The sequence below is a fragment of the Lygodium microphyllum genome, chromosome 24 (assembly GCF_053477565.2).
Source record: "Lygodium microphyllum isolate KBCC chromosome 24, Lygodium_microphyllum_v1.1.10, whole genome shotgun sequence".
In the NCBI taxonomy this organism is placed as follows: domain Eukaryota; kingdom Viridiplantae; phylum Streptophyta; class Polypodiopsida; order Schizaeales; family Lygodiaceae; genus Lygodium; species Lygodium microphyllum.
Genome location: NC_141158.1, coordinates 115,985,235 through 116,057,323, shown reverse-complemented (window position 1 = coordinate 116,057,323; position 72,089 = coordinate 115,985,235).

Below are 72,089 nucleotides of genomic sequence, written 5' to 3'. Positions count from 1 at the left end.
ATTTTCAGATGGGCACTGCTGCTGCCAGGAGCCTCTGCCTCTAGGGCTAGATCTCCCCCTGCCTCTAAAGTTTCCACCACCTCTTGCATTTGATACTTGCTGGTTGTTATTGCCATAGGATGCATTCTGCTGGCCTCCTCTGCCACATCCATAGCCTCTACCTTGGCTGCCATGGTCGCGCTGATTCGAATAAAAAACTGCATCCTTATTTTTAGAACTGCTTGACCCTGTAGCCAAGCCAAGTTTAACCTCCTCATGTATAAGCAATGCAACCAGCTCATTTAAATTAGGCATTTCAGCCCTCACAGACACAAAAGTGTCAAAAGACTTACACTCAGGCCCCAAGCCATTCAAAGTCAGAGCAACCATGTCTTCATCTTCAACTTGTGAACCAACAGATGCCAGTTGATCCGCAATGGTCTTAACCTCCGTGACATAATCTTGTATAGATTTGCTCTTTCTCTCCATGTTGTTGAACTTCTGCTTCAACTGTATCTTTCTGGCACTTGTGGTTGTGCCATAGTACTTGACCAAAATGTCCCATGCATTCTTAGGAGAGCTGCAGTTCATTATCTGCATTACCATGGCATCTAAGATACATAAAGAGAGCCAGTGCAAGACTCTATGAGCTCTTTCTGTCCAAGCTCGGTGTAATCGTCTCTAATTAGCCGTAGGTCGATCTGGGAGCTCAGGTTCAGCTTCTGCTCCAGTCACTAACTCCCAGTAGCCTTTCCCTATTAAGAAGTTCTCCATGCAGAACTTCCATATGGCATAATTGTTACTGTCAAGCTTTTCCCCCACTATTTGGGTTATGTTGTCAGTCCTCTCTGCATTAGCCATATTGTACCAGACAATATTTAGTCACTGCCTGACTTCGTGCAAGCCAACAAGTATGACTGACCAAGTTCAATCCTCAACAGTTTATGACAATTTTTTGCAATTAATTGTAGTGAAAAACCAAGGTATTTCAGCCCAATGACAGCTCAAAATAGCCCACAAACAAGTGGTCTAACTCGTAGGTATAACAGTTAATACATATGCTATGTAGTTGCTTCAGCTTAAACTCCTGCAACCTCACTGCCAGGGTAAATACATACAGTCTGAAAACTATAAACTATGAGTAACCAATAGCAATTTCAAGGCCAAAAATCAATGTGTATACGTGTCATACATGTCCCAAACCCTCCAGAATATCTGCTAGTACATGTGGCAGTCCAGACATAAGCACACGAGTACAAAATAGTGCATAACCAGCAAGTACGATTGTTAAATAACTTGTTCACAGATTGCAATTAGCAAATACTCAGTGAAATCAAGCCTTTTTAGCTTCAAAATAACTCAACAACATGCCATACATCCACTTTGAAGTATCAAGGTCACTACATGACCATATGGGCACCCATACACAAGCTATCTTCAATAGCTAGTGGCATACATTGCATTTACAGTTTGTACCCAGCTAAGACAATGTAAATGCATTCAATTTCAGCTTCAAATTTCAGTTTTTAATAATGCTCAATGCCCGATTCAATGCTCCAAGCATTCCCAGACATATTCCCAATAGCATACAATTGTTAGAGACCAGCAATGTCATAACATGCTTCAATAGAAGATGATGCTTGCTGCGCGCATTCAATGATAGTTTTCAGCCTATCAATGGCTTCCAGATCAGAATATTTCAGTCATAAAAAACTAGCTCCAACACATGAGAACATGTACATACGGCCTCTAAGAAAATGTCTAAGTCTTGTTGATGCTTTTGGGCATGACCAGGAGCTTCTGTAGCTCAATGATGATCAAATGCAAGCTGTCCTTTCACTTTCCCAATAGTTCAGGACTGTTTTACAAATCTGTATACTCTAATTCCAGCTCATAATAGAGATCCAACACAAGCAATAGCATCTTGTAGTCTTCAAGTACCTTCCAAAGAGTGCAAACATGCTTTATAGCACTTTGTAGATGATCAATGGCTTGGTTTTCAGCCAACAGAGGCAGCCTTTTGTCTTGGCGGAAACACATAGACTGCCTAGGAGTATATAGCAATAGGATTTGATCTTCATACTGATTAATGCCCTCTCTAATGTGATCATTGGCACCTCCAAATGCTCTAGACAAGAGCCAAACAATCCTCAACCAATACTTGAGCCAAATGGAGACATGATAAACCAATGCATACCTTTAGAAAGACAATGGTAGACAGCCCTTCTTCTCTTTTCAACCTTGGCAGGTCAGTCTTCAGATCTTCTTCCCGCACGCACTCCACAGAGTCCAGTCATGGGTGCTTTGATACCATGTTAGAAGTCTGAAATAGAGACAGAGAGAGTTGGACTCAACAATATAGAGCAATGAGCTCTCACACCTTTTTTCTATTCTTCCATACCACACATCACTAAAGAGAATAGTTACAACTTAAGGTCTAGGACCATTCACACCAAACAACTAAGTCCTAACCACCAACTTATTTAATGTCCGCATAATGTAGTAAAGCTGGACAACTCAAGTGTCGAGTATGGTCATACCAAAGATAGTAGATCGAGCTTGAAGTCTTAACACTCTTTCCCTCCCTCTACTTAACACCATTACCAATATTGGTTAGTAGTCCATAAGGACTGCATTGCCTTCTTCATCGTATGATACATAAGGGTTTACATAAGGCTCATCGCCATTCGGCTCCTCCACGTAGTGGAGTGGAGTATCACTCGTTGGATGGGTTACATAGGGTCTAGGTGGTCTAGGGATGTCTGTAGGGTTTATCTCCATCCTAGGGATGGTCAGTTTAGTGTCATTAGGTGCTGGGAGGACCAATGGGGCTTCCCTTCCAAAGAAGTTTGATGGCTTGTTTACAAGGTAGGGTTGACCGTAAGGCTGCGAGTATGGGAGTCTCTGAGAGGTAGTCGACAATGCATGGCCATGGTTGAGCCTACCACAATTAGCACAAGGTCATGACCTAGGGTCCTGACACTCAGTTGGTAGGTGGTTTCCACCACAATGCATGCATTGGACATGTGGGCACATTGGTCGTCTCATCATCTCCTTCATTTTGGCTATTTCCATCTTCGTCTCTGCTAGCTCTTGTCTTGAATCAGTGCCCTTTCCTTTATCCAGAGCACTTGGGCCTGGATCTCTCACTCAGTGTTAAGACCCTCTCGGAATTCTTGGCATTGGACTCTTATCGATTCGAGCACCTAGAGCTTCTCTCCTTGAGCTGGTCATCCACTCTAATAGCTTCTTCAAAGACCCTTGTCAGTGCATCTCGCTCAAGCTCGAGTTGCTGACCAAGGCTTTGTAGAGCTCTTCACTTCGTATTCCGTTAACGAATACCATGGACACCGCTCTTTTGGTTGGTCTCTTGCCCATAGGGATCCTCTTGAAGAGGCTCCTTACATGGGCCATGTAATCTCAGATGTCCTCTTTATCTCTTTGCTTGATGTTCATAAGTCACACTAGCAGGTTATTAGAGCATTCAGGTTCAAAAAATCTCTTAATGAAGATATTTTTCAGGCCATTGAAATTGGCACACTCCGTAGCATCCAGACTCGTGTACCAGGTTCGACCCTTATCACCCAAGCACAGACTAAAAGCTTGTGAGCATTGAGTGGGATTAGTGAGGCTGTTGGCCTCGCAGACATGCTCAAACTGCTCCACAAAGCTATACAGGCAAGCTACCTTGCTACCATAGGAAATTTTTATTGGCTTTTAGAGCCTTGCTTGACTCCTAGTCTTGCCAATAGCGATGTTGCTAACACTACAGTGCTCTGCTCCGCTGCTGTGTTATCTAGTAGTCGCTTTAGAAGCTCACTTAGCACGAGGTCTCCTTCTAGCACTCTCTTGCTCTCTGTTCAATTTTTGCCTCTTCTAGGGCTAGCACTCTTTGGATCTCTCGCATTTCCATGCTCTAGCATAAGCTTCTAATTTGTTGATCCTAGTTGTACGTGACTATGTCTTGCAGAGCTTGGCGTGCTAGCTTCCTCTCCTCCTCAAGATTTGCTATGATGTCCTCTATAGGCGCAGTGTTCTAGCCGTGTTTGAGCATCATATTTGCTCACTAATTGCTAGATCGCCTCAGGAAACTCTCCCAAGTCAAGTTCTTTGTTGCTTCTATGGCCTGATCTACCCTCTTTCATGTCTAAGACTTCTTGTTCTGTCAAGTTGTCAATCAGGTTGATGAGGTCAGGTAGATTCACTTCCTTGATAGTGTTGGTCCTTGTTGTGTCCAACTTTTCAGTTTGTGTTCTTCACTTGGTCCTACTTTTTGGGGATTCGATCACCCATCTAAGTTTTGGGATATTCTCTTAATGGTGGGTTCCTTCAAGTTTTTATGTTTGAGGGAGTTTCTTGTTAGTTACAAACAGTCCTCAACTTACCCTCACTTTGTGAATGTGTGTGTGTCTTCCTTTCCATGCACTATGTGCAATCATGCTTTTAGCTTTTCTTAAGTGCATTTTGAGTGCTGGAAATCAGAGTGAGTGAGAAAACAAAGTATCTAAGCGGCTCTTGCACTCTCGTTTATGGGTTTGGATTGATAGGCTTGTATATTCAGTTTCTAGTCCTCACCGGTTTATAAGGTTTTCGCTATGCCTCCTGCTCAGTCAAGATTTGTTTGGGGTCTACGACTCCGCTATGGAATGGGTTGCTAGATAGTTGACTAGAGTCACCTTTACATCTATGTTTTGTTGGTTCCTCTATTCCTTGCATCAAAAACACGTTTCAAGTGTCAGTGTGGCTTTCAGAGGTTTGCACGGCTAGTGTTTAGGTGGGTCTAGTCAAAAATTTAAAAATTTTGGGAAAAATCAAATTCCGCCCAACAGGTCCGAATTGCAAGGGCCGAGTGACTGACTCAGATGGGCCAAGCAACCGAAGGCCGAGTGAAACTAGGACAAATTGGCCGGGCTGAATGGCACAAGGCATGAGTGGGTCGAGGCTGAATATGGGGTTCGAATGGGCTGAATGGCATGAGGGCCGAGTACCTAGTCTGGCCAAGTGGATGACTCGGATGGGAATGGGCCGAGTGACTACGTGTCTGAATGAACCAGGACAACTTGGGTGGGCCAAACGGTTGAGGAAAAGTGGGCCAAGGGCCGATTCCGGGACTCGAGCCCAAGGTCGAGCTTCTTGGATAGGCCGAATGCAACACATTTCTTTTCGACAAACTTGTCGGCGGCAAGATCGAAGTGGATCCATGCAATGGAGCTCACACACACACACACACACACACACACACACACACACACAAGCAATGTTTCAAATGAGCTCTCCCTTGGCCTCTTGGAAATTAAACCCCTTGCCAGCAAAGTTCTTGCCACTCCCACTTGCTCACTCATTGACCTTAATCCCCTTGATCACTATTTCTTCCCTTTTTTCTTAGTTTCTGCCCTGTTCGGGCCTGTTTTACAGCATCAAACCCTTCGCTTTTCCAACCGATCTCATAACCTTAATCTACTCTAAATGCAACAAGAATCTAAAGCAAAGTACTTAATTGATTTCTTCCACTCTTCTATTCATCCAACCATCAAAATAACCAAAATACTTGTTGTTTGTGAAGATTAAAAACCCCAAACTTCCTTCCTATCTCAAGCTCTATTTCGGGGATGAAACCCTTACTTTGATGCTTGATTTGAAGCGCGCAAGCGCTCAAGCTTGAATCCGTTGGTCCCATCAATGGAACCAAAATGTTGGCTGCTCACACTCAACCACTAAGACCCACGGACCGCTTATTCGTCCAAGCATTTCAAGTAGCACTAATGGCTACCTCTCACATAGCCAAACGCGCGCTCTCTTTCTACGAGTGTAGTGAGCTTACCTCGATGCCCAAACAAGTTGCCTCTTCCCTCAAGCACATCGATAGCTCCACAATTCTTGATGTGAGCTCAAGCATCCTCAAGCCTCCACCTCCAAGCTTCATCCTCCATAGCCGCGCGGAGACAAGAGAAGAGAAGAGAAGAAGAAGAAGAGAGGAGATGGTGGAGAGCTTCACCTCCTTGATCCCTTGCCCTCACACACTCACTCCCTCATGCTCTCACACTCCCTCTCTCAAGCACACATAAGAAAGCAAGAGAAGAGAAGAGAAGAAGAAGAAGAGTCTCTTGTTGCCACACATGAAAGAATTAGCTCTCATTTACTTTTTGAACTTTATATACATGCCCTAAAATCCCATGGACATCCATCTCCTTTTTTACATGACTCGCCATTATGGCAAGGTCATTTTTTCCATTCCCTTATACTTGGCCTATTTCTTTAGTTTATGCCCATCTATCCTTTTACAATTTGCACAGGAGGGATCCTGGCACTCATTTACAAAAATTTTGGGGTGCCTTTCACTTAAGAATGCGTTTTTGCCTTTATCTTGATTTTAGAGGTCATCCTTGCACCTTTGCTTGTTCTCCATACTGATTCTTCCATTGCCTCCGTATTTTACTTCTTTTTCTTCCATCTTGAGCTGGGGTTAACAATCTTTATGGCAAGTGCACAAGGCTAGATGAGGCTCTCATTGTGTTTGAGAGTTTGCAAGCTAGAAATGTTATCTCATGGGGCATGTAGATTCGAGGATCTATCCACCATCACCACAGTTTATTTGCCCTTAACATATCCATGATATGAAAAGGATGTATTTGAGTGTTATAAACATTGATTTGCAAGCCATAAAGCACTCGCCCTATAGTTTGTCTTTGGGAAATTTTAGATTGATGATTGTGGCATAGTGAAAAGGTCTTCAATCGATTGGATTGAATAAGACTAGGATTTCAAGTGCATTTTGTAAAGTTGTGTCTTGTGATGATCACCAAATTCACACAAATTGAGAAAATTGTGTTGTTTTTTATCAGTCACTGTTTGGCTAGCTATGTTGTTAGCACAGAGGGGCTCGGCCTCCTCCTAGGTGAGTTCATAATTTCAATCCTTTTTAGGCATAGTTCTAAGCTTTCTTTTCACATGTAATGGATTTTTAAATATTGCAGCCCCTCCACCAAGGCCAAACAAACATGTGGTCGCAAGAGAGGGAATGATGTGGCTTTGTTAGATGAGATAACTGACCAAGTCAATGTAGTGGAGGCCTCATTGCAACATACCAAGGTGCATGATTTGGGCCATGAGACTGAGAGCCAATATATTGATGATGAAGCATATTAGGAGGCACATGATTATGAAGATGAAGGTGCTCCCCTCAAAGCCAACCTACAGATAGTGCCTTATGTGTTCCAGCATGAGGTTGCCAGCCTGAGGTTGGCTTGTTAGATGATGAGATGGATGAAACCAAAATTTACATGGATAGAGGGGAGGACATCATGAAAAAGATTCAATTATAGAGTTTTTTTCATTGCCCATCAATACCCTTATGCAGGTTGATCCCCTATGCTCATGTTAGGGGCCTACAAGGTGATATCTCAAGTTTGTGTTTTCATTGCCCATCAGTACCCTTATGTAGGTTGATCCCCTACGCTTGTGTTAGGGGCCGACGAGATGATATCTCAGGTTTTTGTTTGCATTTATATTGTTTTTAATAATGTTTGCACATTGATCTAGATTTGTGATGCCTTGGGATTGTATTTGTAGGTTTGAAGTCTGCATTTTCCAGAGAGGGGTACATTCTAGAAAAAGGAGCTTTAATTGTTTCACTATGCACTTGTGATAATAATATGACCCTAGTGGATGACAATGTAATGGGGAGTTGGAATGCCATTTGGCATCAAATCAATGAAGAGTTCAAGAGAGAGATTAGGTCTAGGTATGAGCTTCACTTCCTATCGAAGGATGATGTTTTATGTGTGGGAGGGGAATCATCAGACTCTTGCTTTGATGGTGGCAATCACAAAGAGCTTTGTGAATACAATAACAAAGCATTCAGGGTGCTCTACACTCTCATTAACCCCACAAGGGCTAGTGAGATTGCACTTTTGTCCCATCTCTAGTGAATGAACTAGTAGCTTTTGATATTTGTTATCTTTTTCCCAATGCAATTCAACAATTAATATAATGGTGACATGCTTTTTTTGCAATCTAAACACACATGCACTTGTGACTCCCACACTTTGTGATGGGTTGATTAATGTGGCAAACATCTATTCCGTGAACCATGAGGAGTATATGAAGGAGCTCCTTGACAAGGACCAAAAGCTTATTTCACACCTTAGAAAGAAGTTTCAAGAGGGGATGATCCATGGTATCCGCTTATGTAATGGTACTTGGGAAAGCTTGTATATAATGTGAGTGATGGGTTATTTGCTTCTCTAAGGTGTGGGTATGATGTTGTGTTGGTTGAATTTGGAATCTAATGATGGTATGGTAATGTGATGTTGTGAATCCCCAAGAGAGACACCAAGAAAACGGGAATCTACTACAAGAAAATCTATCTTGTAACATCAACAAGTATGTTCTTCATATTTTAATCAACCACCAGAAGAAAAACAACACCAATCTTCTCAAATCTTTATGCATCATCATATAAAAGCTCTCCCATGGATTTATCACAACAAAAATTCAACACATTCTTCATATTCTTCATTAAAAGAACAAGAAAACACAAAGGAATGCTCCACTTTGAATGGAAATCATCACATAGTATTCATCTTCAATAGCTTCATAGTTTTCATAATCTCTCTCTATATCTCTCACTCATAGATACATTGTTTTGCATGAAAAATTGGCTATCTCTCACTCAATAAATATCCCTCTCTCTTATACATGTTCTCTCTCAATAGTACATTGGAATAATTAAGAATACGAAGGGTCACCAAAGCCACTACAGTGTCCTTTCGCAACTTAACAGTGTCATTGTCACTTCACTCTTCACTTGAGTCTTTAGCAGCTACTTTTTCCACTTCTTTGAGCTTTTTTGAACTTGAATTCATCTCTTTCCAAGATTATAAAACTTCCCTAAGATACACATTCATCCAACAGAACACTCACATAAAGGCATATAGAGCAAAAACAGAACATAGACAGAGGCTCTACAGAAGCTTAACAGAAAGTCATCACAAATAATTTAGCTCAACTAAAACCATTCAAAACTATCAAGAATCATTCAATAAGCTTCCAAACACTCTTAAACTCCATCAATCATCATTCCAACCTCTCATATAGAAAGAAATCAGAACAAAATAGAAGCTATATAGAACCAATCAGAATCTATCAAGCACTCGACCAAACCTTCGTGCACATCATATCTCCATTCATAAACATCATGAGCTTCTCAAACGTATTCAAACTTATTAAAAACTCCCTCGAAAAATTCCAAACCAATCAATTATCATTCGAATCATATAAAAATCCAACAAAAATTAGTCAAAAACATAGTTATATCAACCCTCAACATGTTGATCCATGACTCTTGGTCGACAATTGTACTTTGATAGGCTCGGATAGCTCAATCTATCAACTGCAAGCTTGAAGAATCAAGAGCAAGCATGTCAAACGAGCAATTGGTTGCATTGGAGGAAAATGAGCTTAGGGATCTAGCCACACGATATCGTGAGACAAAGTTGGGAAGGAGTCTTTGCATGATTTCCTTTTTAGATTCTTGAGAATAAACTTGATAACCCCACTATTCATGACCAAGGATAGATCATGCTCTCTTGTGATAAAGTTAAGTAAATCACATAAATCCCTTTTGCAACTTTCCCAAAAATTCTAAAAATTTTCAATTGCCAGGATATCATCACCAAGGGATTTCCCATTTTCTTCCTAAACATTATCTCTTTCAATTCGCCTTCAAAAAATGAATGATTCAAATTAATGGGTTTATCACTCGAGATTAGATCAAGAATCATGCAAGAAATTGAGAGACTCAATCCAAATATCCATCATCTACCCATGGGGGAGCTCCCCCACAATACTTGAAAAATATTTAGTTAAAACATTAGCAATATCACTATTAGTTGTGTGTTAACCCCATCAAAGTTGGTAACCTCCAATATTAAATATTGCAACATTTTTTGTTTCACTAAGTTGAAGAAAAAGGAAGACAAGCAGTCCCCAATTTTGAGCCATCTAAGTCTAGATTGAATTTAGCACCTTGAATCTTCTCCCTTTGATCAATTTTGTAGAAATTTTAAACCTTGGCAAGAGCAAATTAAGAAATTTGGTTATTAGGTGCTCAAAAATAAGAGCAAATAGGTAATCCCTAATAGGGAAGACCAAAAGTTCCACAAGTTAATGATGATGATGGGCATTCGGCATGCCAAAATTCTTTGCCATGTCAATGGATTCAACTATCTTTTTTGTCCCACCTTTGAACTAGATTCAAGTCACTGTAATATTTGATCCATACATCTAAAATTAAATCCTTGAACTTTGCCTTATTTAAGAAGGAAATGTTTAATTTGAAGGGGGGACCCTAATCTCCTACCATGATCCTTTAGAATAAAACCAACTAGAAAATGACCAAACAAGGAGCAGTCTTTGAGCATACCAAAGGAAGAAGATGGGTCGATCTACCATGCTCTATAAGATATATAAATGTTGTCAAGCCTTTGCACTCTCAAAGACTCATCTAGACATTTATTGCACCATGAAAATTTCTTAAGGTCCCACTTTTATTAACTATAGCAGCATCAACCATATCATGCATCAAACCAAGTCTATCACATGCTTGAAGCTCCACACATATATTTGTTTCAAAATCATGGGAACAATCAAAAGATGATTCCACCATATTCCAATCTCCTTAAAAAAGGGAGAAAGGATCAAGATCAACGGATGATAGCCTTTCCCACACTTGAGCCCTTTCATGAGAATCATTAGGAGCATAAATAAAGACTAATGTTAAATCAAGGCTAGAATGATTTATTTATGCTACCATGAAGTTGCCCCTCCCACTAATTGCAATAAGAGTGGAACTAAGATGATCCTTACATAAAATAGCAGTTCCACTCAAACCTTTAATAGGGGCATCAAGCAAAGTAGAGAAACCTTAAGTGAAATAGAAAAGATTTGCCACATTTCACCTCATGTAACATAAGAAAATCAAGCTTATTCCTAAAAGAAAATTAAATCAAAGTTGACCTCTTGGGACCCACACCCATTTTGAAACATTCCAAGACATAATATCAAGTCTTTTCATGGATAAATTATTGGTTAGCATCCAAGCTTCTTAGGGGTACATAAACATTAATGAAGAAAGGCCCCTTGCTTGCTTCTTAAGTGAGCCCATCCCCCTTTTATTAGACTAATTAATGTAAGTACAACTAGAAAAACTTGAAACATTAGGTGCCATATTCTATTTATTCCTCTAGGAGCCCACATTAACTTGTGATATAGTTCTTGGCTTTACATTATTTTATGATACCATAGGCCTTTGATTATTAGAAAAACTACTTTTAGATGAGGTGGGATCAACCTTATTAGGAGAAGGATCGGTGCTCTGTGCTTGTGCTTCTTTCTTGTTATGCAGTACTACACTTTCAGTTGAAGAAACTTCTTGCAATTTGTTCTCTAGATGATCCAGTTTCTTGTTAATTATTTTGGGAAATTCCTTGAAAATTTCCAATTTTGTCTATATATATAGTATGAGTTGAGAAAAGATGAAAAATTAACCAAATAAACAATTTCCAAACCAAATGTGTCCATAAGCTCCAACACTTTAGGAGGAGACTCTCTTCTCCTATGCCAAAGGATACACATTTACTTGTCACCTTTGGGATTGATAGAAGAGGGAGGCACATAAAAGAATTTATCAAGAGACAATGTGATGTGACCTCTTTTTAAAATAAAGTATGTGGATTAAAAAAAAAATCCACAAAGGGCATTTAGATAACAATACTTCTTCAAGTGGAAACCTTGGACTCCATGGTAAATAATGTGCCAAATCCCCATGGCATCCAAGTGAGCAAGAAAGAATCCAATCTCTTTTCTTTGTAGAATCATTAAGAACTTTAAAAAATCATTTTCCAATAAATTTATATTGAACCAATAAGCATTTAGCTTGGAAGGCATTGAAAAACCACTTGGGAAAGTCATATTTTGCTATAGGAATCTTTCCCATGAAAGACATAAAGATCCCCAACTGTGGATAATTATAAAATGTTGCATAATGATTCCATGGAGATAGATATCTTAGCTTTGTGCACCCTCTTACCTTCACCACAAAGAGTTTGTTTATGTGCATTAGAAGCCCCAAGCAAATTTGCAAACCGTGGCTTTAAAGACCATGCTTACATAATAGATTGGATGTTTCTACATAGGATTTAGACTCCATAGCCACATCTTCCTCTATTCTCAATACTTTTCCAATATCTTGTGATTACCCCAATGAATTTAGAGCCCTCTTCCCCTACATATAGCTAAGGTCTAGAAGAGTATGTGTGAGAGTAGCATGGCACATCACATAGACACTCATCAAACTTTTGGTGGGAGTCCAAAAGCCTCTTATATAAACTTGACAATTCAATCTTTAAAGAAGCATGGCACATGCAATGGGATGAATGTAAGGATGAAGGTAAAATTGATTGGACGCATCTCCTTGTAGTCATTTGAGCATTGACATGGTGACGTTGGTATGATGCAACAAACAATTGAGCTCTCTTGGTTAGTCTTGAGAAATCACCATATTTGGTAAATAGACTGATTTGAGACACAATTAAAGGTATGATTTTGATGGATCCTTTATATATATATATATATATATATATGCCCAAGCGAAGAGCATCATGACCTCATGTGAGAGAGAGAGGCATGGGGAACAATATGGTGATGGGAGACTTTCAACTTAGCTTTCTCATAGTCCCTCTCACATCTAATTGCATGTAATCCCTCTCTCCTTGCTAAAAGTGAATGTGCCTCGAGTGAAGAGGGAACAAGAAAAACAAGTGACAAAGTACAATGTATACAAAGAGTACAACAAGATGAATGATGAATAGAGGTCATCTCATCTAACACCCATCAACATCCTAAGGAAGGCAAAAAGCTCTATTGAGAGACTTTCGTGAGAAGATCTGTAGGATTTTGGTAAATTGAGATCTTGACAAGGTCAATAGACTTTCCCTCAATGACCTCTCTAATAAAGTGGTACTGCACCTCAATATGCTTCATCTTCACATGGAAGATCGGATTCATGGCTAACTAGATAGCACTCATAAAATCCAATTATAGTGTAGGGACCAGTCAGTCATACCAAGGTCTGCCACCAGATGGCTCTAACCAAAGAGCCTCCTTGTGAGTCTTAGTGGCTGCAATATACTCGGCCTTTGTAGTAGAGAGGGCCGTGCATTTTTGCACCCTAGACATCCAAGAAACGACACCCTTAGCAAAGGTAAACACATAGCCAGAGGTGGATTTCCTACTATCTGCATGTTCTATATAATTAGAGTCAGTGTACCCCATGACTCCTATATCTTGGCCACCATAACATATACACATATTTTCTATTCCCTTTAGGTACCTCATGATACTCTTTAGGCATTCCAATGTCGGTTGCCATGTGTAGCCATATAGCATGCCACAACTCCCATTGCAAAAGCTATGTCAAGGCGAGTTCCTATCATGGCATACATCAAAATACCGACTGTGGATGCATAAGGAATCTTAGCCATCTTGGCCTTCTACTCATCAGATTGCAGACAATTAGCGTGGCTCACCTTCATAGGCTTAACATCCTACATATGAAAGTGCTCAATGATCTTTCAGATATACTCCTTTCTGTCAAGTAAAGGAGCCCTTGAGAGTGGGTACATATAATGTGCATCCCAAGAGTATATGAGGCCTACCCCATGTCTTTAATGTCAAAGCTCTTCTTGAGCTAACTTTTTAGAGTATCTAGCTCATCAAAAGGTCTCCCAACAATCAACATGTCATCCACATAGAGTGCCAAAATCAAAAGCCTGCTATCACGAGCCTTTTTCATGTATAAACATGGATTCATATCACTATGTGTATAGCCATGTGAATGCATAAAAGCATCAAACTTGTGGTACCATTCCCTAGGTGCCTACTTAAGGCCATAAAGGCTATTTCTCAATCTACACACTAGGTGTTCCACCTTTTTCCTCAAAGCCCTTAGGTTGATGCATATAAATATCCTCATGCAAGTCCCCATGTAAGAAAGCCATCTTAACATCCATATGATAAATGTCCAAAGCTAACTAAGCAACCAATGTTTTTACTAGGCATAGGGTAGTCATCTTGACTATAGGAGAAAAGACTTCCTCGAAATCAACACCATGCTCTTGTTTAAAACCCTTAGCAACCAACCTAGCATTATAGGTAGGCTTGGGGCATCTAGGGGTACACTTCAACTTGTACACCCACTTGCATGGCAATCTACACTTTTCACTAAGCAAAGGAATCAACTCCCACATATGATTTTTTCGTAAAGAGTCAAACAATGACTGCATAGCCCTCTCCCAAGAGTGACTATCACCACAACACATAGCCTCATCATAAGTGAGAGGCTCACCTGCATTTGTCACCATCACATAATCAAACAAGGGCTCAAATTGCTCAAGATCTTGTAGAGCGTCTCAAGGCAGTTAAGGTGCATGCACATTTTGTCGAATATCATGGTCATGGGCCACTAGAGCATCAGCTGCTGCTGTAGGTTGTCTAGCTAGCTGTATGAAAGCAGGGGGTTTCTCCTAAAATATAACCCTGTGTATCTCACCTATCCACTCAGGCTACTTATGCATCTTTTCCTCATGGAAAACTACAATATGGTTGCAGATGACTTTTCGAGCTTGCAGATCCCATTGCAATAGCCCATCTCACCTATACCCCCATAACCAAGAAAGATGCATTTCACAAACTTAGGATCTAGCTTTGTTTGCTTGTCCTTGGGTACATGGTAGAAGGCCTCACAACCAAAGACATGCAAATGAGCATATGAGGGAGTTTTTCCATACCACACCTCCTCTACAACCTGAAAGTTAATAGTACTGCAAGGAGATTGATTGATCAAGTGTACAACAGTAGTAATCACTACCTCAGCCCAAAACTATTGTGGTAAACTTGCCTGGCTAAGCATACTATGGACGCTTTCCTATGTTCTCTTGTTCATATGATAAGCTGCCATACCATTTTGGGGTGGGATGTATGGGGTGGTCGAATGACACTTAATACCCCTCTCATCACAAAACTACTCAAAGGCTTTAGAGATATACATACCCCCATGATCAAACTATAGACATTTTATGGGGCCTAAAATGGGCCGGCACTGGCTATAGCACTAGTCGGACCTCTGACATGCTCAAGACAACCCCACGGCCTCGCGGTCAGGAGCATCTATAGGACACATTGCCTTGCCATCGTACGTATATTTTCCGTTTGTATCGTGTTTTGTAGTCCAACACTTACCCTTCTCAGACTCCTCAGAGGGCGACCCTATACATTTTGGTGTAATTCACCACGTAGAACAACATAGGAGGCACCTCTCGGCTGATTGCTGTGGCCCCACTACGACCCTCCTACACCTTAGGGATTGGCCCCTCGATGCGTCGCTCACACGTATAACACATACGAAACAGACTCCACTCTTGGTACCAATATTATATCATTCCAGGAATGTATCAGTCCTCACTTACTTGTCCCCTTGGACCCATCGTCTAGACTTATAGCTTGGGTGCCTTACTCTCTCCAAGCGTGGGTCATTTATACTTCAACCAAGTGCTATGCATGCCAAGAATAGAGCACATGTGTATAATTCATGAAAAAGTGAATGCCTTATTGTGCACAAACAATTATAGTTTAAAATCAGCCTATGTGTCGTGCAAAAACAACCCTTTTAATGAATTTTCACTAATACGCAATGATGCGTTGTAGAACCTAACACCAAGGCTAACCTCGTACTGCTAGATCCATTGTTTTTAAATAAACCTCATCCTAAATGTTATGCATAAAGAGAACAATCAAAATTTTTATTATTTCAGCATTTAAACTATTGTATAACATCATCCTTCCCCTCACCGTTTAAATTTTGCTGCGGTGCATAGGTGTAGAGGTTGTTTTATGTCATTTTTTATATGTAAAAGCAATAAATAAGCACTTTAACACAAAGAAAAAGGCCAAACTGAGGCTTAACCTCATGCGTCAGCCCCGTCATATATTCACATACATAGATCTTATTTTTCTATTTTTTTCAAAACAAGAAACCCATTTTTTCCTATTTTTTCATTTTTTTCTATTTATTTTTAATAGAAAATAGATATTTTTTGGTTTTTTTCTGATGACTGATCATTGGAACTGAAACTCAATATTTTCCCTCATTTTATCCCATGTCCACTTATTTTTTTCCACTCAAAATGAAAAAAACTATCAATTTCCATCAAAATTAGTGTTTTTTCGGGTTTTGGAAATTTATAATTGTTGTAAATCAATACGGGTTCTGCATAATAGTGATTTCAGCCCTCAAACATAATGCAAGGAATATTCAAATAAAATTTCAGCCATGCGCACACCATTTAGATCATGAACGATAAAAAACAAGCAAAATTCTTTCATAAAATAGAGCATACCGCCTTTTCGCGTGTTTTGGGTTTTTTGAATAATTAATTGGATTGTGTATCGACCCACCAGCCATGGATTTCAGCATAGATCTTTAGCCTTCTGCCTCCTGAGTCTCTTGGAATAATCCGGTGCCTCCCGGACAAGCATCCATCACCCAATTCTCTTATTGATTCTTGCTACATGAAGTGCCTCTATGTAGGAGAGAGAAAGACTAAATTTTGATCTCCACAACCAGGCAACCAATGGAGGAGCAAAGACCGGCGATTGGAAGCGTATATAGAGTGTAGATAATGTATCCGGTTAGTTGGGGGGGTTGTTTAGAGCCCCCATAGCCCCTCCTCTTCACCATGGATGATGGCGCCCTCTCTCAGAATGCGCCCGAAAAAAGTGGCACCCCCAAAACCCCCCCCTCCCCCCCCCACATTTTTGAAAAAATTGAGGCTCCAAGGGGAGCCCCCAAAAGGCATACCCTTTGGGCCCCCCTAAATCCTATTTACACTTCGCCCTTTGGCCCTTGGCCTTTCGGGCACTCCCTCTACCGCATCCGGCGTACGAATTGAAGTCCGAAAAATCTTGGGCATCCGTCTTGAAGTCCTCCATTGTTGGGCATCTCCTAGGGTCTCGTCTGACATGCCAAAAAATTATGAAAATTCACCAACTGTCGTCTAGTGGGTCTTTTAAGCACTTTCAAGCATTGTCGCTTAAAATTGTACTGATTGCCACCGCCGCCTTGTACGAAGTCTATTTTTTCCTTGAAATTTGGAGTTTTTGGCTATTTTTAAGCACTTCTCAACATAAAAAATCATTTGTCATTGGTGACCACGGGATAGGGCGACTCGGCCCGTCGAATCCCACGAACAGATCTACACATAAACAGAACCACAAAGAGCATCAAGCTGATACAAAATAGATACACGACAAAACACAACACAGCTCTCACACTATCCCCTTGACAAAACCAAGGCATGATTCCACAAGGACTAGGTCTAGCATAATCTGACAGAAAACCCAAGCTAGTCAATAACCAACTGCTACAACACAACCAAGCTAAAAAGAACTATCAAAGAGGTCATCCTAAGTGGTGGTCTGAACTACCTACCTAACTAAGGACAACTCAACTAGGAGATTCTACTAGGCGAGAACTCCTATAGCCTGATCAAGAAATAGTTTCTTTTAGCACATTGCTCTTTTAGCCTCTTATTTTCCATACTTGGGCATGTAAAAGGGAGGGAGCTGAGCATAGTGACCCAAGGAGAATAGGGCATCGGCCTCAGGTCTTGTCTCGATACCCAAGAACCTACCAAGCCCTCGCAAGGAGACATTGAATTCTTTTCTAACGCTCACTTTTATTTTTGCTCCAACCTTCTTATATTCTTTGTTTTTCAACTAGATGCCACCCCTCGGAAGCCAAGGCATCGGCCCGGGTCTTGTGTCGTCCCCAGGAACCTAGCAGGCCCTTGCAAGGCGATAAACAACATCGCAAAGATTTTTCTTTCTTTCCTTTTCTATTTTTATAGGGGTCAGAACTCCTTTTTACACACCTCCGTATATTCATATATTGTCTTTCAGATATTGAGGATTTTGCTTATTTTCACCATTATTTTAGTAGGCTTCTCTAATTGCCTAACAACTAACAGGAACTCCTAGAACGGCTGCCTAGCAGGTCAGTAGAACAGGGTCACTAGAATTGCCTTCTAAAACAGGTCTTTCAATGCGTGACAATGCCTTTGCAGGAGGCAATGACTACTCAGACCTCCCCCAGACATACAGAGCCTAAACCTAGGACTTCATGCCTCGAGTGCCGGTCCCCAACAAACAAAAGAAAGTAACCCTTACACGCACATATATCATTAATTGCTTAAAGGAAAAAACTCGAAAAGGGGACGGAATCACCTGGAATGGCCACAAGAAGCTCCTCCGCAGCAAAGGCTCCCTCCAGCGACTTCGTCAACCTGTATGATGCAATCAATACAATAAAAAACCATTAACTATACCCACACCAAACAGACATGGGCCCTCTTGGCCTAAAGAAATAGCATATTTCACTACAAACTAGTTGGCCCTCTTGGCCTAAGGAAATACATAATTAAAACCTTAAAACAACTAGCCCTCTTGGCCTAAAGAAATCAAGCAAACCAGCTCATATAGATCCCTCCTTTGAAGAAGGCAGATATACAAAAATATGCTCCATTCCAAGGAGAAAAATAAGGCTCTCAATCCTAAACTAAATGCATCAAGTTGTGACCCATACCTCTTGCATACATAGCAAGAGGCGTACACATAACATGTCATCTGATCAACCTATGAGTCTAGGATAATAGTGGTAGATGGGTCTCAGCCACTCTTCGCATTACCCATATCAACCATCACCTGCTATATAACATCTGGTCTGATAACATTCCCCACAAGCAACCAGGTCCCGTCTCGTTATCAAGAACAACATCCGGACTAGGACACAATTGAAGAAGAGGTCCTCTTCATAAGCAAAATTATCTAAGGAATCCGCAAACTGATTCTAATAACATGGAATGAGCTGAAGAGATATGCTCTCAAATTCATCAAGTAGGGTTATAGCAGTGTGATGATACATACGAAGGATGGGATTCCAGACTGTATATGTCCCATTGAGTTGATTTAAGATCAGCTGGGAATCCCCCTTTACCAACAACCGCTGAATACCACCTTTCTTGGCAATATTCAATCCCATAATCAAGGCTTTATACTCTGCCATGTTGTTAGTGAATCCTACCCTGAGATAAACAACTAATTTCATTGCAACCCTATGTCGGGGATCTCAGATAACTAATCCAACACTCCCTTTTTTATTAGGCCCTTGAGATGCTCCATCAAAGTATAACTTGTACATCCATAATGGGTTTACATAGCCCGCTATCAAGAACTCCCCTATTCATACTTATGATGGTCAAAATTCAACATATTTAGAGGATGAACTGACAGCTCCATCTTGCCTTCTTCATTAAACTCAACAGGGATGCTTGTCAAAATCTGCAAACAGTGATGGCATAAAACTTTGATCTCCCACACAAAGGTACTGTCTTCTTGCTCAATCACGTTGTATCCTTTGCTCCACCAGATAAGCTTCCCCTAGTGATATCTTTGCTCGAGATATGGGTGCTCCAAATAAGGGATTAACCGCCCCATCGACTAGTTTAAGCTCTCTTGCAGCTCAAATCAACACCAGCATAGACTTGCAATGCATTTAGCGCATTAGCATATTAAAAAATAATAATGTTTAATCTTATTAAGATTAATCTTATTCTTAAATTCCACTCACTGTAGATCAACTAATAAAGCTATGGACTTATTTTTACCTAGACGAACTATCTTGTAAGGGCCATCCCATCTAGGTTCCAGCTTTTCTGGAAATAGCTCCCTACGCGCATTGTAGTATAGAACTAATTGCCCTTTCTTAAAGGTATATTTCTTTGCTTTTAGATCATGCAACTGCTTCATTTGATGTTTATCCACCTCCTGATGCAACAGACTCTGCAATTTAAGTTCATCCAAGTGGGCTATAGTCGTAAACCGCTCAAATAGGGCATCTTCATCACCCAAAGAATGATTGATTACAAATCTTATGGTTGGCAACTCAATTTCTAAGGGCAAGACACACTCCTCCCCATAAAATAATTTGAATGGGGTGTGGCCAGTAGCTCACTTAAACATTGTATCATACGCCCAAACCGCCACATATAATTTTGTATCCCAGTCCCACTTCTTTTCGGAGACTATCTTGGATAGGATATCCACAAGCTGCTTATTGGTACTTTCAACTTGTCCATTTGCTTGCGGATTATAGGGGGTTGTCTTGTTATGCTTAATTTTCTATGCTTTAGTTAGGCTTTTAATCACCTTGTTCAAAAAATGGGTTCCACGGTCTGATACTATTTCCTTTGGTGGACCAAAACGGCAGATAATCTGCTCAAGTAGGAAACTAGCAGTCTCTTTTGCATTGTCCTACCTCGTCGCCCACGCTTCTGATTACTTTGTAAAGTAACTAGTTGCTACTATAATGTATCTTTTCTGAGTAGTAGACGACGGGGTAATCGGTCCCACAAAATTAATGCCCCACTTCTCAAACGAAAGGGTAGCCATAATCAGCGTAAGTGGACGCTTCCTATTCTCTCTATTGTCATATCTTTGACATGTATCACATAGCTTGACATAGTCAAATGAATCCTAGAAGATGGACGGCCACCAATACCCAGCCCTTAAAGCCTTTTGTATCGTCAATTGCCTAGCAAAGTGTCCTCAACAAGCGGAGTCATGGCACTCTTCTAGTATAAATGAAACCTCGTCAGGTATCACACATCGGCAATAGATATCATCAACACCCTGCTGATATAGTGTTCCTGTGATCAATGAAAATTTCAACGCCTCCTATTTAATTTTCTTCTTCTTCAATTTTGATAAAGTAGCTCCAGTCTCTCCCGTATAAAGATAGTGCGTTATAGCAGCATACCAGGTGGGAATAGACGCTGTATCAATCTTGAACAAAGTTTCCATATCATTTCCTTCAGCCGAGACCTCTTTTGGCTCTCCGAAATCCACAAGACACTCTATAATGCCTTGAAACTTTGACGGCTTGCTCTTAATCTCATAATCAAATTCCTGCAAAGTGATTAACCACTTTGCTAAACGTTTAGGCGGCTGTAACTTATTCAACAACAATCAAAGCCCTTCCACCTTCGTATAAAAAACCACATTCTCATAAAAAATGTAGTGCATGAACTTTTTTGTCGCAAATACCATCACAAGGCACAACTTCTCCATATAGGTGTAGTTAATTTCTGATATACCCAACTTCTGACTAGCAAAAGCTATCGGATGGTACCACTTCTCCTCCCAAATTTGGGATAAGTAGTAGCTAATACTATACATGGTTGCCATTGAAAATATATAGAACATTTCATCCCTTTTAGGTGCTTTTAAAATAGGTGCTTTGGCAAGCTCTTGCTTCACATCGTCAAAAGATACTTTGCAAGCATCACTCCATGCAAACTGACAGTTAAAGGACAATAGGTTTGTCAGTGGGAACGTTCTTTCTGCCAAGGCATTGATAAACCTCTGATAATACCTACTGATGACATAAAGCTATGCACTTCCTTTGGAGTACGTGGCGGACTCATGGTGACTATGACCTTGATTTTTTCAGGGTCAATCGCAATCCCTACAGAACTGACCACATGGGCTAACAATAGCCCATAAGGCACTCCAAAGACGCACTTCCGCAGGTTGAGAGCTATGCAAAATTGTCTGCAACACTTGAAACACTTCCGCAAAATAATTAACTGCCTTTCTCTTACGGTGGCTGCCCCCAGGTTATCAATGAATACTTTCAACTCCTCTGGGGAGATGTCACCAAAGGTCTTGTCAGCTGTTCTTTGCCACAAACCAGGTGCATTACATAGCCCAAATGCCATCATATGCTACACAAAGGTACTGAAGACAGTGATAAATGTCATTTTCAGCTTGCCTTGCTCAGCAATTGCCATTTGGTTATACCCTACAAAGAAATCCATGAACGAATATATTTTCCTACCCGCCAATTGATCCAAAATTTGGTCAATAAATGGCAACAGGTAGTAATATTTAACAATCTGTTTATTTAGCTCTCTAAAGTCTATGCAAAGAGGGATATTATTATTATTTTTCTTTCTAATCACAACTGGTAAACACCATTCAATACGTTGAACTGGGAAGATCAAACCCGCCTTCCACAACTTCTGAAGCTCTTCAAACAGCCCATCCCTTAGTTCAAAAGGCATATGCCTTACTTTCTGATGTATAGGGCGGATACCTTTCTTTACAGGAATGGTATGCACAGCCAGACTGGGAGGAATACCCATAAGTTCCAAGCAAAGATATCGTAGAGCTCTTGAATCAGGGACACATAGTCCTCTCTCTCTTCCGAACTGAGCATGGAACCTAATTTGATTGGCCGCGAATCATTAGGTGTGCCAAGGTCCAACTCAATAATGTTCGCATTTGTTATTCAATCTTGAGGCTCTATCGGCTCATTCAAGGTTATCTCATAAATATCCTTTGTAGTGGACCCTTGTTTAGATCCATTGCTCGATGACGTCTCAGTACCAGATGGATCATCTACTATTTCTAGTTCAGTGGAGGATAATGGAGCTCTCTCACTCTGAGGAGACTCAGGGTAAGCATCCATTATTACATGATGGGCACCTTGACCTAGAATCACTCGACCAACGTTTATATCGACTTGACAATCTATCCGTAGAATCCATGGCTTGCCTAGCAAAACTCGATAGCTACGACGTCCTGCAAACCTTATCACCCTGAAGTCCAGATAACATTCCATGCTCGCAACTATAACATGGACTTTAGTGATGCAACCTTCCGATTGTCTTAGACTATCATCAGCCATCCTAAGAAGTGTGAAGCCATATTTTTGGATCTCTATATTTAACCTCTCCATCAAATCTGAACTCATGATATTGACAGAGGATCTAGTGTCCATGATAGCGTGCTCCACTAATATTCCATCCACATATGCTAGAACCCTAGGGCAATGCTTTTCAGCATGATCAAACCAATCTTCTCCCACTCTAGCTATACCCAAAGGTTCTACAACATATCTTATATGTAGGATTTTTCTTGAATTCCTTGCGTACTCCCGAAGAAAGTTTAATCAATTGTAGGAGATTTACGTCTGGTTTAACTTCGCAAAGAGAACTTGCTAGGTCAAACTTGTGGTAGTTAGCCAAAGTTCTCTTCTCGTGCCAAACTATTCTCTCCTTTGGTCTTTCAATCGGCTTTGGGGACTCTTTTCTAGCCTTTACCTTCTTTCTTGGTAATCCTTTATCCTTCTCGGGATCGACTTTACTACCAACAGGTCTTAAAGGTCCACCTTCCATTTTAGGATTTAGGACTTGCTTTTCCCCGGCATCTTGCTTAGGACTTTCCTCGACAGGTTTTACAATTCCTTTGTCACCCTCTTTGATCTTCTGGCCTCTTGTTACGGCTCATAGATTAGAAGTTTCAGCATCATTGACACATACGACCTCAATAAGACTGACTCCACTCCCATAAGGCAACTCCTCTACAGTAGCCTTTCCTCGTTGCAGTATTTGTCTTGGTCCCTCATCTTGTTGGAGATTATTTCCTTGTGCACGATGGTTAATTGGACCTGGTTGTTTACTCCCTTGTTGGAAAGAACTGATCTTACTCCAACAGGTAGCAGTTAAGTGGCCAAACTTTCTGCAAATATTGCATTTGATATTCAGGCAATTCCTAGGGAAATGTTGGCCACCACATCACTTACAGCTGAACCTTGAGGGGGACCCTCTTTTGGGCGTCGACTCCCTATCAAATTCTATTGCTTCTTAAGAAAATTGATTTTCCATAGCCATTTGTCTGTATTGTTCAGAAATCATAATGGTATAGTGCTTCATCATGTCCTTAACTTCACCAAGGACATTAGAGGCACTCGACTTATAGCCGCGATAATCTATTTGTCGTCCCATCGGTCTAACTACTTGACTAGGAATTAGCCGCTGACCTATTAGGATAACATTAGGATTCATGGTTTGGCTTCCACCACTTAGTGGGCCCGTCTGACTAGCCATGGGCATAGTCATACTAGGAGGGGCTGGTAACATAGGCGAATTCGGCATGATACTCCCTCTTCCATTCACGTTTGGCATGGGGTCCCCTCGACTCCCATTGGTCAAGGCTGAATTATTACCATTCCAATTTATCCTTGCTGCATAAGCCACTTACAAGCGCGACTCTACTCCTTCTGCTTGGGTAATAGCAGTGTCAATGTTGACCAAAGCGACACTACTAAACTGCACATGGATATTAAAATCTAATCCATGTAGGAAATATTGCCAATGTGCAGCCATTGGAATGGGAATATAAGTATTAAGCTTGCGAAGAACTTGTTTTAGTTTCTTGGCATAGACCTGGACATTCTCATTGGACTCTTGGTGTGCTACATTCAAGACACACAACCAATACTGTCCACCCTTCTCAAGAGAAAACTCTTTATGGAAAGCTGTAAAGAATTGGGCACTGCTAGTTATGGTTTCGACTTCTAGACCATGATACCACATTGCCGCTCTTCCTTTTAATATCATGTTGAATAACATCATTAGGTGTCATTCGTCTTGGATCCGATAGTTGAACATGAGCATTCGAAACTCCTTAATATGGAGTTCTCCATATTCTTTTGTTAACCCATGGAAAATGGGCAAAGGTGCTCCTAATGCCGGTAAATCTGGTGTCCATGTTGGAATTGCGATGGGTAAAAACCCTAGATTCGAGAACCTTTTGTGAGTTGATTAACTGAAAGAAGGGAAGTACAAGACTTCCACTTGCACTCGAAGAGCTACTCGTAACACTTAGGTTACTAGAACCACTGCCACTTATTCGTAATGGGCTGCTCCTTTGAGGAGAATAGCGTCTTACAATCTCCAACTGATGTCTAGTCCTCTCAGTACGTTCTGCTTTTTGTATTTCAGCTTGATGGTCCTTAGAGGACATAAACCGAATATTTGGTCCCTAAAAACCCTAGATTCGAGAACCATCACTTGTTGGCGGCTCCCGACAGACGCACCACTCATGGGACCTAAAATGGGCTGGCATTGGCTATAGCACTAGTCGGAACTCTGACATGCACAAGACAATCCCACAACCTCGCGGTCAAGAGCATCTACAAGACACATTGCCCTGCCATCGTACGTACATTTTGCGTTTGTATCGTGTTTTGTAGTCCAACACTTACCCTTCTCAGACTACTCAGAGGGAAACACTACACATTTTGGTGTAATTCACCACGTAGAACAACATAGGAGGCACCCCTCGGCTGATTGCCGCGGCCCCACTGTGACCCTTCTACACCTTGGGGATTGGCCCCTTGATGTGTTGCTCACACATATAACACATACGAGACAGACTCCACTCTTGGTACCAATATTATAACATTCCAGGAATGTACCAGTCCTCACTTGTCCCCTTGGACCCACCGTCTAGACCTACAGCTTGGTTGCCTTACTCTCTCCAAGCATGCATCATTTATACTTCAACCAAGTGCTATGCATGCTAGGAATAGATACCATGTATATAATTCGTGCAAAAGTGAATCCCTTATTGTGCACAAACAATTATGGTTTAAAATCAACCTATGTGTCGTGCAAAAAAAACCCTTTTAATGAATTTTCACTAATACGCAATGCTGCATTGTAGGAACTTAGCACCAAGGCTAACTTCGTGCTGCTAGATCCATTATTTTCAAATAAACTGCATCCTAAATGTTATGCATAAAGAGAAAAATCAGACTTTTTATTATTTCAGCGTTTAAACTATTGTATAACATCATCCTCCCCCTTACCGTTTAAATAAAAAATAGGTATTTTCCTAGTTATTTTTGATAGAAAATAGGTATTTTCTAGTTTTTCATATTTTTCCTAGTTATTTTTAATAGAAAATAGGTATTTTCTAGTTTTTTTTAATGATTGATCATTGGAACTGAAACTCAACATTTTTTCTCATTTTATTCCATGTCCACTTATTTTTTCCCACTCAAAATAAAAAAAACTATCAACTTCCATCAAAATTAGTGTTTTTTGGGTTTTGAAAATTTATAATTTCTGTAAATCAATACGACATCTTCATAACAATGATTTCAGCCCTCAAACATAATGCAAGGAACATTTAAATAAAATTTCAGCGCATGCGCACACCATTTAGATCATGAACGATAAAAAAACAAGCAAATTTCTTTCATAAAATAGAGCATACCGCCTTTTTGCGTGTTTTGGATTTTTTGAATAATTAATTGGGACTGTGTATCAACCCACCAGCCATGGATTTCAGCATAGATCTTTAGCCTTCAGCCTCTTCAGCCTCTTGGAACAATTCGGTGCCTCTCGGACAAGCATCCATCACCTGATTCTCTTCTTGATTCTTGCCACATGAAGTGCCTCTATGCAGGAGAGAGAAAGAGGAGAGAGAAAGATTGAATTCTGATCTCCACAACTAGGCAGCCAATGGAGAAGCGGAGATCGGCGATTGGAAGCGTAGATAGAGTGTAGATCATGCATCCGATCAGATGGGGGGGGGGGGTTGTTTACAGCCCCCATAGCCCCTCCTCTTCACCATGGATGACGGCGCCCTCTCTCAGAATGCGCCAAAAAAAAATGGCGCCCCCCCTCCCCCCACGTTTTTGAAAAAAATTGAGGCTCCAAGGGGAGCCCCCAAAAGACATACCCTTTGGGCCCCCCTAAATCCTATTTACACTTGGCTCTTTGGCCCTTGGCCTTCCGGACACTCCCTCTACTGCGTCTGGTGTCCGAATTGAAGTCTGAAAAATCATGGGCATCCATCTTGAAGTCCTCCACTGCCTGGCATCTCCTAGGGTCTCGTCTGACACACCAAAAAATTATGAAAATTCACCAACTGTAGTCTAGTGTGCCTTTTAAGCACTTTCGGGCATTGTCACTTAAAATCGTACTGATTGCCACCACCGCCTTCGACGAAGGCTATTTTTTCCCTGAAATTCAAAAATTTTGGCTATTTTTAAGCACTTCTCGGTATAAAAAATCATATGTCAGCATTTCAACCTATACCCAAACTGGTTCTTAACCAATGCAAGTCGTTCTGAAAGGTAGCCAAAACATAAGATTTTAGCTTTATGGGATAGGCCTAGACATTATGTGAGTAATCATCAATGAATGAACAAAGTACTTTGCACCTCCTAATGTTTGACAAGGCATAGGTCCATAGACATCAAAATGAACACGAGCCAAAGGTTCACCCATGCATAGAGTGTCAGACGTCTTATGCGTACTACATGTTTTCCTACCATATAACAATGATCACATGACTTAAAACACTTATAGTCAAGGAGCGAAAGATATTACAAACGAGTAAGCATTTTTATTCCCTTTAAGGACATGTGCCAAAGAGATACATGTGGAACTACAACCACAAAAAGACAAAACATGATCTATGGATCCAGATACAAATAAAGGATATAAAGTGCCAAACTTGGCACCACGTGCCAGAACAAGGTTCCCACGAGTGATCTTCCAAGAAGAATCCCCAAAGGAAACAAAGTAACCCTCATCATCTAGTGTGCTAGTAGAGATAAGACTCTTCATAAGAGCTGATACATGTTGAACATTATGCAAAGTAAACATAGTGCATGAACCAAATATCACCAAACCAACTATATGCAATGCAAAGTCATTCTCTGATAGATTATTTTTGATATCGAGAAGTGCTTAAAATAACAAAAAATTCCAAATTTCAGGAAAAAAATGGACTTTGTTGAAGGCGGCGGTTGCAATCAGTACGATTTTAAGCAACAATGCCCGAAAGTGCTTAAAAGACCCACTGGATAATAGTTGGTGAATTTTCATAAATTTTTGACATGTCAGATGAGACCTTGGGAGATGCCAGGCAGTGGAGGACTTCAAGACGAACGCCTAGGATTTTATCGGCTTCAATTCGGATATTGAACGATGGAAAGGGGATGCCCGGAAGGCCAAGACCCAAAAGGGGAAGTGGGAAAGGACTTAAGAGAGTCCAAAAGGCATGCCTTCCAAAAAATCAAAATCGTGGGAGGGAGGGGGTCCGTTTTTTTCGACGTGATCAGAAAGAGGGAGCCATTTTTTTCACACTTGATGGAGCCTGGGGCTATGGGGGCTGTAAACAACCCCCCAACTGACTGAATGGCTGATCTACATTCAATCTTCACTCCTCATTACTCCAGACCACGTGTGGAATGGCTGCTTGGTTGTGGAGATCAAAAACCAATCTTTCTCTCTCCTCCGTCTCTCTTAGCTTAAGAGGCACTTAATGTGGCAAGAATCAAGAAGAGAATCGGGAGATGGATGCTTGTCCGAGAGGCACCAGATTATTCCAAGAGGCTGAGGAGGCTGAAGGCTGAAGATCTATGCTAAAATCCATGGCTGTTTGGATGATACACATTCCCAATTAAATATTCAAAAACCCCAAAACACGCAAAAAGGCGGTATGTTCTATTTTATGAAAGAATTTTGCTTGTTTTTTTATCGTTTATGGTCTAAATGGTGTGCACATGGGCTGAAATTTTATTTGAATGTTTGTTGCATTATGTTTGAGTGCTGTAATCACTGTTATGCAGAACCCGTATTGATTTACAACAATTATACATTTTCAAAACGCGAGAAAATATTAATTTTGATGGAAATTGATAGTTTCTTTGCTTTTGAGTGGGAAAAATGAGTGGACATGGGATAAAATAAGGAAAAATGCTGAGTATCAGTTCAAATGATTAGTCATAAAAAAATAACTATTTTCTATTAAAAATAAATAGAAAAAATTAAAAAAAGGATTTCTTGCGATCAAAAAAATAGAAAAATAAGATCTATGTATGTGAATGTCTGACAGGGATGTGAAGCATGAGGTAAGCCTTAGTTTGGCCTTGTCCTTTGTGTTAAAGCATGTATTTATTGCTTTTACATACCAAAAATGACATAAAAGAACCTCTACACCTAAGCACCGCAAAACAAAATCTAAACGGTGAGGGGGAGGATGGTGTTATACATTAGTTTAAACACTGAAATAATACAAAGTCTAATTGTTCTCTTTATAGATAACATTTAGGATGCGGTTAATTTGAAAATAATGGATCTAGCAGCACGAGGTTAGCCTTGGTGTTAGGTTCCTGCAACGCAGCATTGCATATTAGCGAAAATTCATGAAAAGGGCTAGTTTTGCACAACACGTAGGCTGATTTTAAACCATAATTGTTTGTGCATAAAATAAAGCATACACCATTGCATGAGTTATACACACGGTATCTATTCTTGGCATGCATAGCAACTGGTTGACATATAAATGACCCACACTGGAGAGTAAGGCACCCAAGCTGTAGGTCTAGATGGTGGGTCCAAGGGGACAAGTAAGTGAGGACTGGTATATTCCTGGAATGATATAATATTGGTACCAAGAGTGGAGTCTGTGTTAGCGATGCATCCAGGGGCCAATCTCGAAGGTGTAGGAGGGTCGCAGTAGGGCCACAACAATCGACTGAGGGGTGCCTCCTATGTTATTCTACGTGGTGAATGACACCAAAATATGTAAGGTCTCCCTCTGAGGAGCTTGAGAAGGTTAAGGGTTGGACTACAAGCATGATATAAATGCAAAATGTACGTACGATGGCAGGGCAATGTGTTCTATAGATGCTCCTGACTGCAAGGTGGTGGGGTTACCTTGTGCATGTCAGAGTTTCGGCTAGTGCTATAGCTAGTGCCGACCCATTTTAGGTCCCATTAATGGTGCATTTGCTGGGAGCCGCCAACAAGTGGTGGTTCTCGAATCTAGGGTTTTTAGGGACCAAATATTCGGTTTATGTCCTCTGATAAGGATAGTCAAGCCAAAATACAAAAAAGCAAAACGTACTGAGAGGGCTAAACGGCAGTTGGAGATTGTAAGACACTATTGTCCTCAAAGGAGCAGCCCGTTACGCATAAGTGGTAGTGGTTCTAGTAACCTAAGTGTTACGGGTAGCTCTTCGAGTGCAAGTGGAAGTCTTGGTACTTCCCTACTTCCAGTTAATCAACCCACTTCAAGTGGGGGTGTAGTTGTACCTAGAAACTCCCGTTATCAATCCAGTTGTAGCCATGGCACAACCCATTGCAATTCTAGTAGGTACACTGGATTTACCAGCATTAGGAGCACCGTTGCCCATTTTCCATGGGTTAGTAGAAGAAGATGGAGAACCCCATATTAAGGAGTTCCAAACACTTATGTTCAACTATTGAATCTAAGACGAAGGACACCGAATGATGTTCTTCAACGTGATGCTAAAAGGAAGAGTGGCAGTATGGTATCACGGTCTAGAAGCCAGAACCATAACTAGCAGTGCCTAATTCTTTACGACTTTCCGTAGAGAGTTTGCTCCTGAGAAGGGTGGATAGTATTGGTTGCGTGTCTTGAATGTAAGATGCCAAGAGCCAAATGAGAATGTCGAGGCCTATGCCAAGAGACTAAAGCAAGTTCTTCGCAAACTTAATACTTATATTCCTATTCCAAGGGCTGCACAGTTGCAATATTTCCTACGTGGATTGGATTTTAATATCCAGGTGCAGCTTAATAATGTCACTTTGGCCGACATTGACATTGCTATTACCCAAGCAGAAGGAGTAAAGTCACACTTGCAAGCGGCTTTATGCAGCAAGGATAAATTGGAATGGTAATAATTTGGCCTTGACCAATGGGAGTCAAGGGGAGCCCACGTCAAATGTGAATGGAAGAGAGAGTATCATGCCAAATTTGCCTATGCTACCAACCCCTCCTAGTATGACTATGCCCATGGCTAGTTAGGCGGCCTCACTAAATAGAGGTGGGAGCCAAACAATGAATCCTAATGTTGTCCCAGTAGGTCAGTGGCCAATTCCTAATCAAGTGGTTGGGCCAATGGGATGATAGATAGATGATCGTGGCTATAAGTCGAGTGCCTCTAATGTCCTTGGTGAAGTTAATGACATGATGAAGCACTATACCGATATGATTTCTGAACAATACAGAAAAATAACTATGGACATCAATTTTCTTAAGAAGCAATAGAATTTGATAGGGAGTCGACGTCCTAAAGAGGGTGCCCCCTCAAGGTTCAGTTGTAAGTAATGTGGTGGCCAACATTTCCCTAGGAATTGCCCGAATGTCAATGCGATACTTGTAGAAAGTTTGGTCACTTAGCAACTACCTGTTGGAGTAAGATTAGTTCTCTCCAACAAGGGAGTAAACAACTAGGTCCAGTTAACCATCGCGCACAAGGGAATAATCTCCAGCAAGATGAGGGACCAAGACAAATACTGCAACGAGGAAAGGCTGCTGTAGAGGAGTTACCTCATGGCACTGGAGTCAGCCTTATTGAGGTCGTATGTGTCAATGATGCTGAAACTTCTAATCTACGAGCTGTAACAAGAGGTCAAAAGATCAAAGAGGGTGACAAAGGAATTGTAAAACCTGTCAAGGGAAGCCCTAAGCAAGATGTGGGGAAAAAGTGAGTCCTGAATCTTGATATGGAAGGTGGACCTTTAAGACCTGTTGGTAGTAAAGTTGATCCCCAGAAGGATAAAGGATTGCCAAGAAAGAAGGTAAAGGCTAAAAAAGAGGCCCCAAAGCCAACTGAAAGACCAAAGGAGGGAATGGTTTGTCACGAGAAGAGAACTTTGGCTAACCACCACGATTTTGACCTAGCAAGTTCTCTTTGTGAAGTTAAACCAAACGTAAATCTCCTACAATTGATTAAACTTTCTCCGGGAGTATGCAAGAAATTCAAGAAAATACTGCGTACAGGGTATATTGTAGAATCTTTGGGCATAACTAGAGTGGGAGAAGATGGGTTCAATCATGCTGAAAAGCATTGCCCTAGGGTTCGAGCGTATGTGGATGGAATATTAGTGGAGCATGCTATTGAGGACACTGGATCCTTCGTCAATATCATGAGTTCATATTTGATGGAGAGGTTAGGTCTAGAGATCCAAAATGACGGCTCCACACTTCTTAGGATGGCTGATGACAGTCTAAGACAACTGAAAGGTTGCATCACTAAAGTCCACGTTATAGTTGCGAGTGTGGAATGCTATATAGACTTTACGGTGATAAGGTTTGCAGGACGTCCTAGCTATTGAGTTTTGCTAGGCAGGCCATGGATTCTACGGACAGACTGTCAAGTCGATATACCCACTAGTCGAGTGATTCTAGGTCGAGGTACCCATCGTGTAATAGTGCATGCTTAGTGTGACTCTCCTCAGAGTGAGAGAGCTTCATTATCCTCCACTGAACTAAAAACGGTAGATGATCCATCTGGTAGTGAGACGTCATCAAGCGATGGATCTAAAGAAGGGTCCACTACAGAGGATATTTATCAGATAACCTTGAATGAGCCTCAAGATCAAATAAGAGATGTGGATGTTATTGAGTTGGACCTTGGCACACCTAATGATTCGCGGTCAATCAAATTAGGTTTCATGCTCAGTTCGAAAGAGAGAGAGGACTATGTGTCCTTGATTCAGGAGTTCTGTGACATCTTTGCTCGAACTTAGGGGTATTCCTCCCAATCTGGCTATGTATACCATTCCTATAAAGGAAGGTAGCCACCCTGTACGTTAGAGAGTAAGGTATATGCCTTTTGAACTAAGGGACGGATTATTTGAAGAGATTCAGAAGTTGCGGAAAGAGGGGTTTGATCTTCCCAGTTCAGCATACGGAATGGTGTTCGCCAGTTGTGATTAGAAAGAAGAAGAATAATCAAATCTATCTTTGTGTAGAGTTTAGAGAGCTAAATAAATAGACTGTTAAAGATTACTACTCGTTGCCATTTATTGACCAAATTTTGGATCAATTGGCGGGTAGGAAAATATACTCGTTCATGGATTGCTTTGCAGGGTATAACCAAATGGTGATTGCTGAGTAAGACAAGTTGAAAAAGTCATTTATCACTATCTTTGGTACCTTTGCGTACCATGTGATGGCATTTGGGTTATGTAATGCACTTGGTTCGTGGCAAAGAACAGCCAACAAGACCTTTGGTGACATCTCCCCAGAGGAGTTGAAAGTATTCATTGATGACCTGGGGGCAACCACCGTAAGAGAAAGGCAGTTGATTATTTTGAGGAAGTGTTTTGATCATTGCAGAGAATTTTGCATAGCTCTCAACCCGCGTAAGTTTGTCTTTGGAGTGCCTTATGGGCTATTGTTAGGCCATGTGGTCACTTGTGTAGGGATTGCAACTGACCTTGAAAAAATCAAGGTCATAGTTGCCATGATTTCACCGCATACTCCAAAGGAAGTGCACAGCTTTCTGTCATCGGTAGGGTATTATCAGAGGTTTATCAATGCCTTGGCAGAAAGAATGTTGCCATTGACGAACCTATTTTCCTTTAACTGTCAGTTTGCATGGAATGATGCTTGCAAAGTATCTATTGACGATGTGAAGTAGGAGCTTGGCAAAGCTCCTAAAAGGGGCGAAATGTTCTATATATTTTCAGTAGGAACCATGTATAGTATCAGCTACTGTTTGTTCCAAATTTGGGAGGAGAAGTGGTACCGTTCGATAGCTTTTTGCTAGTCGGAAATTAGGCATATCGGAAATTAACTATACCTATATGGAGAAGTTGTGCCTTGCGATGGTATTTGCGACCAAAAAGTTCAGGCACTATATTCTTTATGAGGAGGTAGTTTTTTATACGAAGGTGGAAGGGCTTCGATTGTTGTTGAATAAGTTACAATCTCATGATCATTTAGCAAAGTGGTTAATCACTTTGCAGGAATTTGATTATGAGATTAAGAGCAAGCCGCCAAAGCTACAGGGCATTGTAGAGAAGAGGTCTCGGCTGAAGAAAGTGACATGGAAACTTTGTTTAAGATTGATATGGCGTCTATTCCCTCCTGGCATGTTGCTATAATGCACTATCTTTCTACAAGAGAGATTGGAGCTACTTTATCAAAATTAGAGAAGAGGAAAATTAAACAAGAGGCATTGAAATTTTCCTTGATTGTAGGAACACTATATCAGCAGGGTGTTGATGATATCTATTGCCGATGTGTGATGCCTGATGAGGTTCCAATTATACTAGAAGAGAGCCATGACCCTGCTTGTGGAGGGCACTTTGCTGGGTGGTTGATAGCACAGAAGGCTTTCAGAGCTGGATATTGCTGGCCGTCCATCTTCTAGGATTCATTTGACTATGTCAAGAGATGTGATACATGTCAAAGACATGACAATAGAGAGAATAGGAAGCGTCCACTTACGTCGATTATGGCTACCCTTCCATTTGAGAAGTGGGGCATCGATTTTGTGGGACCTATTACCCCGTTGTCTACTACTTAGAAAAGATACATTATAGTAGCAACTGATTACTTTACAAAGTGGTAAGAAGCATGGGCGATGAGGTAGGACAATGCAAAAGAGACTGCTAGTTTCCTACTTGAGCAGATCATATGGCGTTTTGGTTTGCCAAGGAAATAGTATCAGACCGTGGAATCCATTTTTTAAAGAAGGTGATTAAAAGCCTGACTGAAGCATAGAAAATTAAGCATAATAAGACGACCCCCTATAATCCACAAGCCAATGGACAAGTTAAAAGTACCAATAAGCAGCTTGTGGGTATCCTATCCAAGATAGTCTTCGAAAAGAAGTGGGAATGGGATACAAAATTATATGTGGCAGTTCATGCATATAACACGACGTTTAATTGAGCCACTGGCCACACCCCATTCAAATTAGTTTATGGGGAGTAGTGTGTCTTGCCCTTAGAAATTGAGTTGCTGACCATAAGATTCACAATCAATCATTCTTTGGGTGATGAAGATGCCCTATTTGAGTGGTTTACGACTATAGCCCACTTGGATGAACATATTGTGGAGTTTGTTGCACCAGGAGGTGGCTAAACGTTGGATGAAGCAGTTGCATGATCTAAAAGTGAAGAAATATACCTTTAAGAAAGGGCAGTTAGTTCTATACTACGATGGGTTAGTTCTATACTACGATACGCGTAGGGAGTTATTTCCAGGAAATCTAGAACCTAGATGGGATGGCCCTTACAAGATAGTTCGATTAGGTAAAAATAAGTCCACGACTTTATGAGCCGATCTACATGGAGTGGAATTTAAGAATAAGGTTAATATTAATAAGATTAAACATTATTATTCTTGAATATGCTAATGCGCTAAATGCATTGTAGGTCTGTGCTGGGGTTGATTTGAGACCTACAAGAGAGCTTAAACTAGTTGATGGGGCGGTTAATCCCTTATTTGGAGTACCCATATCTCGAGCAAAGATATCACCAGGGGAAGCTTATCTCGTGGAGCAAAGGATACAAAGTGACTGAGCAAGAAGACGGTACCTTTGTGTGGGAGATCAAAGTTTTCTACCATCACTGTTTACAGATTTTGACAAGCATCCTTGTTGATTTTAATGAAGAAGGCAGGATGGAGCCGTCAGTTCATCCTCTAAATATGTTGAATTTTGACTATCATAATTACGAATAGGGAGTTCTTGATGGCTGGGTGTGTAAACCCATTATGGACGTATACGTTATACTTTGATGGAACGTCCCGGGGGCCTAATAAAAAAGGGAGTGTTGGAGTAGTTATTCGAGATCCCCGATGTAGAATTGCAATGAAATTAGATGTGTATCTCGGGGTAGGATTCACTAACAACATGGAAGAGTATAAAGCCTTGATTATGGGATTGAATATTGCTAAGAAAGGTGGTATTCGCTAGTTGTTGGTGAAGGGAGATTCCTAGCTGATCTTAAATCAACTCAATGGGACATATATAGTTTGGAATCCCATCCTTCGTATGTATCATTGCACTGTTATAACCCTACTTGATGAATTTGAGAGCGTATCTCTTCAGCTCATTCCATGTTATTGGAATCAGTTTGCGGATTCCTTAGCTAATTTTGATTATGAAGAGGATCTCTTCTTCAACTATGGTTCTAGTCCTGATGTCGCTCTTGATAACGAGATAGGACCTGGTCGCTTGTGGGGAATGTTATCAGACTAGGCGTTATATGGTAGGCGATGGTTGATATGGGTAATGCAAATAGTGTCCAAGACCCATCTACCACTATTATCTTGGACCCATAGGGTGATCGGAGACATGTTATGCGTATGTCTCTTGCTATATATGCAAGAGATATGGATCACAACTTGATGCATTTAGTTTAGGGTTGAGAGCCCTATTTTTCCCCTTGGAATGGAGCATATTTTTGTATATCTACCTTCTTCCAAGGAGGGAGCTATATGAGATGGTTTGCTTGATTTCTTTAGGCCAAGAGGGCCAGCTAGTTTGAAGTGAAATCTGCCATTTCTTTAGGCCAAGAGGGCCCCATGTCTGTTTGGTGCAGATACAGTTAATGGGTTTTTTGTTGTATAGATTGCATCATCATACAGGTTGATGGAGTCGTTGGATGGAGCCTTTGCTGCGAAGTAGATTCTTGTAGCCATTCCAAGTGGTTTTGTCCCTTTTTCGAGTCTTTTCCCTTAAGCAATTAATGCTATATGTGCGTGTAAGGGTTACTTTCTTTTGTTTGTTGGGGACCAACATTTGAGGCATAAAGTTCCAGGTTTAGGCTCTCTAGTTATGAGTAGTCATTGCCTCATGCAAAGGCATTGTTAGGAATTGAAAGACCTATTTTAGAAGGCAATTCTAGTGACCCTGTTCTGCTGACCTGCTAGGCGGCCGTTCTAGGAGTCCCTGTTCATTGTGAGGTAGTCAGAGAAGCTTATTAAAATAATGATGAAAAGAGGAAAAACCCTAAATATCTGAAAGATAATATATGAATATACAGAGGTGTGTAAAAAGGGGTTCTAACCCCTATAAAAATAGAAAAGGAAAGAAAGAAAAATCCTTGAGCTGTTGTTTATTGCCTTGCAAAGGCCTGGTAGGTTCCTGGGGATGAGACAAGACCCGGGGCCGATGCCCTATCTTCCGAGGGGTGGCTTCTAGCTGATAAAACAAAGAATACAAAAATATCGGAGCGAAAATAAAAGTGAGCATTAGAAAATGATTAAGTGTCGCCTTGCGAGGGCTTGGTAGGCTCTTGGGTACCGAGACAGGACCTGAGGCCGATGCCCTATTTTCCTTGGGTCACTACACTGAGCTCCCTCCTTTTTACATGCACGAGTATGTAAAATAAGGTTCTTGGGTATCGAGATAGGACTTGAGGCCAATGCCCTGTTGTCCTTGGGTCACTACACTGAGCTCCCTCCTTTTTACATGCACGAGTATGGAAAATAAGAGGCTAAAAGAGCAATGTGCTAAAAGAAACTATTTCTTGCTCAGGCTATAGGAGTCCTCGCCTAGTAGAAGCTCCTAGTTGAGTTGTCCTTAGTTAGGTAGGTAGTTCAGACCACCACTTAGGATGCCCTCTGATAGTTCTTTTTAGCTTGGCTGTGTTGGAACAGTTGGTTAGTGATTAGCATTGGGCTTTCTATCAAATTATGCTAGGCCTACTTCTCGTGGATTTTATGCCTTGGCTTTGACAAGGGGTAGGGTGAGAGCTTGTTGTGCTTTGATGGGTATCTTTTTTGTATTAGCTTGATGCTCTTTGTGGTTGTGTTTATGTGCAGATTTGTTCATGGGATTCGATGGGCTGATCGCCCTATCCTGTGGTCGCCAATGACAGATGATTTTTGATGTCGAGAAGTCCTTAAAAATAGCCATAAATTTTGAATTTCAGGAAAAAAATAGACTTCGTCGAAGGCGGTGGTTGCAATTGGTATGATTTTAAGCGCCAATGCCTGAAAGTGCTTAAAAGACCCACTAGATGATAGTTGGTGAATTTTCATAAATTTTTGGCATGTTAGATGAGACCTTAGGAGATGCTCGGCAGTGGAGGACTTCAAGACGGATGCCCACGTTTTTTCAGACTTCAATTCGGGTATCGGACGATGGAGAGGGGATTCCTGGAAGGCCAAGACCCAAAGGGCAAGTGGGAAAGGATTTAAGAGAGTCCAAAAGGCATGCCTTCTGGGGGCTCCCTTTGGGAGCCCCAAAAAACCAAGATTGTGGGGGGGGGGGGGGGGTCCATTTTTTTCGGCATGACCAGAAAGAGGGCGCCATTTTTTTCACGCTTGATGGAGGGGGCTGTGGGGGCTGTAAACAACCCCCCCAACTTACTAGATGGCTGATCTACGTTCAATCTTTGCTCCTCATCACTCTAGATCACGCGTGAAATGGCTGCCTGGTTGTGGAGATCAAAAGCCACTCTTTCTCTCTCCTCCCTCTCTCTCCCCTTAAGAGGCACTTCATGTGGCAATAATCAAGAAGAGAATCGGGAGATGGATGCTTGTCCGGGAGGCACCGAATTGTTCCAACAGGCTGAGGAGGCTGAAGGCTAAAGATCTATGCTAAAATCCATGGCTAGTTGGATGATACATAGTCCCAATTAAATATTCAAAAACCCCGAAACACGCAAAAAGGCGGTATGCTCTATTTTATGAAAGAATTTTGATTGTTTTTTATTGTTTATGGTCTAAATGGTGTGCGCATGGATTGAAATTTTATTTGAATGTTCATTGCATTGTGTTTAAGGGCTACAATCATTGTTATGCAGAACCCATATACATTTACAGCAATTATAAATTTTCAAAACCTGAGAAAACACTAATTTTGATGGAAATTAATAGTTTCTTTGCTTCTGACTGGGGAAAAATGAGTGGACATGGGATAAAATAAGGAAAAATGCGGAGTTTCAGTTCAAATGATTAGTCATTAGAAAAAAACCAAAAAATACCTATTTTCTATTAAAAATAAATAGAAAAATACGGAAAAAAGAGGTTTCTTGCGATCGAAAAAAATGGAAAAATAAGATATATGTATGTGAATGTCTGATGGGGTTGAAGCATGAGGTTAAGCCTCAGTTTGATCTTGTACTTTGTGTTAAAGTACGTATTTATTGCTTTTACATTCAAAAAATGATATAAAAGAAGCTCTACACCTAAGCACCACAGCAAAATTTGAATGGTGAGGGGGAGGATGATGTTTTATATTAGTTTAAACATTGAAATAATAAAAAATTTGATTTTTCTCTTTATACATAACATTTAGGATGCGTTTTATTTGAAAATAATGGATCTAGCAGCATGAGGTTAGCCTTGGTGCTAGGTTCCTGCAATGCAGCATTGCGTATTAGCGAAAAATCATTAAAAGGGTTGGTTTTGCCTGTCCAACACATAGGCTGATTTTAAACCATAATTGTTTGTGTACAAAATAAAGCATACACGATTGCATGAATCATACATATGGTATCTATTCCTGGAATGCATAGCAATTGGTTGAAGTATAAATGACCCATGCTGGAGAGTAAGGCACATAAGCTATAGGTCTATATGGTGGGTCCAAGGGGACAAGTAAGTGAGGACTCATACATTCCTGGAACGATATAATATTGGTACCAAGAGCGGAGTGTGTTTCGTATGTATTATATGTGTTGGCGATGCATCGAGGGGCCAATCCCCAAGGTGTAGGAGGGCCATAGTGGGGCCACGGCAATCAGCCGTGGGGCGCCTCCTATGTTGTTCCACATGGTGAATTACACCAAAATGTGTAGGGTCTCCCTCTGAGGAGTTTGAGAAGGTTAAGGGTTGGACTACAAGCACGATACAAATGCAAAATGTACTTACGATGGTAGGGCAATGTGTCCTATAGACGCTCCTGACTGTGAGGCCGTGGGGTTATCTTGTGCATGTCAGAGGTCCGACTAGTGCTATAGCCAGTGCCAGCCCATTTTAGGTCCCATCATTACCCGAATGGAAAGATCTAGCAGTATTGCGATAGGAGTGGAACCACTCTCTATGAGTGGTCACATGAAAGGAAGCCCGCGAATCCATCAACCAACATGGAGTAAAACCAAGCGAGGCATCAGTCAGATGTGACTTGTCCAAAGAAGAAGCTACAAGTGTGTAATCATCATCAGAGTCAGGTTGTTGCACTACATTGATCTCTTCAATCTTAACACTAGACTTAGCAAGGACAATGCTGCAATCATCAGACTTGTCATGTGATTTCCCTTTTCCCATTTCCTTGTGCTTGTCAGCACACATTTTATGGCAATGTGGCCTAATATGTTTTTCTTTTCCACAATAATGGCATGTCAAATTGGACTTACATCCACGAGACCTATGAGACTGTCCATGGGACTTAGAATGAGACTTCTATGAGTCTCTACCATGGTGGTCATTCCTGCTTATAACATATCATTCCACTCCCACATGGGAACCACCCCCCAAAAAAAAAATACTTCAAAATTTTTTTCCTTCCCCCCTCCCACCAATGCTGATAGGTGGTGAGGGGGAAAGAAGAGGAAACAAAAGATGATGTGGTGGGGAGAGAGGATGACGACGTGGAGAAGGCGATGTCGAGGAGGCTGACAAGGAGGAAGTTGACCACGTGGAGGAGGAAGATGGAGACAACGATGAGAGAGAAGGTGATAATGACAGGACGATAACCACAATGGGGAGGAGCACACGTGTGCTATCCCCCCCACCTTAGGCAAAGGGGATAGCCACTTATTCTTTCCCCCTGATGCTGGACTAAGGGAGAGAGAGAGAGAGAGAGAGAGAGAGAGAGAGAGAGAGAGAGAGAGAGAGAGAGAGAGAGAGAGAGAGAGAGAGAGAGAGAGAGAAGAAGAAGAAGAGGAAGAAAGAGAGGTGAGAAGAGAGAGAATAAGAAGAAGAAGAAGAAGAAGAGGGAGAGAGGGAGTGACAGAGAGCAAGAGAGAGAAGCTTCCAAGAAGGTTCTCCTTCTCTTCCCCTCCTTAGAGGGTGACCACACATGTTTACCCTTTCCCTCCTATCCGCAAGCTTTATCTTCCCCCCTTTCGCAATAGAAGAGAGTCGCCTCGACATGCTATTCTCTCTGACGAGAGAGAAAGAGAGAGATTTATAGGCTAAAGGTATGGCTCCCAAACAGAGGAAGACATGCACCAATGGTAACCTTGCGTCTAGTAGTGGAGCCACCGGTTAGGGCATTATCGTTAATGCACATACAATGTTGGTTACAGATAATTCATCTTTGAATACCTAGTTACTAATTGCCATTTTCTATATTCATGAGTCATAGGCCATATCAGTTCGGCATGTGCATGAATTCATGTAAAGGAGTAGCTTGAACTTATTCCTATTGTTATGATTTGGCATTTTGATTGTTCCTTTTAACCCAACTTAGTTGCATATGGCTTATGTGCTGATAGAGCAATTACAAGGAAGAATTAGTCAAGGGTTATGAATGCTCTAGTCATTAAAAGAATGACATTAAAAGATTGTGCATACAAGTGCTAGGTTAAAGCATAATTAAGGGTTACAAATAGTAAAATTGCTAAAAGAATTTAACATTAAGAATCGTGAATAGAAAGTCCTAATTTAAAGTTTGGATACTTCAAAAGTACTTATCCCAAGAGCCCAAATATTAAGAAAACCTAGATTTTAGCTCAATGTAAGGCCTGTTGGAGTCTCGTTACTTGAGATCATCTAGCACTTATCAAGTGTTTGCATGCTATGCCTATAACATGCTTGATATATGGGAATAACTATTTGCTTCATGGCTTGACTAAGAGCTAGTATAAGAAATTAATCATAAAGATTAAAACTAAGATGTCTTGAGATTTGTTTGATAACTACTACTTCCATCAAGCCAATTTGGGGTTAGAGCAAACATGAACAACAACTCTAGGTCTCAATGGCAAGTGGAGAGCTCAAGGATTAGGAAACCCTGAGACAAAGTAAAGACCAATACTGTTGTACTTGTTGGAAAGAAGACTGGGTTATCGCTCAATGTAAGTGATTAATAGAACTTATGTCTTGTACAATGTTTGAAACCTTAGCATATGCCTTAGGCTGAAAGAAGGGTGTGTTAAGAAAAATTTACATAGAACCACTCTTGATCCTAAGGGGGAGAGCAAATATGCGATGGGAAGGTTATCGTGACTATTCTTACAATGTTGGAAAAGAATATCATTGTTTTGTTGATTAATCTAACATCGTCCAAAATGCTTTTTGCATTAAACTGATTGTTGGGATGTGATTTGGATGATTATTCTAAGTGCTTGTGTTTGATGGTACATGCATGGCAGAGGTCTGTGATGACAAGTGGCCATGGGAAATAAAGGAATGTTTTCTTGGAATATGATATTAGGATGATTGCCTTGCTTTTCTTGATTCTTAATTGGATTAATTAAGGAAGGATATTTTGTGTAGGTGGATCATCTCCAAGTCACGCCAGGTTTCAACCCGAGAGGGCATTGCTTGATTCACGGGCCGAAGGTCGAGTGGTGAAAAGGCTAACCACGGAAGTTGTGTCTCACTCCTAGGTTGCTTGGGGTTAGGTGGAGCTCTGGACATCCCTTGCTTAGTCTAGAATGGAGTTGAAGACTTCGGTGAGCCCAACGTTTATGGCGTTGAAAGATCCTATTCTTAGATAAAGGATGGAAATTATGGTGCCATGTGATTTGGACTGGGTACTTTTGTTGGACAGAAGGGATATATAATTTCTCTTGTATGGGTAGGAGACAAATATTAACATGAAGATAAGTTAAGGAATTTTTTTGAACTTGTTTGTCAAAGGATTGCTTGCTTTGTATTCGTGTTTGTGCTGCAAAGTACGCAAATGAACCATGTTCCCTAAAAGTCTTAATTAAGGAAGATGATTTTAAATGTCCCACATAATTGTGGCAGGACCAATTAGAAAACTAAAGCTATTAAGGGAAGCGGGTGGGTGGAACCCCTGACATGTCTGCCCTATGGCAGGGTGGTCCCAGAGAACTGGGAGGCTTCTCACAAGGTTTTACCATTGTTCGACCTTTAGGTATTGATAGGTTAGAACCCGATTCATGCCATTTTAGGGGACCAGAACGGGACTATACTACCCTACGGGCAAGGAGGTTGAGCGACACATCCCTCTCATTTCCCATTCTCTTTGAACCAAGTGCAGCATGGGTCTGCTTTGGCTTGGGTATCTTTGCATAAAGTAGGATGTCTAGGACCTGAATGCTAGGATGATGTTAGGAGACCTTGACCACTACGAACCTAGATTTCAGGTTGATCCTAGTGGGTTCGGTCGTGAATTTTCCGTTGCAAGGCAGACTCGAGAAACCCTAGGCAACAAACCCCATGACATTCCATGGGAGCGCCGGGCGGCATCGCTCGTGCATGGACAGCTGATAGGTGAGCACGTTACATTGCTCTTGCCATCATGGAAACCCCCGGATAGTCAAAGCATGAGAAGTATGAGAAGCATCCACATTCTTCTTATTGATCTCCTCTGTCAAGAGTGTACCCTCTAATATCAGTCAATTTCAGCCCACTCTCAAGAATATTTGTACACATAGAAGTGCGGAATGTATCCTAAGACTCAGAGAGTGTGAGCAACAAGAATAAAGGTGGAAGATTGTCCTTAAAGTCAATACCCTGCAATGATAACTGGCCAATGATAGCATGAAACTCACTCAAATGCTGAGAAACACTAGTATCTTTCTTCATACAAAGGTCCATAAGTTGCTTTAGCCAATACATTTGAGAAACAGGGCTTTGCTTATCATAGAGATTTTGGATATTCTCCCAAAGATCCCATGTAGACCACCCATCTGTGAACAACATTATAATAAACCTTCTTGTTGAGGGACATGATAATCGTGGATCTGCAAAGCTCATCTAAGTCATCCCATACATCGTGATCTTGACCTTCAGGCTTAATTCTCTTGCATTTGATGGGCCTAATCTGAGATTTGTGCACCAAAATCTACTAAATTTGGGTCTTTCAATAGCCATAATTACTACCATCCAACTTTTCAATGTTGAAGATGGCACTACCATTTGAATGACTAGTCATACTATAGGAAAAAAGGCACAATATAGACCAAATAGGCTACTGTAATACCTGCAACAAACATCCCCATAACCAATGCCAAAACAAGTTGAAAACAAGAGGTACAGACCAAATAATGAGCTATCCACAAACTATGACCAAAATAGCATCAAATGGAGGGGATTGCTCTCATAAATAATACAACAGTCTGTAGCATGTGATCAGAAGTTGAAGTAGCTCAAGCTCAACTACAAATAAAATCCAAATCTCAATGTAACATCCAAGTGTCAAGTAAGTGGCTCCCACTAGAACAAAAGTCGGATGCCAGATGAGCAAACAAGGCTCAAATCCTCATGTAAGTGGGATCCAAGCACCCAAGATACATCAAGTACATAGCCGGGAGCATAAGCCCAATAAAAAGCTTTAAGCTCGTAAGGCCATAAACATTTGAAGTATTCAATGAAGTAACTGATAACCAATGTCAAATGTGTTAAGCTAAAACCAAAGCTCAAATGCATTAAATAGCATAACCAAGTGTAGAGCTTCAATTCCATGCACCAATACATCTAATAGAATGCCCGAATAGCATAAAAGAGCATTAGGCATAGAGTGTCAATGTTAAAAGCTTGATGTCCACTGTATGTACAATAGTAAAATGGTAGTCAAGATTGATCAAAAGTGAGCTCAATCAAAGCCCAAAAGCACTCTAGGAGCATGGCCAAGCATGTGGTATCAACCATAGACATCAATGTATCATCCCAAGTAGCCGGTAAGCATCAACAAACAATACGCATATGCTTTCACTGATAAAATAGCCTTTAGCTTCCTTGCTTATTATAATAGTAAAAATGATGGTTAAACTGAGCCAAATATGGACTCAAACTAGTCCAAAAGCATTCCAATACATTGGCCAAACATTCCCCAAGTGTCCAACATCAAATGAGCATCCCGAGAGCATCACATAAGCCAAGAGCATGACATTTCCCAATCAAATAGCATTCAGCCGTGTTATGATAGCTGTGATATCTATGTGAAAACTGATCTAAAAGATTGCTCAAATTAGTCCAATAGCATCTCAAACCAATGGCATATGATCCCCTAAGTATCCGACAACAAAATATAGATGTATGGGCATATTGGGAAGCATATACACGCTCCAAAAATTGAAGATATGGATGTCCCTATCTTATGATAGCATGTTGCCTTGTTTATACAATTAATAGTTGAAGCTCAATGACTCAAAACCAATGCTCAATGTTAATGGTCAATACCAAGAGGAGTGGTAAACAATGCAGGAGACTTTGTCCAATGTTGGGGAGTGATTGAGCAAGCATAAGTGCTTGAAAATGGCCATAGCTAAAAAAACGTATTTATATTTCTAGCCCTGAATACTAAGCTAAATACTCCCTGAAATAACCTCAATGTAGGCTCAAGAATGCCCTGAGATAGTCCCAATAGGTCATGCGAAATCCTAGAGCAATAAGATCTCAATATGAACCTCAAGAGTTGGAGCTATGGCTGCCGATGGTGAAACCCTGCTATAGGTAACTTGAATGGGAGCTAAAACAATGCTAGATTGAGCTTGAGCTCATGGAGAAGAGGGCTTTGATACCAATTGAAGGGAGAAGCCCAATGGAAGCATGAGTAAGCGGAAGTAAGAGAGGTGTGAGCTATGGTGGATGGAGCAAGAGACCAAGAGAGAGACTCAAGATGTGGGAACTCCAATAGTTACAATGTGTGACCACCCTTCCCTTTATTCAAATGTCATTGAAAGAAGAAAGAATGAAGTGATAGTGATGGATGCCTGCCATCTACAATGTGTAGGTGGTGCAAGTATTGTTAGTATAGTAACACACGGGCGGCTAGGCACAGACGCCTTTTACCCCCAACAATGACATGTTTGTGGTGGCATGGGATCTTCATTTAGACACTTAAATGCTTATGTTGATATGTCTACAACAATGTCTTGCTATTATAGGTAGTGATGTGACATTACTCCTTCATTGTAGTCATTAAAATGGTAGTCTAGAACTTTTATTACTTCTCATTGATCATATATTGATGTCTTGGTATCCTAAAAAGTGCCCTCAGTTCTATTTGTGATTTTACAAGGCTCAACAAGATCAAAAGTGGAATTATAGACCTCTTACAAGCTCATTCAAATAGGATAGATTGTGGAAAATTTCAGTTAGTGAACTTTGGCCTATCATATCTTTTTCTGTCCTCCTCAAAAATTTACTATTAAAGTGCTATTTTTGAAGAGGAAAATTTTAGCTTTGATTTGAATCAAAAATTTTGTTTATCGGAGCTTTTAGTCAAAATTTATGGTTGATTTAGTGCTTATAGGTACTGTAGGACTGCACCTTCCACAAGTAAGGAAACAAACTACTATGGGTGTAGTTAGAGATGTTGGTTCTAATAGGATGTATATTCCTTTGGTAGACATTATGGGTACTTTGGCACATGCTTACATGACTTATGATGACTCTCAATGGCATTGGAAGTGATAGATGCGAGTTTATCCATCAGTTGCAACCACACCCTTCTCAATTGGTCCAACAAGGTGCAATGCAAGCTCTTATCAATTTCTATGATAACAATGTATTACAAGGATGTATACGTAATGTTGAACCTAAATGGATATTATTGGGATTACTAACCATGGAAAAACTGGAGTTTTAGGATGATTTGTGGGCATTAACGAAGTATTTTTGTAGGCAGTGGTGCTACTCTTCTACAATCCCTTCAAGGTAGGGATGTATTACATCAGTTGGTATCATTTCTTAATCAGTCATCTCACTATTAGTTAGAATATGTGTTGGTATTGCTTTCCACTCTCTTTGCTAAGATTGATGCTAATTAGTGGGCTACTATGATTTTTGTACAACCCCATTTGTTAAGAAGCGATCATCAACTTCATTAGAAGGACAATTAGCATGGGAAATCTTGGATGTTGGCATGTTTTCACTAGTCAAACTCGGGATATGTTCTACCAAGATCAAGGAATATTCTACCTTCATCTTGATTTGTCTTTGTGTCTAACATAAAGATCTTTGCTATTGTGTAGAGTTGGCTATAAGTTTTTTGCTAAACCATGCAACATGGAAAAATAAAAAGCTTGCATTGATTGCTATTTGGTGCAATCGCTTTTAGGATAGTGCTCAACCTACTCTACTAGATGTGGTTACTTACTTGGAGCATTTTGATGTTGGTCTTATGTTTGAATCTACAAAATTAAACCATGGACAACAAGTATACTTTGTTCAAAGCCATGATGAAGAGGATTATTCCATAGATCTCGGGCAACAAATCAATAAGAATTAACCAAATGCAGTGCTGAATTCTTTGTTTCTTCAAAGTAATGATGATGTTGAAGTAGATAATGGGTTGTATGATGAGCAAGAGGAAGAGCATGAAGAGGCTAATGATCAAAATGTAGATCATGAAGACCAACCATATGAAGAAGACCAAGATGATTAGCAAGAGGATCGTCTAGTAGAAGACAATGTATATGAAAATCACTTCGTAAGTGACCAACCTTACGAACTATTTTAGGAAGAATATGAGCATGATGAAAATGAAGCATTTGAAGTTCTTGATCATGCTTATCATGGATTAATTGAGGAAATGCATTATCTCACACTCAATCTGAGTCTACACCAACTAGAAGACGAGTGGGATGCATATGATTATGGTTATGAAGGCTTGGATAATAATTATTATGATTGGTATGCTGATAATGAGGACATGCATGAGCTTCATGATGGCTATAACTTGAGGGATGATGGATATGCTTATGGTTATGATTATGGGATCTTTATTCCTACCCATTTGATCTGGGTGGTCAAGATTATGAGTTGGGTGATAGTTTTCCTCCTCTTGATCATTATCATGATAGTATACCTTTTGATCTAGGAGGTTACAGGCATGCTTTGTACCTTCATGAGGCCAACACCCATAATTGAGTTTAAATTTTTATCTTTTAGAGGTTTATTTGGCTGAAAAATAGTCATTTTATCTTTTGTTCTATTGCAAAAAGTTTGTAGACAACTTATTATTTTGGCTCAGTTTTAATTCTGCTTTGATTACAGAGGAGCAACACCTAGATGGGCTAAACATATATCCAATGAGCTTTCTTTTGACTCTGAACATGCTTGCTTTGGATATGCCCATTAAAAAAAATATCAATTTCACTACAATAGGATTGTAGTAGGCAACAAGCTGCTTATTGTTTGCATGTGTCTTTTCTTGGAGCTATGGTGGCCTACTTCTTAGTTTTATCATGTCAAATGGATGTCCATATGGCCTATTTGGTTTTCCCCTTCTGGTTCTATCCATCACTTGGTATCTATTATTGATTTTCCTATTTTTGTACCCACTTGAAATAGAGTAGTACTCTATTTCCCATGTAGTTAGCCATTGTAAGTAGTCCACCAATATTTTTGAAGACAAAAACTTCTTTTGAGTGGGGATGGATTGTAATGAGCAGGATATATAGGAAAATAAGGGGGTAAATGGATATACAGGAAAACAAGGGGGAAATATCTGTCACCTTGATAGTATTTAAGGTGCAAGAGGGTTAGGTCATTTATCATGCATTAACCAAGAAACTCTCTCTTCACCTTCATAGCTCCCATGGCTTCCTTCCCTTTCTTTCTCTCTTTCCTATCTTTCTCTCTCCTCATCACTCTCTTTCTCTTCTGCACTCTTTCTTCTCTCTTAGGTCTTGTTAGGTTCTCTTCATTACATATAAGGACATCACACTCTCTCCCCCTTGAGAGATCAAGATGTCTTGAACTCCATAGAAACTAGTAGTGCTCAATCTCAAGGATGAGTTATTGCTTTGATCTTGGGACTTATGGATGATGGGTTCATTGTGCTACTTTGTGAGAGGAATGTGATTTAATGTTTTCTTGCCAAGACTAGGCCTTTATGTTACTTTTGAAGTACCTCCTTTGAGATTCTAAAGTCATCATCTAAGGACACATAGTCTTCTTATTATAATGGTTTTTTCACACATAAAACCTAAGGTAATTATGCCTTTGGCAGCTTATTGTTTGGCAAGAAAAAGAGCACTTGATCCTATCCTTAGTAGAGTCATTTCCATTATGTCTTTACATGGCTTTTTGTTAAAAGTATGGAGGTAGAAGCAGTACTAGAGATGCAAGCAATGTATGGTTCAAAGGGACAAGTGCTATAGGCACAAAGCTTGTATCCCATAGACAAAGAGAGAAAAGAGTGGCATAGAAAGCTATTAAAAAATGTACTTTCTCTGCTATCAAATCAATCAAATGTTTGTTTCATGTCATCATGATCCTCTACTTGTTCTTCTTCTTTCCCCCATAGCTAACCTTTAGAACCTCTTTCCTTGAGGCTCTGAAGTAGGGAGACCTCCATTGTTGCATGTGAGGTTGAAGAAGCTCAAAACAAGAAAGGAGGTGCTGTCCAATAAGTCCAAGGCTTAGTTCAAAGGCTTGCAAGATCATCAACTGCATTCGAGGCATGGAAGATATTTCACTCAAGCAAGGTATAAGAAAATTCACCTCATTTGGTCATAATCACATTCTTGAGTTACTGCCACTAAAGATATAGTTGTTAAAAGGCTAGTTCAAGGTCAAAATCTTTGGTGTTTGTCAAGTGCTATTGCTAAGCAAGGGGGGTGCTTAAACTCTCTACTTAAGGGGGTAGCTTAAGGGGCTTGCTTTAGGCAAATTGAGGGCATGCTTACCAAAGAAGCTATGGGCATCTTGTTTCACAAGCTCAAGGCCTACTTATCTATTAAGAATAGGATGGAACAAAGACAAAGGAGAAAAGAGAAGATAGTGTGTACTTTGAAGAGAGTTCAAAGTTCTAATCTCAATTGCTAGAAACTAAGAATGCTATCAGGATGGGTAATCTCAACACCAGCATCCTCAAGACCTAGCAAAAGTGGTGCCATCTCTTAGAACGACTGTGGGTTTGGACAAGAGGATAAGTTTTCTTTTGTTATATTAAGGTTATTAAAACTTAATAATTTAACCCTTTTTCGCACTTCTTCCCTAAAAATTGGTTATTCTTAGGCCATGTTCAAATCGAGGTGAGCTTTTTTCACACAAAACTACTTTGAACTAGTTAAAATAAAACTAGATTCACATTGAATTACTTCAATTTTAAAAATCACTTGAAAAAAGAGGAAATATTCTCACCTGCATAAAAGTTGAAACAAGTTGTAAAATCACAAAAAGCCATATATACACTTGCGTAAAAGGTGAAACAAGTTTTAAAAGCGTAAAAAGCCGTATACATGCAAGCTTTGAGATGTTCTTATATGAGATTTGGTCTATTACAAATTGATCATATCAAAAGTTTCTTGTAATTGGGATTAGACACTACCACTGAGTGAAAATGCAAAGTGGTAAGACCTTCTTGTACACCACAAAAACAATTTTCTATTTCCATCCTACATAGGTGGCCGAGTTTATTGTTCAAAATTGAATCCAAAGTCATTATAATGCCTAAAAAATCATTGAATGTCATTCATGCCATTAAGCCAAAGTAAAAAAGAAATATCAAACCTCATATATCCCCAAATGATATATGTAATGCCTCATCAAACCGGGTATGCCATGAAGCTATCAAGCCAAAGTCAACGTATCCATCTCATAATTTTTGCAAAAAAAGAGACTAACATAAAACTTGAAGAGAAAGAGTAATTGATTGAAGAAAATACAAAGATGAAGGTCATGAAGACAAAGAAGTCCAAGAAGACTAAGAAGATTGAGAAGAGCAAGGACACTATGAAAATCAATGTGAAGACTGTCAAAGAATGTTAAAGACCAAGAAAGGAAGCTAGAAGGCCAAAAGTGGAGCCAAATCCAGGGAGAAGAAAATCAAAAGAGGAGACAAGTAAGAACAAGGAGTCATGAACCACAAGAAGAAAATAAAAAAAGGAGACAACTAAGATCAAGGAGTCATAAACCACAAGCATCAAATATGAAAAAAAAAATTAGAATGTTCACCATTGGCATTGATGTGTAGCTAAGGGGACCAAAAGAATCCAAAACTTTGAATTGTATTGTCCACACTCTATTGACACTGCATGAGCTGAAGGCTTTGTAGCCATTCAAGGGGGAATGCACATCCTTAGGTGTAGTTATCTAGAGAGTAAGCTAGCACCAAGGAGGGGTGTTAAAAGTATGGTGCTAGATGCAGTACTAAAGGCACAAACAATGTATAGTTCAAAAGTGACAAGCGCTATAAGCACAAAGACTATATCCCATAGGAAAAGAGAAAAAATAATGGAATAGCTAAAAACATATAAGACAAATTTCTTACTTCACTATCAAATCAATCAAGTTTATCTCATGTCATCATGATCTTCTGCTTGTTCTTCTTCTTTCTCCCATAGCTCATATTATCTTCTTGCTGCTCAACCATTTTTTGTAACACCTTTTACAGTTTATTTAGATCAAATACATGCCCATACTTTAATATATAAAGTTCTAGCTATTCTATTTATCTTCTTGGAATAGATCAAAATTTGGCTTCCTAATTGTGGTATAGGCTTGTGTTCTAGCTATAAGGTGTCGACCTTATCTTATTATACTCTATTCCTCTCTTCTTTTGTGCATGGAGGGCAACTTAATTTGGTAGCCCTTATTGAGATAGGGTACTTTACTTGGAGATTTCCTAGCCTAGCTTTAAGGTGTCGACTTATCTTATTATACTCTATTCCTCTCTTCTTTTGTGCATGGAGGGCTGCTTAATTTGGTAGCCCTTATTGAGATAGGGTACTTTACTTGGAGATTTCCTAGCCTTTGTGCTTGAAGCAACAATCTTTAGCAGATTACGTGTTGTAATGGCACAATTTAGTATACTTGAAGCATTGCTTAGTGGCTAATGTGGTAAGCTTGGCCATTCTCATCGATCACATTGGGTTAGTTAGAAAATTGGGCCAACAAAAACATTGATGTTTTTTTGAATTGCTTCACAATTTAGACTTGTGGTAATTAATTACATATGTAATGATAAACACAACCATCTATTTTTAACTTCAAAACAAACTCAAAATGACAAATCAATCACTCAACCTACACAAACTACCATCAACTCTTTTGCTTATCAAACTTTCCTCTCATTTGATGTGTAAGATCTCCATCGTGGTTAATCCAAGGGCGGTAACCTTGAATAAAAAACCAACTTTCAATCCTATGCAGCATCATTTGGACTCCTTGGAGCACTCAAAAGTATTTAGATATGGGACTAGTGGTTCTACCTCTCACAATGGACATAGCATAATTTGGGTCTACCTACAAATCTAACTTGTTGTTTTGAGTCTATCCTATGGATATCTAGTCTTGAGGAGCATTGTACATTTGCTATTAGTAGTCACTCACACAAGACAACCACCTTTGCAATTAATTCATGGAAATTGGTTGTGGGTTCTATTATCCTTTCAACTAGTACTCTACCATATTTCCCCCCCTAAACAAATTGTGCTGGGGTTTTAACATTATATCTTATTCCCAACAAATTGAAACTCTACCAAACTTATTGGGCTCACTTTTCCATATCAAGGTCACATCTACTCATCTTGCACTTGGTGCATCCATCAACATCAGTAATCTAATGAGGATATACTACCACACATCCATAGGATGCAATTGTCGAGGTCACATCTACTCACCCTCCACCTAATGCATCCATCAACATTAACAATCTAATGAGGGTATGCTACTACACGTTGCAACATATAAAACTAAATTCCTTATAGCTTCTTAAACATGGTTCACTAATATCATTTAGGCACAAAACCAAACCAACAAAATATCCATATCAAAGCATCTTTCTTTTACTTAAGCTCAATTTCTTTATTTCATGCTCTTTCTCGAGTTGGGAGTTTGACTCACCACAGAGTTTGGCTCACCTTGGAGCCCAATTTTACTTGTGTGTAGAATCATGACTTCAAATGCTCTATGACATTGGGCACATGATGGCTCATTTCCCTAACCTGGATCATGACATTGGGCACATGGTGGCTCATTTCCCTATCCTCGATCATGGAACTTACTAGCTAGAGCTCCTTTGACTTCCCATGCACCATAAAGATGATTACATCACTCATGTTGACCTCTCACCACTTGATCTTTGGCCATTGTCTAAAGTAGTGTCCTTTTATGATTTTTCATCACCTTTTTTCATCCTATAGCTAGTAGTTTTGTGATGGATCCAACATCATATAACCTCCATCTGTTCAAAATATCCATTGTCTTTGAATCAAGTGAGTACTCTCCTTGTTCTATGATACATTTCCATTGAATTGATAAATATTCTTATTTTCACAAGCATAGATTAAGAAAAGGGCAACCCAAGATATAGAAGATGGTCATTTTGAAAGCATTTTTCTAATTTTCACGATAGTTCAACTAGTATTTGTACCACCTTGGATGTTCTTTATATATGAAATCATACTACTACTACTATGGGTTGCTTACATACTAGACACGCCATAAGCTATTAGTAAAAAAATTGAGATCTTCTTCTCTAAGAATAGTTCAAGTTTTGGCACTCAGGTTAGAAAGAATAAACCTTTTCTTTCATCAACAAAAGTCAATGGTTCTTTAATTATTATGGACTTTTAACAAGAACACTTGGCTTTTTGGTAGTTAGATTAGAAGTACATACCTTTTCTAACATCAACAAGTGAGAAACTATTTGAATAATGTTGGTTTGTAAGATCATAACATATTTAGATGGATTTTTACTTTTATAAGTATTTCCATAAATTCTCAATGACTAACTTATAAAGTAGTAGCATTTTAACAACATTATATAAAGTGCTCTCCCTATGACTACCTTATAAAGTAGTAACATTTTAACAACATTATATAAAGTGCTCCCTATGAGTACCTTAAGTATATTAGCATTTTAACAACATCATATAAAGTGCTCCTCATTGAAAAAATTATAGAAAATTTTGTGTTTATAATGCTTATGCATACAAGTAGAAGATAATCAAGTCTTAAAATGGACATAATGTTGTCTTGCAACTAAGACTGTCTAGCACAATCCACTCATATCAACATCATACTACTACAACTCATGCAATAGAAAAATCAGTTCCTTCAAGTTGAATGAAAGCCTCATTTTTTGACATTTTCTATGGATGAGAATGATAAATGAAAATGCACGTGGATAATACAACTTAAATAATGCACTCTACCAAGATGTCATCATAATTAAAATTGAAGTAGTGGTTGATGAGAATCTTATGACCTTGTTTGAACCTATTTTACTAACTATTTTCCTCTTTCCATCTCAAAAGATTTTTGTTCATCATGCTTAAGCCTTGAATGCTTTAGCTTTGATAACTTTAAGTCAAAGTCATACAATGCAAAATGATTATCATAATTTGAAAAAAAACTTGTGGTCTAACTAGTAGCACTTTATGCTAATGATGATAATGAAAAGATTTATATCTAGAGTGGTGTGAATATCTTCTCTAGCTTTTCAAAAGCTCAAAAATAGTGTTTTGCTACACTTACTTATATTTTAATGTGCAACATATATATAACACCATAACAATCCTAAGATAAATAGGAAGAAAATGCATTGGTAATATAAAGGCAAAATATCGAGGTAATCATTTTTGTAACAAACTTAGAATGTTGAAGGCATAATGACGCTTGTCTAAGAGACTTCACCAAGTTGAAGTATAGTATCCATTCATTCTAATGGATTTTCACTCCCATTTCCTCCCTCTCCTATATATCTATATCCATATATGTGGATGGATGCACAATACATGTGTATTAGGCACTTTGTGTCTAGGCTACACAAAGTGCAACATCATGAAAACAAGAGTACAACACCTTAAGCTATGCTTCACGTGGGCAAAAGTGTTGTTGGCCATAAAAACTCCACACAGAGGCATCATATTTTGTTATTTTGACCACATGATTGACCCCTAGAGCTTTTTTGGGGGGGGGCACAAATTACCATGCCTAGAATTCCCCAAAAGCATTAAAGAGATATATTACATTACTAATATTAGAAATAATAGGTAACATTAAAATTATGTGTGATTGTCAACATTAATAATGGCTATTATAATATATATTATTCATTATGATGCATTCAAAATGTATTATCAATATTACATATATATTACTATAGATATATACATTTTATTTTTAATAATATGAATTATTATTATAGATAATACAAATGTAAATATGGTATCCATTAAACTTAATGACTTTTCACACCCATTTCCTACCTCTCTTGCATATGTGTGTGCATGTGGATAGAGACAATTACAAATGTATATATGTTCATGTAGATGAATATACTTACTACTACACAAGCATGCTAGTCCACACAAAAGCCCTTAACATGCTAACTAATACTTAAATTCTTTCCTAATTTTGTATGTATACTACATGTACCATATGTGATGGTAAAAGTTTGGAGTCAACTTTAAGACCTTGTGTATCCTTGTGTATAAGGCAACAAACAAGACATAAGTTTAATAATCCCACACCTTTCTTTTTGTAGAGAGAGAGAGAGAGAGAGAGAGAGAGAGAGAGAGAGAGAGAGAGAGAGAGAGAGAATGGAATACTTCCTTGTTGATGGAATGTAAAGAGTGTTAAAAAATTGTAGTTTGGTCTTCTTTGCACCATGCCTTTTCTTAAATAGGAGAGTTTAAGGTGATTTTCTAATTCATGAATCTCACAAGTATTTTGCCATTGTACTCTATTCTTCATTGTGTCTTTTCATAAAGAGTGTTCATGCTGAGATTTAGTAATGGTGTTTGAGTTTGCCAAGGTTTTGGACTCTTAGTCTTTGGTCATGGGGGGGGGGGGGGGGGGGGGGGGGAGGGTCACTCATAAATATATATGTGTATCATGTGGATTCAACATAAGGGATTTTCAAAATACTATTTTTACACATTATATATAGAAAAGTGTCATATAAAGGGGTTATTTATAGATTGAATACAAAACGGTTGTGCTTTATTAACAAATATGGGCATTTATAAATAGGCCTTGAACTCATGTGATATAGAGGATAAAGATACAATGAACCCCACAAGCTCTTGGTTGCTCATATGCCCAATGGTGAGAAGCCATGATGGGCACTAGGCATTGTTAGGTTTTTTTATTTAGATCTATAGCTACTATATAGAAGGGTTTAGGATTTTGGCTATAGGAGCTTCATCATTTCTTTTAATGGAAAAGAGTACATGAAGGTAGTTGAGTAGACACAAAGGCACCTTGCATCACATCGAAAAGATAATAGGAGCCCTATTATGGGCACTGGGTACCAAGGTCCCTAAACTAGGGCTGGCAAGGGTCCAAGGGTACAAATCTCTAGCTCAATGGTGTAGGGAACACTCCCTAACATAAATGAATATAGGTAGAATGTAGTTGATGGATTAATCAAGCCATGTGCATGATAAGCCTATTCTACTTGCTCATATGCATCTTTGATTTGGTGATTTGACTTGTTCACTTCCATTCCTCCACCTACCATCTATTTGGATTATCATAGAAGTTCCCAAAAAGGCATTAATGGTCAAAGTCATAAATCCATTAATTATGACAGTGATTTTTATTCTCTTATATATGCTCTCACACTTATCTTCACTATTGGTTTCTCTCATGCCATTTTTCATTCTTTACCTTACAATATGTTTTGTAATGGTACATGGATTTTATATGTAGTCTACACAACTACATAAGCAACTATTAGCATAGAGGTAAAAGACTTTGTCGCTTTTACCTTCCATGGTAAAAGAGAAGTTTACATTAAAAGGTGGGTCTTGGATTGGAACACCACATGTTATAACTAGAATAAAAGTAATCAAGGGGAATTATTTGAGGAAAAATCAACCCTTGTGCTAGAACCAAACCATAGGCCACGTCCAAAGTTCTCGAGGAAGTCTTGATCCAAATTGCTCAACTAGAAAGTATCACTTCTAAGGGAGAGATATTTTATTATTAGTAGAATACTTAAGATCAAGGTCAAAGAAACCTTGATAATGAAAATGAAAATAAGATCAAAATCCTACACTTGATTTTCTACCAAAGAAACTTATTTACTTGGTAACTTTGGTCATAAAGCTAGCATGCACGCACACATTTACTTGGTAAGTTTAGTCGTAAAGCTAGCACGCATGCATGCACACACGCACAAGCACGCGCGCGTGCACGCACACACACACACACACACACACACACACACACACACACACACACACACACACACACACACACACACACACACACACACACACACACACACACACACACACACACACACACACACACACACACACACACACACACACACACACACACACACACACACACACACACACACACACACACACACACACACACACACACACACACACACACACACACACACACACACACACACACACACACACACACACACACATTTGAGCTAGTTATGATATATGATAGCTAGAAGCTCCAAAGTGAAGTGCATTAGCTTTGGAAACCATAAGAGAAGTATTTTTCACTGCTAAATGTATAAAGTCAATGTTTAGTAGTAGGGTAACAAACAAAGACTTCCCAAAGTAAGTTACATTTATATGCATGTGTTATTTTATTTTACTTTTTAAATTATGATTTATATACTAGTTTAATCTATATAATATACTAATTATTGTATAATCACTAATACAAAATGAATCTTTTATACAAAAGATATACCCCTTCTATATAAACTAGAGCTCATAATTTAGATTTTATTCATAAGAAAGAACTACACATATTGTTATCCAACTTTAGAGATTATAATAGCACTAGCATAGTAATTTGTACATGGTACAAATAAAACAATATTTTACTTTTAAATATGTTTTAATAAATCAAATTAAATTTAACAAATAATTTAAAAAGAGAGAATGACATTAGAGATTAGTAAAACCTTAGTCTTATTTTGCATGCATCCTACATTAGAATGAAGCCAAAAAAATTTTAAACACTTAGTAAAGATCTACTTTAGTGTAAGCATGGTGTAACATGCCTTTGTGGACACCAATGTGCTTATCATAGGAGTCATTGGATAGTATACTTGTGTTGTGCACTATCATCCTTCTATCATAGCAATTGTAGTCTAGTATGCTTATGTTGTACACTAGCTTGCTTAGGCTAGAAATATCCTAGGATTTAGTGCTCAACATATACCATAATTGATATAGATATCGATATATGTTTATCATAAATGATTAGCCCATGATAATGAATTTAACCTTTAAAAATTTGTTAAAAATTGATAATAAAATAAAAATAAATTATAAAGTACTAATAATTATATTAATAAATGAATGTAATTTTAATTAAAAATACGTAAACATTTTATCCACATATCAGATATATATATCACATGTTTGTGAAAAGCAAAAGGAGAGAGAGAGAGAGAGAGAGAGAGAGAGAGAGAGAGACTTTCATTAACAAAAAAAGTGATTAGAAGAATGGTAAATGTGTACAAACAAGGCTTGGCATGCCACTTCCAAACAACTAATGCTTATGAGACCTTTGTACAACATTTAGATGGTTAAAGGTTTTCATCAACATATAAAGTGATTAAAAGAATGGTAAATATGTAGAAAGAAGAATTGGTAGGCCACTTCCAAACAATTAATGCTTGTGAGACCTTTGTACAACATTTAGTTGCTCAAAGGTACAAGGAGATGTATAATCGGATTGGCTATGTTGGAACGACCCATTTTCTAGCCTCCAAATCACATTTATATTCAAGTCTTGATGGAATATGTTAGGGATCATCATAATAGAAAAATACCAAATATATTAAACATTCTATTCTAAGTGTAAGGGAGAAGTTGTAGCTATTTAGAAACTTGTGGAGACACAAGAAGAGAGACCATGTGTAGGTCTTTGTAGTTGTAGAACAATTTCTAGATCCTAAAGATTGAAGAAGTCCTGCCAATATACATGGAGAATTCCTTCACGATGAATATCCATATTGGGAGTGCATGGTACCATGCGAACCAAGTGTTAGCATAGAGAATAGGGAAGTGACCACTGACCATGTCTAATATCGAAGCAAAAGAAGTGGAAATAATCTATTCACATGAGCAACTCAATTCACCTTGCCCCGTCATCAAAATTTTGCCTACAAGTCACATTAATTGCATTTATCATTTTCCACTTATTAGAAGTGGTGGTCTAGGCATTGTCCGAGTAGTGAGAGTGATAGAGAAATGAATTTTAGAGGTGATATATGTAGCAAGATACTTCTAAAATGTGAATGGGGCTCTTGGTAATGTGGGCATAGGCTTCATTAGAAAGTGTGCATATCAACTTTCACCAACCTAATTATTTTTGTTTTTTACGACTTGCTAAGCATAGTCATAAGGAACCTTGGTACTTCTATCTCATCATTGAAATGGCTCAAATCTCCAACATTGGATAGATGTAGCTAGCTCCAATAGAGATTCAAAAGTAGTGCCTCTTAGACACTTTGTCAGCTCACCAAAGGTTGATGATTGATTTGTATGAATCTAAAAGAATGCCCTTTCCTTAGTGGTTGACTTTGTGAACATGATTAACATATTGCACTAATGAATTTACACCATAAAACCAAAACCATTGTGTTTCACTTTAGTAAAACATCAAGGAGGGTTTTCATTAGGGTTCTTTTATTCGGACATGGAAATTGAGTCCGATTCCCAAGCAATAGATCTTCCTCTACCAATGAGCTAGTCTTTGGATGAAAATAGGCATTTATGTAAACTTCCCAAACATATGGATCTTGATTGTTTCTTGTCCAATCCCCCACATTTTGATATAAAACAGGAGAATTACTTTATGAGCTCTATTATACATAGGCTTTTGTCGCTAGGCAAACCATATGCAACTAGCAATTGGCAAATTTTTGTAGAGTAGCTAGATAGACTTTGCAGATTAGCTTTAAATAGAGATGAGCCTCATAAACATCTCAAACTTGAGAGATTTATAAACCACATAAGGAAATACACTCACGTATTTCAACTTCATGAATATAGTGGTCTTCATTTAGACAACAATATTGGAAAAATTTTCATTATTACAAATAGTGCAAACATTTGGTGTCTACAATGCTATTATTCATTAAGTTCCTTAAATTTGTGTTCTCTAATCTATTTATTTCATAAATTCTCTAGTATATGTGTTTCATACATTAAGTTCCTTAAGTTCTTGTTCTCCATTGTATTTGTTTTGTACATTGATTTAGTTCTCATTATTTAATGTCTATTTCCTTAAGTTTTTTTAGTTGTGATATGAAATTCAATATTTTTATTTAGTAATGAATTTTATGGGTTATTTTAATTGTGATTTTAATCAATTATTATTTAGAATCATTAACATTAATGTATTAGTATATCTAACATTATTTGTAATGCATTTGACAAACTCATGGCTCTTAGACAATCATATCAATTGAATGGAAGTGCAGGAAATTATAGAAATTAGCTTCAAGTCACTAGGAAATGTAGGTCAATTCCACCTCTAGAAGGCCCGGATGATAGCTATGTGAGGATTCACTTGTGTGCACTTTGAAGGAGGTGAGAGAGTTGTGCCCAAAGTGATTCTTAAGATAATAGTGTAATGTGCTCGCCTATTGGCTGCCCATGCACGTTTTAGCAGTCCATCGAGAAACGAATCTAAGCATCACCGCCCAGCACTCCCATGGAATGTTTTGGGGTTTGTCGCCTAGGATATCTCAAGTCTGCCTCGCAACAAAATGTTTTGCAAGCCGAACCCACTAGGATCGACCTCAAACTTGAGTCCCTAGGGATAAAGGTCTCCTGACAATATTCTAGCATTGGATTTTGGACATCTTGCTTTACACAGAGATACCCAATCTGAAGCAAATCCATACTGCACTTGGTTCAAAGAGAATGGAAAACGAGAGGGATGCGTTGCTCAACCTCCTGCCCGTAGGGCATAGTCCCATTCTGGTCCCCTAAAACAACATGAATTGGGTTCTAACTTAACAGTATCTAAAGGTCGAACACTGGTAAAACTTTGTGAGCTTTTCATCACCCACCACTAGTTTAGTTTAAGGATGATGGCATCTTGGTAGAGTGTAATATTTACATTAGATTATTCGCATGACTTTTCATTTATCATTCTCATACATTTAAAAAACAAAAAATAAAGCCTTCATTTAGCTTGAAGGAACTTGTTTTCAATTCTTTTGCTATAGCATAAGTCATAGCAATATGATATTGACACAATTGCATTGTGTCAAACAACCTCACTTGTGAGACAACATGGTGTCCTTTTCAAGAGTGGATTATCTTAAGTCTTATGCATAAGCATTATAAACACAATTTCCTTTTGAAGGCAATTGCTTTATAGCTTTGAAAGTAGAGGGAATTTTTTGTCAATGAGTACTTTATATGATAATTAAAATATCAATATACTTTAGTGTGTTTTAAGGTAGCCATCAAGAATTTATGGAAAGACTTACAAAAGTAAAAGATATCCTAGTATCTTATGATTGCTTATGAATTAATAATATCCAAATGGTTTCTCACTTGTAATGCTAGGAAAGGTTCATGCTTCTAATCGAACTACTAAAAAGTGAATTGTTCTTGTTAAAAGTTGACAATAACACCAAAGTCAAGTCCCAAAACTCAAAGTGTTCTTAAGCAATAGTAGTAGTATGATTTCATGCGATCAAGAGCATGAAGAGTAGTAGGTAGAAGTTACACCATCTTGAAAATTAGAAGCTTTCAAAATGACCATCTTTTGTATCTTGGATTGGCTTTTTCAATGGAAAAAGTATCATCAAATGAGCCAAGTACTCACTTGATTCAAAGTAAGCACAATTCAAACAAGTGAAGGTTATACAATAGTGGATCCAACCCAAGACAACTAGCTATGTTGTTTACATTTGAGAAACATTGATAGATAACACTTATTCTTTCAAGAGTTTCAAACATTAATATGTATCAAGCTATCTCTCACATACTTGGCTTGTGAGGCTTGAGATTGAAAGCCAAGCTTTCCACATAGATTTTGTGGGACTATTCTCTGGTCTTCTTGCTATTCTTGGTGTTTGTGGAAGGGGTAATCTCACTCACACACACACACACACACACACACACACACACACACACACACACACACACACACACACACACACACACACACACACACACACACACACACACACACACACACACACACACACACACACACACACACACACACACACACACACACACACACACACACACACACACACACACACACACACACACACACACACACACACACACACACACACACACACACACACACACACACACACACACACACACACACACACACACACACACACACACACACACACACACACATTCTCTCTCTCTCTCTCTCTCTCTCTCTCTATATATATATATATATATATATATATATATATATATATATATATGGAGGATAGAAGCTTTGTAGGCAAGAAGATGAAGCAGATGAAAGCTCAAAAGTGACACACACAAGAATGAGAACTCTACTCATTTTTTTGCATTGTATATATTAGCCTTTCTTAAGCATTAGCAACTCTCTACCCTTTTCCACATATGTACAAGTCCTCTTTCTTTACATGCCACTTGGGCCTTATGGACACAGTGCATGCAAAAATGAATAGACTTTCCTATCATTGTGGGTCTGAATCCAACCACAAATGACTCTACAACTTCCATGGGAATAAGCCCAACACTCGCTTAAATGTCACAAAAACATAAGAGTCTTATATTTGCAAGTAATGGATGGAAATTTTACATATACACTTTATGGGCATGTGATGCCTAAAAAATACAATGAAGTTTTCAAAACTTAGATCTTATTTTTAAAATATATATCGGTTGCCATTGATTGGCCTTTTTTGCTCCTTATCCTTTGGCTTTGACTAGCCTTCAACTATTAGTTGTCTCTTAGGATTAATAATTAGACTCTGACCAACAACAAGCTAGATTTGTAGACCTAGATGATGCCATACCCATTTTAGAATAGATGCCCGCCTACATGAATAATTTCAAGAAATCCAATAGGATTGGAAACCTTTTGGACTATTGAAGTTCACCAACCTTGGAAAAGCTAGGGGTGAAAACCTTACACATGGTATCAAAGAAAAAGTTAGATGAGAAAAAAAGTGTATGCAAGTTGATGATTTGGTTTGTTTTGAGCTTGTTTTAAAGTTAGAAATGGATTGGAAACCTTTTCGACTATTGAAGTTCACCAACCTTGGAAAAGCTAGGGGTGAAAACCTTACACATGGTATCAAAGAAAAAGTTAGATGAGAAAAAAAGTGTATGCAAGTTGATGATTTGGTTTGTTTTGAGCTTGTTTTAAAGTTAGAAATGGATTGGAAACCTTTTCGACTATTGAAGTTCACCAACCTTGGAAAAGCTAGGGGTGAAAACCTTACACATGGTATCAAAGAAAAAGTTAGATGAGAAAAAAAGTGTATGCAAGTTGATGATTTGGTTTGTTTTGAGCTTGTTTTGAAGTTAGAAATGGATGGTTGCATTAAGGATTACCTCAAAAATTCAAAATGGTTAGAGAAGTTTAGTCCATAATAAGCTTGATAAGTGTTTGCTTTTTAAGTTGATGTGTTTGTGTTCCTTAAACCTAAACTGTGACTTAATCCATCTTCATGTAAGTTACCACAATTATAAGCTATGAAGGACTCCAAAATAGTGTTATTCAAAGCTTAAACAAGTCAATTTGAATAGTGGGAATAGAAGGTTCAAATTTGATCGTTGCAAGGTAGGCCTTTTGTGATCTTTTCTTAGCATAACAAAATTTTTCAATGTGCCCAATTCTTTTACAAAAGTCACAAACAATGTGTTTCCTCCCTTTGTACTTGTTGTTCACATAGAGCACCTATTCTTCCTTTGAAGTGCTTGCTTCCTCTTTACCTTTGAGCTTCTTCTCTTCTTCAACGAGTGATTCTTTGATGTGTACCAGATATTAATTAGTGTGGTGGAGACATTACCAAATTCTGGAGGGAGACTCCCAATGCATATGTCTTCTTCCATTTTTAAGTTAATCCTTGCAATATGAGTTAGAAAAATTTATATATAAAATAGGTGAGTTGCAAGGGATGTATTAGCTTTCATATCCAACCTACAAAAGTCAATCAACAATCCACATTTTGAAGATTTAGATTGGGCACCAAAAACAATGTGTCCAACTGTTCCCAAGTGGCGCATGAGATGTATCACATGTGTCTACATGGTGGATACAATTTTCATCGAGCTCAAGCTTGATGATTTCTTGGGCTTTGTTATCACTCATTTGCCATACTACTACAAGAGTAGCATCTTTGGGCTTCTTCCCCTAGCCACCGGTTATTGACCACAGACCTTTCTTCATAAGGATTAGCTTTGCCATGTGTGGAGCCCAACACCTTTGAAGCATGATGAGGGTGAATCTTTGCCCATTCTAGAGGTTTGAGAAATATCATATCTCTAATAATAGATCAACAGAAGAGTTAAAACCAACTATTTCAAGAGACGCAAGAGAAATAGTGCCAAGAAGCACTAAATGAGTATCAAAAGATATTATGCTTGTTGAGCTTGATGTTGAACTTTGATCTTTCCTTGCTGATTTGATGTGGCAATCTTGCTAAAAAATGAGTGGTATAGTACATCAGTGGCAATGCATTGGTTGAACTGAGAGGAGTGAGAAAATAAAGTGAAAAATGAGCTTGGGTGAAATGGTTATGGCTACCCTTTAGGATTTCTTAGGCTTGACTGGCTTTTTTACTTATGGTAGCTCAGAGAAGAAATGATTCGATGAGATATCTGGTGGGAAAGAAGATCATATAGCAAGCTTTCATTTCCCTATAGCCATAGGACAAGTCAGAGGCTATTTGTTGTGCATGAATTGTACGACCTGTTGCAGGTGACTTTTGGACAAAGACTAATAAAACATGTAATGCTGGGCTACCAAGGGCTCAATGTTAAGGTATGAAGTAATAGAAAGTTTCCTCTTAAGAAGAATAGAAGATCTCTAGAAGAAAACTTGTTGAGATATGGCCTAGATGAGGAGAGCTAAGCACTCCAAGATAGGTACTGCTAGCTATGGAGGCCAAGAAGATTAGAGTGAAGATAGAGTGAGGAGATCAAGTCAACTACTGAAACTAAGCTAGATTGAGGTTGAGAAGAGTTGGGAGAGCAGTGTGTGGAGCTAAACCGAGCTCACCATGGCTTTGATACCATGTTGAGAAACATAGATCTTGAGGAATGGTTTAGCTATGGAGGGTGAAACTCATGGACAAGAAGCATGATGACTAATACTCTTACTCAAGTGAATTAGGTTCCAAGATTAATTAACTTGGACTCATAAACACAATCTTGAGTAGACATGGAAAAGGCTAAAAGTACAAAGTACAATAGCATTCTCATTAAATGATTGTCAAGTACACTCTTTTATAGTTGCAGGATGGTTCCACTTTTTCTCATTATGCCTACAAGGGAGTTATTCTAGGCTATTGCATGTTCCTTGCCTTACTACTCCATACAAAGAGGCTGTCATAGGAGTGTGAATGCATATTTCTCAACAAAATTTTGATCTACCCTAACAATTGCTAAAAAATTTCTTGAGATTTCAAAAATTTCAGAATAATTTGTATACATTTGATACCTTATTACCATATTTTTAAACCAATTCAATGCAGATGTTTCATAGTTGATATCATGGAAGGACTCATCTCCACAGTCTGGCAAAAGAAAAATGTTAGTGCAAGGGAGTTTCCCTAAGAAAGCAGAGTAGAGTAAGAGTAAAAATATGGTAGATCTACTTAATTCATAAAATAACCGCAAGAATTATCATTAATACAATATTTTTCCTCATGGAGAATTTCATGTATGTAGCCATATGTAGAATAGAATAACAATTTGGCTATTGGAAAATTGGCTAGACCCTTTAGATAAGCTTAAAAACATTCTTTGGGATAAGGTACTTAGAGAGGTGATATTAGGTATAGAGCTACAAGAGATAAAGGTAAAAAAATACAATAATAGTAATCAAGTGGAATGCTCTTAGAAATCAAGTGTTTAACATAAGAAATTTAACCAGTGACCAGATGAGAGAATTGCATACTCAAGGGTTATGCTATAGATGTGTTGAATTGATGTATTCCACCAATAACAAAGACATATGCAAGGTAAAGAATGAAAGTATATTCTTAATACTTGAATATTTAGATAAAGAGGATGAAGATAGTCATGTAGGAGAAAATTTTGATGCAAGTGAAGAGAAAGATAAAGGGTTTAAAGTTGTACCTTATGAAGTTTCTGATGAGCAATATCATGACCATGGTTTTTTGCTTATGCTTTTGTGGATTCACAAGTACATGCATATTATTTCATGGATGATGATATATATGCCTTGGTGGTCGTCAATTCAATGCACGAATAGGATATCACTTTTCCTTTTGACCCAAGCAGCCGTTGTTCTTAACTCTTTGTGTGGACTATCATTACTTTGGAAATGATGTCCTTAACTCCAAGAATTTTGCGATAATATCATACTAACTAGTAGGCTTTGTTTCACTACAGAATAGCTTTCTATTTTGGGCTGGATTTAATGTTGAATTAATGGTAGAGATGTGTGAGTCATATAAGTTGAACGTACTTAAAGAGAGCTTTTTTTGAAGCTATACAATGTCTAATTCAAATCAACCAATCCCAAGTTATTACAAACTTAGTATAGTAAGGTCTACAGTGGATATCACAGTGTCTACATCCAAAAGGAGCTCTTAAATGCCAAAATTTTGATCGAAGATTTCATTTTTATATTTTGAAATGGATGTAAATACTTTGCATTTGATTCTCAGCTCTTTAGTTACACTTCTTTAGTGAGCCCTTGAATATTAGACCATTTTTTTCAGTCCATGTAGATTATTTTGCCACTTTCTACCACTCAAACAATTGTAATAAGTTCCATATTTGTTTTCAGGACAGAAACATCTAAGTGGGGATGGAATATAAAGAGTTGAACTAGGGGCATATAAAAGATATAAAGGACACATGGACATCAAACCACATATTCAAGAATTTGGGAATTCCTAATGTGATTAATATTTGAACACATGGTCAAATTCAATCCCTTACTTGAAGATGAAAATTTCCCTAGATACTATATAAGCAATCCCCCCAAGTCCCACTCTCAAATATGGGGTTAAGATTTAGCCACTTGCTCAAATCTTTACTCCTTATTTGAAAGTGGAACTTGGGAGATTCCCAAAATCTCTAATATGGTATTATCATCATATTTTTTTACAATAATACAACTTTTCCTTCACCTCTCAAGCTTCTTCTTGTCCTTTCATGGCTGCTAGCCATCTCTCTTCTTCTTTTCTATCTTTCTCTCTCCATTTTGATTCTCTCTCTCTCTCCTCATCTAGAATTCTCTCACCTCTACACTCTTCTCTCTTTCTTGTAATCTTCTCTCTCCTCTTAGGTCCCTTCATGACAATCTCTCAACCCTAAACTATGTTGAGAGGTCGAGATCTACATGATCTAGTATCCACTACCTACCTTAATGATGTGACACAATATTATCCACTCGCATGTTAGGTAACCAATGTAAGGATACACCAGTGATTCCACAGCTGGACTATATTCACATAGTCCCCATCTTTGGTTATGGCACATTTATTGTGCCATCTCTCCTTTCCTAGCGGGTTCACACTTAGTGACCACATGTACATATGTTGTGGTACTTTCATATTAGTATTTTATCATGTTAAAGACTTAGTTCTTTTGTATGGAAGAAGAAGAAGATTTCAGCCTTATCTCTTTGTGTGCTCAAGTCTCCATTGCTTTTGTGTGTGTGTGCTCTTGAGAGCGTCACTTCTCTCCCCTTATGTCTATTTTCATGGTATCAAAGACATCCCATGACTCCATAGAGCTCGATTCAAGACTGATGTGAAGGCGTTGGAGCAAAAAGCAAGCAAGCAAGTGAAATATAAGAAGCTCTTTCACCTTGCTCAATTTTCCTTAGGTAATAGCCGTAGGAGGCTCCTAAGGTTGGTAGGGCTGCAATCTCTGATTACATGGAACTTGGTGAGTAGAAAGAACAGTGTATATACTACAAATGAGTCCTTTAAGAATGATCCACGATGATTTTTCCCATTTGAGGTCATTTCGACCTCCATTCTGGGCCTACAAGTTGTCTTGACAATAGTTTTTAGGTATACTGCAGTTTTGATTGTGTCGACCATTTACATGTGCATATGTTACAAATTTTGAATTTGTAAGGTTTTAGGTGTTTATTGGATTGCAAACATAGAAGGCATTTGTATATAGATTACAAATTGCAATTAGTAAAAAGGTTGTGTGTTTAGTTGTGGTGCACCGGATATTAGCTTACTTGCAGATTGCATGTTTTTGCAAGGTTTTTTGTTTTGTCAATGTGTCTTATAACTTCAACCTGATTGTCAACAAGAAGGTTGATAAGAATAATTATCTTGCATGGAAGTTCAAGATGATAAATTTCTTGAAGGGCAAAGGTGTTTGGAATTATATTGAAGGAGACATGATAGTAGCACCTAAAGTTCTTATAGAAAATGCTATTGTAGAACAGTTAAGGGGGACTAAGAAAGATTGGGAGCATACACACATAGTAAAGTCATGTATTGAATATATGTTTAGTGTCACATATAGCATGATGGGCTACTTGTAAGAATCTCGATATTGCATGGAAGAATTTGGCAAGGCTGTTCGAAGTAAATACAAAGGCCAAAAAGCTACAACTCAAGTCAAAGCTGAATCAAGTGACAAAAGGAAACTTATCCATTAATGATTATGCCTTGAAGATCAAGATTATTATGGAAGCTCTTGGATATGTCAGTGTGGTAGTTGATGATGATATTGTGGATGCATGCTTAGATGGACTCGGAGATGAATACAAGAGCTTTAGGTCATCTATGTATACAAGGGATGATATCTCTAATTTTACAAACTTGATTTCTATGCTAATACTTGAGGAGAAGAACCTTAGATTAGATTCCTATTCTTCTCAAAGTAAGAATAAGTCTGAACAGGTGTTTTCCTCTACTAGCAAAGGTAGAGGTCATGGCAAAGGCCAAGGTAGTGGTCATGATCAAGGTTATGATGCACAACAAAATAGAGGAGGACAATCCAAAGGAAGGGGGGGACCAAAGAGAACAAGCTATAAATTCTAATAGGTTACAAAATTCTAGTAATAATAGAGAATGCTGGCATTGTGGTTAAAAATGCCACATTTCTAAAATTTGCTTCAAAAAGAAGGCTGGAATTAGAAATGGAAAAAACAACAAGGTAACTATGTATCCCCAGTATGTTGAGAAGCATGTGAACTCTCCTTATAGAGAGGATAAGCGTAGCTAGGTGTAAATGGACTTGAGGGCAGGGGAATAAGGGCAAACCCTAACCCTAACTTCTCCAAAGGCTATATAAACTGCCTAAAGTACACACTCATAGTATAGGAGAGTGTACTAGCTGTACCTTGAACAACTTACTAAGCAAGATCTTCTTCTTACACTTGAGCTCTCTCTCTCCCTCTTGTGCACAATCTTTCATGCTTACAACTTTGATTTTCCACATGGTATCAGAGCCATCTCTGATCCTTTAGGTTCCCTAAACCTCATCTCAAACTGACTGCACAAGAAAAGTTTCATTTTCTCATCTTGGACCTTCAACTTCCATAGCCAGCCAGTACCAATCTCCATTGGATAAGCTCATGTGAGAAAAAGAGGGCATATCGGTCTCCCATTTCTTCAGGAGAAATCTTCCTTAGCATCAAGCACTCCTCCCTAGCACCACAAGCCCCAACATTGGCCATGTAGCAAGATGGCATTGTGAAAAAACGTAGGCATACACAAATTTGGGGAGCATGCAGATTCGTACAGCTGCATACTCAGCTAAGGGCAAATCAATGGCATCCATCTTAGGGCTTTGATAGCCCCCTAGTGGGATATACTCCCACAATAGGGCTCCTCAAATCTCTATACATAGGAAGAGATTTCTGTCAAACCCTAACTGTGGGTTTCCTGGCAGCCATAGCCAGGAAGCTTCAAGCTCACTCATTCTCATTTTTTGCAATCTAGGCATTATTAACAGTGATTTTAGTCACTGAGAAACCCTTGTAAAGATTTGTTACTTCACTGTGGAGCTTAAATGTAGAGGTTCTTCTCATTCCATGGGCAATATTAAGCTCGTAAAAATCAACCTACATTATGAGTACAAGAATGGGAGATGGTAAGAGTGCTTCTTAGCACTACTGATGCATTCAGCCGATGCCTCTTACTACTTTTGTTGCTGGTAAATCAGAGAAATAAGTGTTATTGTACTCTCCTCTGATTCATCCCATAGCATAGAGTTGATTGACAAGTCATGTTCCACCAAGAACTCCTCTAATAAGTCACATTATCAAGAGGAGCCTGAAGTCTCACCTCATTGAAACCTAAGAAAATAGTAAAACTTAAATCAAGGGTTGTTCGAAGAACAGGACCTCCAAAATCTTATCTTGAGATATTACATATGTATGATTTCCAATCTTTTTCATCTCTACAGCTTTAAAGTTGGCTATCATTTGTAGGGCTATCAACTCTACTATTTGGTTCGTACTTGGCCACCTGTAAAGGACTAGACACTGCCATTTATTAAGGCAATAGGTAAGACCTTCCTATAATGCCCATGGCCTATGCAGATGTAAAGCTCAATGGAAAATATTTCCATCCCTGGCAAGTCCTAGTAAAATATAAATGATGGAATGAGGCTACCGGCCCTTCATAAAAGGGACCAAAGTTATTGACCCATCCAATCCCCTTGATGTAGAAGATGATGAAAGAGCTCATGCCATCATCATGCTTCATTTAGATGAATCTTTAATTCATCATATTGACCAACTCTCCACTACCAAGGAGAAGTGGGATGAAAGGCTACGGTGTTATAGTAAAGAACTCCAAGATCTTTCTAAATATTGAGTTTTTTAGCTTGGAGTATAAACAGGAGAAGATCTAAGCAAGTTTATTTCGCATATGAAGGGGCTCATGGCATAGCTGGCCTCCATTCAAGCACCAATTCATGATGAAGATGCCATTGCCATCCTTCTGAAGTCTGTGAAGAAGGTCTTTCCAACCCTTGTGACTACCCTAACTAATATCCCAAACCCAACCTTGGCAAGTACCATCCAGTCATGCTTGGATAAAGAGAAGATGAACCATAATGAAGGAACTTCAGCATTTACTTCCCATGAGCAAGTGTTAGTCCATACAGCTTCTACAAAGTGCTCCTTCTATCATAAAAAAGGGCATATTGTAAGCAATTGCTGGAAGGTTCTTATTATGACAGACAAGCAGGGGAGTGCGTCACAGAAGCAGAAGAAGTGTTAAAACTTCGTGATTGTATTACTAGATTCGGACATGCATAAATATGGCATCAATGGGAAATTCCCCACTCTTATATTCCTCAGTACACGCTCATAGTAGAGGAGAGTGTACTAGTTGTACCTTTGAACAAATTATTAAGCAAGATCTTATTCTTGTACTTGAGCTCTCTCTCTCCCTCTTATGCACACTCTCTCATGCTTCCAACTTTGTTTTTCCACACAATATAGGGAAAAACGATGATGATAGAAGTGAACAGTTATTTGTTATGCATCACTTTATGAATACTATGATTGTTGATGGTTTATCAAAGAATGATATATAGTATGTAGTTTAAGGTGCCTCTAACCACATGACTTCTCATGGAGAGTGATTTAGAGAGATATGTAGTCCAAAGTCCCCAAGCTATGTGGAGACATGGGATGATATAGCTCACTCCATTACTCATATTGAAAATGTTTCTTTTAGTATGCAAGATGGCAAACTAAGTACTTGGATGATGTATTGCATGTATCAAATATTATAAAAAATTTGGTTTTGATTGGTTAGATGGTAGAACAGGGATTGCAGGTTTGATCCACATCTGATGGTTATTATGTAGAAGATCTAAAAAATGATTGCAAGTCTATTGCAAAAGGGAAACATGCTAGTAGACTGTTAACTCTTGATGTAAGTTTGCCTGAAATAGATGCTACTATGTTTACACAGGGTTTAGATATTGTGGCTAATATTGAAATTTGGCATAAGAAAATTAGTCATATGAATATGCAGCGGTTGAAAGACATGCAATCAAAATAGATTGTGGATAGCTTGCCTAGGTTTAGAGTTTATGGGATACATAAAGAAAAGCATGTATGAAAGAAGTCACTTGAATTGATACATTTTGATGTGTGGGATCTTA